General features: G+C 33.6%; 4 protein-coding genes and 2 pseudogenes across 5 annotated transcripts; 3 read left to right on the top strand and 3 right to left on the bottom strand.

Moving 5' to 3' along the window:
* The window catches only part of LOC120119755, a 3726-nt pseudogene extending 1437 nt beyond the window's left edge, over positions 1 to 2289 (bottom strand).
* Positions 2290 to 5425: 3136 nt separating this feature from the next.
* Positions 5426 to 6583, top strand: LOC120119908 (photosystem II reaction center PSB28 protein, chloroplastic-like). The gene is made up of 2 exons (XM_039139699.1): positions 5426 to 5624; positions 5908 to 6583. The coding sequence occupies exons 1-2, from the start codon at positions 5549 to 5551 to the stop codon at positions 6375 to 6377; spliced, it is 546 nt and encodes a 181-aa protein (XP_038995630.1). The 5' UTR covers positions 5426 to 5548; the 3' UTR covers positions 6378 to 6583.
* A 22944-nt stretch (positions 6584 to 29527) lies between these two features.
* Positions 29528 to 37692, top strand: LOC120119753 (ABC transporter C family member 5-like). The gene is given in 12 exon segments (XM_039139566.1): positions 29528 to 31955; positions 32085 to 32405; positions 32488 to 32574; positions 33561 to 33722; positions 33724 to 34254; positions 34370 to 34534; positions 34696 to 34990; positions 35511 to 35725; positions 36157 to 36462; positions 36749 to 36812; positions 36927 to 37166; positions 37258 to 37692. Coding segments are annotated over 12 exon segments (4617 nt in total). The 5' UTR covers positions 29528 to 29837; the 3' UTR covers positions 37371 to 37692.
* Positions 37693 to 40405: 2713 nt separating this feature from the next.
* On the bottom strand, positions 40406 to 45786 carry LOC120119754 (tyrosine decarboxylase 2). Of its 2 annotated transcripts, none has more exons than XM_039139567.1 (13): positions 45616 to 45786; positions 45386 to 45509; positions 45104 to 45176; positions 44669 to 44899; positions 44354 to 44517; positions 44025 to 44165; positions 43700 to 43759; positions 42992 to 43156; positions 42447 to 42503; positions 41963 to 42027; positions 41666 to 41789; positions 40707 to 40841; positions 40406 to 40618 (listed from the first exon to the last, which is right to left on the bottom strand). In XM_039139567.1, coding segments are annotated over exons 1-13 (1470 nt in total). In that variant the 5' UTR covers positions 45618 to 45786; the 3' UTR covers positions 40406 to 40489. The 2 variants fall into 2 exon arrangements, with proteins under 2 accessions (XP_038995498.1, XP_038995499.1); XM_039139568.1 differs by having other exon boundaries at positions 45386 to 45506.
* Positions 45787 to 55367: 9581 nt separating this feature from the next.
* LOC120120113 lies at positions 55368 to 58520 on the bottom strand (annotated as a pseudogene).
* A 9716-nt stretch (positions 58521 to 68236) lies between these two features.
* On the top strand, positions 68237 to 69872 carry LOC120119295 (probable indole-3-pyruvate monooxygenase YUCCA8). The gene is made up of 3 exons (XM_039139116.1): positions 68237 to 69019; positions 69109 to 69480; positions 69566 to 69872. Exons 1-3 carry the CDS (start codon positions 68354 to 68356, stop codon positions 69797 to 69799), a joined length of 1272 nt encoding a protein of 423 aa, XP_038995047.1. The 5' UTR covers positions 68237 to 68353; the 3' UTR covers positions 69800 to 69872.
* The last annotated feature ends 2217 nt before the right edge of the window (positions 69873 to 72089 follow it).

Below are 72089 nucleotides of genomic sequence, written 5' to 3'. Positions count from 1 at the left end.
TGTCTCGGTTGTTTTGATGCTTTCAATACACTGTTCAAACTCTTCGGCATACTGGGCAGAAAGGGCATCCCATGTGCTCCTCAAATCGGCAGATGACATCCGAGAAAGTTGGGTTTCAGATCCATCAGAGTCAACCTTTGGCCTTGTTATGATTGCCATCTCTGCTAATATAGCAGAAGAATCAAAAGCAGCGCAAGTCAAGTCAAAATCGCAAAATATGAAGAGTTCACCGCCCAAGCGGGTCTAGAGTCCGAAACAGAGGAACCACTGTTTCCTGTATAATTGGTTGAGAAGAGAAAAATTCTACTTCCAGTCTCATAGATTGATGGTAGACTTTTTCTATGACATCCAACTCTTCACCTGTTAAAGTTACACTTAGAGTATCCAGCAGCTCTTCAATTCGAAAAGCATAAGCCTGAAATCATAATTGAGAAAAGTTTAATTCTTTTCCAAATAACCAAAGGAGGTTTTCTAGTTCGGTCAGCAAAAGTAATAATAATCTCATGAACCTCAAAATTTTGAGAGCAATAATGAGCAATCCACTTCTTGTAAATGTGACTGCTATCATTAGGATCTAGAAGAGCTTGGATCTCTTTATTTATAAAGGCAAAGAGCCTCATGCAAGGTGCAATAGCTCCAAGTGTATAAGCAGCAACCTTTGTCTTCTCAAAAGGGGTTGCAAGTTTACCAGGGACTCTTTCTCCTTCAATCCTACCAGAGGCTGTTGCCAACAAAAAATCTGTATACGTCATAGTTGTATTGTCGGAATTCTCTCCTCTGGGAGTTCAAAGCCCCATTCCTGCATTGTAGGTCTTCGTTAAAAGAGACTTAAAGTAACCACCACTATATGCAAAAATGAAGAAAAACGGCAGTCAATGCAGTTGTACATATATGTTTGGTCCAAATGGTTAATATGCTAAAAAGAACGAAGCAATCCAACTTAAATTACGTAATCTTACATTGGAGGATCTTGGCCTAGATAGTGTAAAATTTGGCTGTGAACTGTTATCTTATACATTAGTTCTAGAGTTAAAAACTCCAAAAGCGCCCATACCAACAAAAAGGAAAATCCACAAGCAATTTCATATTTGTACTATAAATAACAAAGTCAATACTGAACAACTTACATCTAGCCATTTACTTAAAGAAAACAAGGCTATAATCTAACCCATTTACATCATCAAGGTTTCATATATGTAAGCATGTTAGAAATTTGCCTTCAATGGCACACGGCTAATTGGCAGGTTAGCAGCAGCAAATACAACTAATAAACCTGAAAACTCCCTTGGCATGAGATATGAAGTTTTAAAAAAATACATTACTAGATATAAACAACAAATTAGTAATCAATGAAAGAAAAATAAAGTGTTTCGTTCGCCACGAACACCAATTAATATGTTATTCGTGTTTTTCCCTTTTATCCAATGAAAATAGCAATAATGATCGTGAACAGCGTTAATCCGAAGTAACATAATTTCAAAATAATAATAATAACAACGATTCGTTTTTTATTTAAAAAATGAAAATATATAAACATCAATAAAGAGGAAAAAATAGCTTACTTGGACGAGAGAGTCGATTGAATTAAGCTTGACTTGAACATATTTCCTTAGCTTTCGTATTGCCTGCTTGTCTTCGTCATCATCAGCGCATTCCTCCGCCAATTCATACCTGAAAATTCCCAAATAAATATAATAATCAATGAAAAAAAACATTTAGCCTAATGATTAAGCTTTTAGCAGTGATTCGAAGTGACTCACGCGCGTGTAAAGGCATTGAGTAAATGAACATGCTGAGAGATATAGTGCTGGAAAGAATCGGCACTTAAATTCCCAGCTGCAACGCAAACGAAGAAAGGAGTGTAATTAACAAACACCGATTCGGTCCTGAATTTGTTCCACAACTTCCTCACGATTCCTCCTCCGACGTCCATCCCTCCCATTCCTCGCCGTCGTTTTCGAATAAAAAAATAACACGGATGATCGGATCGGAAGAGAAATGGTTTATAAGCAAAGAATGAAAGATAAAAAAAAAGGGAAAAGGGAGCAGATTGTATTGGAGATTTGGACCGAGTAACAATAAACACGAAAAAGAAAAGAGTTGGTGAATTGATTAATTTATACGTTTGATTTACTTTAATTATAAATTTCCAAGAAAAAAAAAAGAATAGTGTGAAAGAGAGGATAGTGAAGAATTTGATTAGAGGCCGGCGGTCAACGGGAAGGAATACATCGAGTTCTCGTGAGAGAGAGTGAGAGAGAAAGAGAGAGAGAGAGAGACTCGGTGACTCAGTCCGATCTGTTTCTTACTTTCTTTCCTCTTTTTCATCGAACAAACTACGGCACCTATAATGCAATTTACACCTATCTTATACGCGTTTGTATTCCGTATTTTTTCTCACGTAAATCGCGTAAATATAAAATATCATATATTTTCTTCCATAAATAAATTAAAGGATTAATTGCACTAGAAGTTTTCAAACTATGCTCAAGAATCTCAATATTTTAAATTGGTCTCAATTTTCTTGAAACATTTCTAATTGAGTCCTTAAAATATTAATATCATATTAATTAAACATTTTATTATTAATAAGTTTAGATCCAACATGAAACATATTTATAAGCTAAATAAAGCACGAATGAAGTGGTCTCAATAATAAATGAATTGTTATTACTATTCGAGATCTCGAGTTCGAGTACCAGAAATTTCAGGAGTATGATTGTTCATTTGTTGAGAATTATCTTATGAATGACTTCAAATTATTTTTAAGTATTAAAAATTAATTATTTATAAACTTCATTGAAATTATCTATAGTTTAACATATAAAATTTAAATCAATTAATCACGGTCAAAGATAAAATTATATTTTGTACTTGAGTCACAATCTCTCGAATTTTTATTATTGAAATATATATATATATATACTTAAATCTCTTAACTTTAATTTATTTTAATTTTATTTTTCTATTATTAATTGCAATTTTTTTCTCTTTAATTGATATCCTAACTCCGTCATTGATCACGATAGATTGAAATTGATATTTTAAAACTTAAATTAACACTTGAGTTAAGAGAAAATATAATTGATATATTACTTGGTTCCTAAAAATCAAAATATAGGATCAATTTAAAACGTAGGTGATAAATTGGGGATAATAGATGAGATTCAAGGGTAAATAGAAGTTTTAGGTAATAATAAAATAGTTTAGAATAAACGTGTTGGAAAGGAAATTGAATTGAAAAGCATGGGTCAAAGTTCAAACATACCGACAATTGAGAGCAACTTGCAACTAATAATAATATTAAATTATTAATAGCTTGCTTTCAGCCTTTCACTTTTCTCAAAAGCTCCCTGCTCTTTAAATCTATGTGGGAAATTAGTCTTTACCAGACTACCCCACTCCCAATTCTCAGCGTAATATTTACTAACTTAATTGATTTAAAAAAAATAAAAAATCAGTGGAAACCAGATTATTCACATATTCTAGGTGTTAAAATCGTATTTTATTTATGTTAATATATTTAATTAATAATTAAGGGTTGGAAGGTCCATTTCTTTATATTATATAAAAATATTTAATTATTATGATTCTTACACGTGTGCAAGAATGGAACACGAATGGGCGATTATTCTTTCATTTGTTGATGAGAAATGGTTATTCTGAAAGGAAAGGGCAATTGATATAGAAAGAAAGAAAGCGAGGTTAAGATTAGACCTTAGGAGCCGACTTTACTTGACCCAATTCTTCCTCATCTATTTGTTTTACCCCTAACCCTATCTCCACTCTACTTTTATTTCTTTTCCCTTTTTTCAATTCCTTTTTGCTTTAAAGGTCAAAGGTTCCACTGATTTATTTAATTTTTAAATTAAAATTATGTTAAAATTTTAAAAAAATGCAAAAATTACAAAGAAATTAAAACAAAATAAATTTTAAAAATATATGAAAATCATTTAAATCACTGAGAAACAAAAATATGTTAATTCTTTTTAAAAATAAGAAACTAGATGTTATCAAACAATAAGTAGGTTAAAGTACAAGAAAGACAACATAATTCTAACATGAAAACCGAAGGACGTGAAGGAAAATAAAACCAAAACCTTCCCCTTAATATATGCTTCATCTTCTAAAAAAAATTATAACAACTATCAATAATCTCATTGTCGTTATTCAAAACTAGACACAATATTGATATAGAAGTGTAGATTGAGATAATCAATATTACAATTTATTCAATAAAGATTCTGAATACATCGATAAATTATTGAAAAATGGGTCTAATTATACGATAGTGTCGATTTTCTTATTCAAGAGGTGTGATGTGATGAAACATGAAACATCAAACTATCACGACAATAGATAAAATTCGATCATAAAAGCACATAAACAATTGTTTCATAAAAATAAACGCTTCAAAAGTATACAAAATTAAATAAATTAAAATGAGAATGATGTTTGTATAAAAAAATTAAATAAATTTAGGTAGCATCATATGGAATACAATATATTTGAATTTGACAACAATTCCGGCGTGGATGACTAGATTTAGATAATAATTGAAAAATGGTATAGTTGAGGATAGAATCAAAAAGACGTAGCTGTCTACCATGACATGTGATGTCATATGTCTTACTACTCTCATAGAGTTCCAAAGGAGAAAGCCAAGCCCTCATCAATTTAGCTACTTGTCTATGTCATACAAAGTTTATTCACTTCTATTTTGATCTCAATTTCTATCATAAAATGTCAGTTTCCTTTTGTAATTTTACTTTGGGTAAATCATTCCTTTGGTCACCCGTCTATTAAAGTATTTCTAACTTTACCATCGATTTTTTTCAATTTCAAAGGTTTCTGGTCAATTTTATTATATTTAGAGGTTATTCTAAAAAAATTGAGCTTATAGATTGAAATAAGGGAAAGAAGACTCTTGATTAGTACCAAATTCATCATGAATAGAGGTTGAGCGATAGTCGTTGTTGTTAGAGTCTCAGCTACTGTAATGAGGGCATGAAGAAAAAGAAGGTTATGTTCTAGTTTGAATAGAAAGAAAGAAATATTATAAGTAAAATGAGAGAGAGAGAGAGAGAGAGAGAGAGAGAGTTAAATTGATAGGATTCATAGATGTGAAGGATGAAATGAAAAACTAAAACTAGTATATAGTTTGGACCTTTTTCTTTTGATCTCAGTTGGAACGATAATGCTTTAGGAGAGGTAGCCCAATGGCTAAGAGGCATACAAAGTATATTAAAATGGGCTTTTTGTTGATTAATCCACAAGATCTGACCCATTGATTTCCAATCGATGTGGCTCGGGTCAGCTTGGTCTGCACTGTGATTTTTTTTTTCAATTTCAAGGGTCTGCATGGCGCCCATTACATGGCAACGACAACAGGCAAAAAGCTTATCACTCTCTCCTTCTCTAATCCAAATCTAAAAACGAATGGCTCTCCTTTTAACACATCCATCACTCCCAACACACAACTATCTTTTTTAACTATCTTCTAAAACCCCCACATCTTCCCCTCTACCTCCTCGCACTCTCAACAACAATGGCATCTCTTCAGTCTCTGGCTTTGGCCTCTCCTGTCTCTCGCTCTTTGCTCAACCAACCACGCTCTCTCACAGGCATTTCTCTATTTTTTTCCAACTCGTTTGATACTGTGGTTTACTTTTCTTTTATGTTTATGAAGCTTGAAGAGATTATTCATTGTGAAAAACGACTAGAAGTAGGCCATCTCAATTGACTCAGTGCTTTCTCTTGTTCAATATGTATTAGTTTTTGTGTATGTTTAGATTTTGCTAATGAGCTGTATACTGATATTATTAAACATGCTCATTAGCAGCTTTCTGGTAACAAGTTGACTGTATTTAGATTAGTTTGTCTAATGTTTTTTTTTATGTATTATAGGAATATCATCTTCGGTTGCTCACCGAAGCTTGAATTCGCTTTTTAATGGGCAATCTTTACGGGTGGCCCGGACGCTGTTATGGCCAACGACATGGAACTCTAGGAAATGTGGACTGATAGTAATGATGGTGAAACCGAAAATTCAGTTCATTCAAGGGACTGATGAACAGACAATACCGGATGTGAGGTTAACCAAGTCCAGAGATGGTACAAATGGTATGGCTATATTCAAATTCGATCAACCCTCGGTATTCGACTCGTCCGGTGAAGTCGGTGACATTACCGGGTTCTACATGATTGATGAGGAAGGAGTTATTCAGTCGGTTGATGTAAATGCCAAGTTTGTGAACGGGAAGCCTGCAGGGATCGAAGCAAAGTACATAATGCGAACTCCACGAGAGTGGGATAGGTTCATGAGATTTATGGAGCGATATTCCAATGACAATGGCTTGCAGTTCATCAAAAAATGACGCAATTATATTCTTCTCTTGCACTACTCCACAGTCATCAGCATTCTTCCTTAGTGTTATGTAATTTTGTTTAAAGTATAACTCCAATGCAGATGCCTATATTGGGTTAGATCCCAATGTAGCTTTCATGAAAGTACCTTATTGCTTGCATATGCCCAACAAAATTCTGTTTTCCCTTCTTTTTCGGTTTTCGAATCGTTTACTTCGTTTCTTGTGTGCTATGTTTGCTAGTTCCTTTGATGACTTACTCTGGTTATGTTCATAAAATGCTGATATCAGATAGGAAATGTTTCGATTTTCCACTGATGACATTTGTCGATGTTCTATTCACAGATTGGTTAAGCATATGAATGTTCTTGGCTGCACTCTAAGTAAAAGAAGTGGTTATTATTATTGCTTCACTCTTCATTTTCATCATGAAGAGCTTTTGCCAATATTTTTGAGTTTCTACCCACTTAAACATGGTATATGCTCAACACAAATATTGATACACCATGAAATTTTCCAAGCTATTCCAATGAGAAGTTAAAATAAGAACTAGAAAAAAGGCAGGATTGCTGAGCTGCTGCTACTTCCAAGTGACGGATATCAGACTTGGACCCTGTGGAAGCTATTGTGAGCATTCATCCACTTCAATGCCCCTTCTCCAAAGCTTATCTTCTTTGTTCGAGTGTTCTTCCTTGATGTTATCCACATTCTGTAACTCAAACTTTGATTGATATGCTTGAATATCAACCTTCTAGGTTTGACTCTCACTTTAACTTCCTCGGGAGACTTCACTTGTACCGAATAAACGGAATAAGGATTCCCCACATTTGTCAGTCTCCTTGTGATCATCTTACTCTTCCTTCCCTGCTTGAAAACCACTATATGGAGGGGTAGTTGAGGCTGAAACCTCTATTCATCTTTAAAATCCCACTGCAAGTAACATTCCTATGTGTGATTGTAAAGATTTCTGATCTTGTGTATCCAAGGGTGCAAAGATGAGTAACATATTCATCCGGCCTGATATCATGGATCAATCCCGGATCGATGGCCCTATTGGGGTTTACATGTCCAGCTCCAATGGCAAAGTCAGCAGCTGGTTTGTTGCCATCCATTATTGGTTTACCCCTATGGTCATTTGCATCAGCTGATGTCATAATTGCAGATTTAATGGCTGCTGGAGTCCATCCTGGTGTGCCGAGTGAATGAGAGCAGTGATGCCGCTAGCATGAGGGCATGCCATGGAAGTACCGGACATGACGGTGAAATTAACCCATTTTATTTGAGTACAATGGAAATGAGTAAAAAGTGAATGATAAAATAATAAAGTAGTAATAAAATAGGAATTAAAATGTAAAATCATGTATATATATATATACAAGTTCGTATTTTATATAAAAAATGTATCTTGAAAAATCATATTTTTATTAAAACACTTCCAATGCTTTAATGTATATTCGTACATATATATATGAGATATATAATTAAGTTCTATTTATTTAATATACATACATGAGACAGTAAACGAAACTTATTACATATGTGGTTAACCGAACAATATTGCATGTGAAATATATATACAAGAGAGATCAAAGTATATAAAAAGGTAAAGAAAGAGATCGAATATTGACAAGTAAAACCGAATCTTTTCCGTTTTCTTTTTGGATCTTAGTTTTTTTTTCCTTTTTTTCGAATCTGCTGTTTTTTTAAAACAAAAATGGTCCTATTTTAAACAAAAAGTGTCCCCCTTTCTTTGAAACAGGTTGATGCATTTTAAAATAATGGTGGCCCTTGCGTGATGAGCCAAATGTTTGCTGAGGAAGTCCCGAATTTTCCAGGATTGGTCTTATTTTTTTAATAGATTTGATTGGGATATTTGGACTGATTTTTTTTCTTTTGATTTTTCACTGTTGATGTGAGATTTCATCTTTTATTTTGAAAAATTGATGTTGTGTCGAGTCATACTGAAAGCGATCTTTATCTTAAGGGAGATTTTTCAAAGTTTTGTTTCAAGGGAAACAAATTCAAAACGATTGAAATTTGTAATGTCAGAAGTTGCATTTTCAAGAGAAAAAAATTAAGCAATACATAATTTGTTTCAAAAGAAAAGATTTGATGCTTTGGGTTCCAAAGGAAACTGTCTCGAACGAGATAAAATTGGTTTCAAAAAAAATTATCTCATGTAAGATAAAATTTTTCTTTTGAAAAAAAACTACCTCGAGTGAGGTAAAATTTGTTTTGTGTTTCAAGGAAAATTGTGATAAGCAAGATGAAAAATTATTTCAAGAAAAACGATCTTAAAGGAGACCAACGATCTATCCCTTCGCGTTGATAAAGTCTAATCGTTGTTTGAATGGTTCAATAATTCATTTAAGAATGTCAGGTTTGTTAATGACGTTGTTCCTTCGTGTTGAGAACGACTAGTCGTATTTGAAAGCATGTGCATCTAAAGACAACATTGTTCCTTTGCGTTGAGGAACTCTGATTTCTAGAGATAATTTGATTTTGGAAATGACATTGTCCCTTTGAGTTGAAGAGATTTGGTCACTTCTGAATAATTTACTTACTATTAAATCTGATGGTAACATTGGTCATTCGCGTTGAGGAGGTATTGTATGTAGATGACATTGTTCCTTCGTGTTGAAGACTTCTATTCGCATTTGGATAATTGTGCCTACAGAACAACATTGTTCCTTCGCGTTGAGATAGTCTGATTGTCTGGAGATAGTTTGATGTTGTAAACGACATTGCTCCTACGTGTTGAAGAGATCTTATCACTTTTGAGTGATTTGCTCATCATATTTTGGTTAATATCGGATATTGGATAAATCAGTTTGGGTAATTAGATTCGGGTCAAGTTTGTCAGGTCTATATTAAAATAAGAATTTTATTATAATACTAAAATAAAAATATTATATAATATTATTTTATAAAATTATTAAATAAAATTATTTTTAGTAATAACTTATATTATTACAAATTAAAAAATAAAATATTATATATTAAACATATTAATAAATATGTTTTAATATTTAATATTTTATTAAAATAATAATAAAATAGTATATTAATTTAAACACATAAAATAATATTAACATGAGTATTTATGTTTTGAAATGTAAAATTAAGAAAACAACTTATAAAACAGTAATCTGTAAGTCATTTTTCGAGGATATATAGAAAATTTTGTTAACTAGAAAAAATAAATTATATTGATCATCTATTTTCTACTTACCAGACGTTAAAAATAAAAAATAAAATAAAAAGAAAATCAACTATAATAAATTAAATAAGTCGTTGAATATTAATAAATATATAAAAATTTAAATTTTGTAAGAACAAAAATACACCACCAGTATTCCTGGGTTCGTCATTATTTTAAGTGAAATTATGTAAATTATTAAAGATATGGGTTTGATGATTACATGTGGGCTGAATTTATGCAATAATGTAGTAAAAAAAATTGTTCGAATAATACACTCGAGAGATTATTTGCTCGAATGGGTGAATGCTACAATACAAAACAAAGTTACATTGGGCTTCCACTTCTCCTCAAGGTCGCATGGAACACCATGAGACTTCTCCTCCCTATATGCGTCTTGTGATAAGAATTCAAAAGGCTAAAATGTTGGAGGAAAGATGCATGGTGATCAAGGGAATCGCATGGTGTTCCATACAACCTTGGGGAGATGCAGGAAACCCAATACGACTTTTTTTTGTATTGTAACATTCATCCTATTCAAGCAAATAATCTCTTAGATGAACTGTTCGAACAATTTTTTTTCAATGCATTATTCCAAAAATACAGCCTGCATATGTGTGAATTGTGAATATGGAAGTGCAGCATTACATCATTCCGAGTCAGAACACTGACGATGGGTGGGTGCTGGGTCACCCTCAACCATTAAGTTTCTGCTTCCCTTTTTTGAAAATGCACGTCGTCTTTATGCAACACTCCATAATTGACGATCCCGAATTTTCTGGCTGCATATTCTTCATTCACTTTTCATTTGATAGAATATTATTTTGTTTAAAACAAATGAATTTGAGTAATTATATTTATATGATGTTGTAAATAATTAAACAGATATTATTTATATTGAACAGACTATTAAAACAAAAAAAGCATGCACGTAAACTGGTGATGAGAAATGGGCCAATACAGTGGAAAATTGTAGTGGGCCAAGACGTGTGTGTGAAGATATATGGGCCTACAAAGTAGAAAGTGGTAAGTTGGCTGGCAACTTCGTCCCTTCATTTTCCAACTTTAGAATCGATTTATATTCAATAAAAAAACAAGCATGCATAAGAAAATCGATTGAGATTAAATTTAGAATTCCAATGATAAAAATAAAATAAAAAAATATTTTATCTATCATATTAATAAAGACTAAAATAATGACTTTATTTGGCATATTATAATTTAAACGACCTACGATGTGCGGTTTATGATAATATCAATTATTAAAAATGTTAGAAAATATGAAATTATTTCAGGCAATTGTTATAAAGGAGATATGAAAATATATAAACACGTAATACATGAATGGTTTCCACGTGGTTGAAGCACCGAAATCCAATAAATGCACGTGAACCGACCATGCAATTCATTCCTTGTTTCCGGCTACAAGGACAATATTAATGCAAATTATGGAGCTGTGGTCTTCCTCTAGAAAACAAAAATATAAAAATGGGAGCATCTCCTTATAAATTGAAATTGATTTCTCCCCCATAATTGTCTAAATGTGTACCTAAAGTTGTATCAACACTTGAAAGCGTCATAATTCTCTCCTTTTTGAAAATTAAAATTGTCCACTTCATTTCTATACTAGAATTTTGAGACATACGAGTGAATAATATTTATTTTTATAATAAAATATACATTTTTAAAAAATAAACTTCTAGCTCTTTTAAAATAGTTATATTGTAAAAACATTCTTTATTTTTGTAAAAAATTATTAACACGGTTATAATATTAAAATTTTAATTTTAAGTTTTTCAAATAAATATATGATAGGGTAATACTTTGTATTTTGACTCGTTTGTCATGAGGTTATATCTTCTACCGTATCCAACAATTATGTTTGTAGTAATACAAGTTCCTAGGCACTCTTCTCCCCTTATAGGCATAGAAATGAATTTTAAGGAGACATGTTTTTTTTAATAATTTAAGTATATATAATTTAGAGATTTAATTATTTTTAATTTAATAGAATAAATAAAAGTACACTATAATATTCTTATAAATCTATGTTTTTTAGTTTATACTTTAGTTTAGGTCTATTTTTAAGTTAAATGATATTAGATTCAAGTAGACACTTTAAATATATATATATATATATAATTTAAAAAAAATAAGTCAAATGATTATTGAATAGAAATTATTAGTTATGCATTCAAATCTCAAATACTTATTTTTATTTGTTTGTATAAATATTTATAGAAGTATAGAAAGATAAAAGTACTTTTACACTAATATTGAATATAATTTAAAGTGAAAGTATATTTATAATTTTTAATTAAATTAATGTATGAATTGATATATGATACTAAATTAATCAAACTTTTAATAAACGATATAAATAATTTTAAATCAGTTATGATTCTTAAACTTTTAACAAAATTTAATTATTTATACAAACATGCGTCATGCTCGTCCGCAAAACAAAATGCGAAAAAATAGAAGGGAATCTCTGACTCATATTAAAAGGTGATAAAATGAAAAAATTGTTTTTATTATTTAAATTGAGTTTAGGTTTTACAGAGTAGGATTGCCACGGCATCATCAATCACTTGGTGCGTCAAGTCAGCCAGGGAAGTGGACTGATATTGAATCCCAACAAATTAGTTTGTTCAATTAGATAAGATGATGATTGATGGCTGCTAACACAGCTAATAAAAACAAATTAAGTCAATAATTAAATTCCAATTTTGTGATTTAAAATGGAAACAGCAAATTGGCTTTGAATTGTACCCGAGTCCCAAACCGCCAAAAGTAGTTCACACAGAAGTCGGTTTGACCCGTATCGCACTTCAAAATTAAATTAATATACATTTCGTCTTAATTAAAAATTTAGTAAATTACTTGTAGACACACTTTTATTGAACTAAATAATGGTCGGTAGCGACTCTAACTCAATTCATTCAAGTCGAAATTTAATTCTGAATTCAACCGAAAGACGGTTTCGACATTACCGAATGATCATTTTATTTCATAAATATTTATCGTGTTCACTAAATTTAAAAATATAATATTTTGATCACTGAATATATATAATATTATTTTTTTAAATAATATTACAATTTTCTCCTATTCAAATGGTATTTTTCATAACTTTTACCATAATATTAATAAATAAAACATAAAATATTACTATTTAAGATTTAAACATTATTTTCAAAAAAAAATATTAAAAAAAATTAATGGATTTATGTATAAAATTATTGCAAAAGGTGGCACTGTAGGAGGGGCTGGCGCATATTCCTTATAATTGCAAAAGGAGGCTTAATGGCTTTCTTTTCACTTTTTAATGTTTAAGTCATACTACCGTTATTGCGGTAGCGTGGGTTAAAGATTGGGAGGTCAAAATGGATTGAACCTAGGATCATAATCAAACTTTTTTAAAATTAGTGATCGGAATTGAATGGACTAAAAATTTAACAGACCACTAGTGTTCTTTACCCATTATGAAAATAAGGATATTTTTCTGGATAAAATTATGAAAAATAAGGATTTAAAAGGCCAACAGAGATTGTTAGGCAGGCGTTTAATATTTTTGCATAGGGTGGGTCTAAGGTGACCGGTTACCAGACCCTAAATTACATAGTTTTGGAATATAGCTAACCTAAGTATTTAGATAAACATGACAGCACTGTTTATTATTTTAGGAGTCGAATGAACCACGTTAGGGTTTAGGTATAGGCTCCCACGTAGGATAGTGAATCTCCGTATTGAAGAAACAAACTTGACAACTTTAACTCCAAGATATTTCAGTAGCTTGATTTCAGATGTTCAGTTTTCTGAAAACTTATACAAACATTAAGGAATAAAGAAAAGACAAGTGCTTCTTAAACGAGTTTTGAAAGTAACAGATTTCTCTGATGATTTTGTTTATAGTGTTTAATATTAAGAATAATGTTAAAATTAGTCTTTAAATGATTATTAAAATAATTATTTTGATTTTTATTTTGTAAAAGCATTTTGATTTATAACATTTCATTTCGGGTTAAAAAAAATTATATAAATAGAAATAGTTAGTTAACAACAATCAACGCTCCAAAATTTAAGCTATTTTACCCTAAAAAAAAGTCGAGATAAAATCTTTTAAAAAATAAGAGTTAAAGTGACTAATCAATTAAATATTAGTAACATTTTTACCTTAAAATGAAAAGTCAGAGACAAAATACTCTAAAATTATGAGCCAAAATAACAATTTAGATAAATATTGGAGGCTAATTTTAACATTATGTCTTAATATTACAAATATACTTTTTATCTATAGATACAAAACTAAGTCGGAATACCGATTTAATAGGTATAAATAAATATATATTTATATATTATTTTATAATTGAAAAAAAAGATAATAACTCCTCATAAACAAAGTTTAGCTTCGTTTGGGTCTATTGAATCTAGCATAAAAAATAAAAATTCAATTTCAATTTCAATTTCAATTTCAATTTCAAATATTTAAAATATTCTAATGTAAATATGATTAATGTAGACATGCATGTTTTTGAATGCAATTTATTCCTTGTCTGAGAAGCTATCTACTACTAGGAACTTCAAAATCATACCAATCATGGCGGTATGTTTGCCATTGTTCACCGTGACAAGTAGCCTGACGGATCCTTTCACTTCTACTGAATAATTTGAAAAGTTATATATAAGACCATATGGTTTTAATTGCTTTTGTGACCCTTCTATTTTTTGAAAACTACTTTCACAACACTTCTATTATCTATTAATTTATTTTGACGATAAAATTATTAATGTGGCTTGATATTTTCAATAAATCATTGATGGTTTCATCCAAAATTTAAAATTAATTTTTTAATCATTTATAATTCAATATTTTCCATTGATATGAGTGTATACTTCTATGAAACATGTGAAAAGATCATTTTAAAAAATTTACTCTCATTAGTTTTCTTTTTCATTGATGTATATTTTACGTTCACTATACTATTTGTTAACGAGAATACAAGATGATTATATCGTTTATAGACAACTCATCTCTTTTGATTTGACGCAGAATCATAGTTGATGGTAAGACAATAATACTTTGTGATGAGAAATAAAGAGTCTCAAAAAAATAATAAAGAGACTCAATTTGATCAAAGAAGTTTCTCTTTTTCATATACCTAAGTCTTATATATTGATTTATTATATGTGGTAATATGATTATTGTCTACAAATTGACATGAAAGATAAATGTGACATCAATCAATCAATAGATTTAAATCTTATCATATTTTTTAATATTTCTATTAATCTTAATAGAAGATACAATCAAATGATTTAAACAATTCCAAAGGTATAACACTTTGATTCAAAAGTTATAATAACATTAAATATTATTTAGGTAAAATAACCTATATAGTCTATATATAATATCGAGAATAGTTTTTTTAGACTGTTATATATCGAACTTTATTATATAATTTTATTAAACAATTTATTTATAGAGGGTGAAAACAAGGCCTTCCAGAACCCACTTGAAATGGTCTAGGGGAAAAGAGCTTCATCGTCCTTGAAATACCCCCTTTTCCCGAGAAACAAACAAAACTTTTGGTTCATCAATGTTTTCAACATGAGAAAATAACCTCAGTGACCAAAAATCTCATATAATATACGATTTTAACCAACTTTTTCCGGATTTGCCAAAATGACCAACAAAATCGCAATGCGATCGCTAATTCGCAACGCGATCTCCATTATCGCAAATTCGCGTTGCATTTTCGCAATGCGATAGTTGAAAATCGCGTTGCGATGGTCTACAGTATCGTTGCGATTTTCCCAATTCGCAATGTGAATAAGTAAATCGCAACGCGAATTGGGAAATTCGCAATGCGAATAAGTAAATCGCAACGCGAATTGGGAAAATCGCAATGCGATACTGACTATCGCAATGCGATAATAAAAAATCGCAACGAGATACTTACTTTCGCAACGTGATACTGACTTTCGCAACGCGATAATACATAATCGCAATGCGATTTTCAAAGCGCCATTAGTATCCTGGCCAAGTATTTTATTTTTAAATTCCAAACATGAATATAAAATATATTGGAACACTGAACTGTCCACAGCATATCCCGTAATCGCAACTCATAACCTAAAACCTAAAATCACAACTCAGTCCCATCTCCATCTCTCACTCTCTCACCCATCTCCGACGAAATCCGTCCCCATCTCCGGCGAAATCCGTCTATCTAAATCTCTCAGAGCCACCCTCACAATCAGAAATGGAAAATCAACCAAATCAACCAACGAGGGTTAGTTTTTTTAATTATTTTCTTTTTGAAATTTTTGCATTATTATTAGGTTTTTCATATTGAAATTGATGATAGGTTTACTGGTAATTTCAATAATAGATTAACCATTTCACTTAGATTGCTTATTAAATCAACCAAGAATCGCAACGCGAAATGCAAATCGCAAAGCGATTTTAGTTTCGCGTTGCGATAGTCATTTTCGTGTTGCGATTTTCATTTTCAGAAACTATTCTTCTTCTGCAAATTGAAACTTGAATGAATTGCATTACTTCAACCAAAAAACAAAGACAAATACGAAATTCACAGTGTTGCATATTTAAGTTTGAAGAATAAACTACTACTATTTATGTTTATTAATGTTTTTGGTATATCTTCACAGTGTAGTTTTTGGTATATCTAATTTAGTATGTTTATTGTTTTTGTAGAACTTTTATTCGGCTCAATTGACCTTGAGAAATAAAGTCAGCCTGGCCAAAACAATTGCGTCGAAGCTTTCACCTGCACAAAGAAAAATGTTTGAGGATACATGCTTCGGGCCATGGCTGAAAGTACAACATCCCGGTGGAGATGCGATGTTGACACACCTGTTTCTTCAAACCATGACTAGAGATCTACCAGAGACTATACAACGTCGTGATGAAGAGATATGGTTTGATTTTCCACCGGCGTATACGTGTTTTGGGCGGGAGGAGTTTTGCTTAATCACCGGTCTACGCTTCGGACACGATGATGTAGGTCGGTACACTAGACACATTACCCGCCCATCATGGCTATCCCGGGTTTTTCCTGAGCTGGAGAGGCCGAGTCTACACGTAGAAGACCTGATAGGATTTTTGAATAATAAAGATGGTTTTACTCGGATGGATGACGTCGACGTTGTCCGAGTATGCCTTCTAATTCTTTTGCATGCCGGCTTTTTAGGCAGAGAGGCCAGACAACCTATTCCAAATGATCTAATCAAATTGGTAGAAGACCTAAATGCGTGGAACCTGTTTCCGTGGGGCTCGTATTTATGGAAAGCTACATGGAATAAGTTATCGTCTTTGGATGATCGAAAAAGTTTGCATGGCGATGGTTCCAAATACACTTTGACATGCTTTATTTGGGCCTTTAAGGTAAGAATTTTTATATAATGTTTCCAAAATTATAAGTAATTATTTAACAATTACTAATGTTTGTTATTATATTGTTTGTAGATTTGGATATTTGAGGCCTTTCCCGCCATGAAGACATATGCAATAAAAACTTCAAATAATATTCCCAGGGCTATTTCCTGGAAGAGGAAACGAACCTTGCAATGAGAAGATTTACTACGGTATACGACAATAAATAATGTAAGTTAACATAAATACTACCATATGTTTATAAACAAGTTATTACTAGTACACATTTAACTTTGTTTAAGCTTTTATATTGTTAGGAGGCCAACACTCCTCTACAGAGGCTGACACCCACGGAAGCTGAGCTTGCCACTGATTGGTGGCAAGTTAGTAAGCGTTTTTTTTATGGAACGGTTGATGAGCAGCCTCCACTTCGGGAGCCATCACCTCGCCTAGAGCTATCACCTCACCTAGAGCCATCATCTGATCGACCCGGCTATACACCTCCACAACGACAGCCATCACCTATTCTTTCACATCATCGAGCCTCTTCTCCACCATCACCGCAAGATAGGCGACCGGCAAAGATGTCACGACGTTTATCTCCCTGTTCTCCACCTCCACCTCAACGGGATGAGTTAGGGGAGTTACGTGATGAGGTCAATGCCTTGCGTGAGGAGGTCAGTACTTTACGCAAAGACGATGGTGCATGGCGTGTTGAGGTGTCTACATTACGCGTTGAGGTAGCCGCTCTACGTGAGATGGTAGCATCGTTGCAGAATGAGGTTCATACTCTACGCAACGAGGTAAGTTTAAGATTTTTCATACTCGTAATTCATTCGGTTGATGCCAATCTGTTTTTGTTAGTATTTGTTTTTGGTTTTGTTTTTGTCTTTTGGTTGAAGTAATGCAATCCATTCAAGTTTCAATTTGCAGAAGAAGAATAGTTTACTTTCGCAACACGAAAATGACTATCGCAACGCGGAAATGGCTATCGCAAAGCGAAATGAAAATCGCAACGACAAAATCGCAACGCGAAATGAAATCGCAACGACAAAATCGCAACGCGAAATGAAAATCGCGAAATGGATGTACGGGGTCACAAAGTTGTTGATTCTTGATTCAATAATTGATGAAGAAATAAGAATTATTATTATTTTTTGATTGTTTAATTGATTTGTAAAAGATGATTTGTAAATGTTGATTTGTTTAATTGATGTGTACATAATTTGTGTTGAAATGTAATAGTTGATTTGTTGATTTTCAATCTGTTTTATGTTGAAGGCAAAACAGACTATCGCAACGCGAAATGGTTATCGCAACGAGAATATCGCAATGCGATTTTCATTTCGCATTGCGATTTTCTCGTTGCGATAACCATTTTCGCGTTGCGATAGTCAAATGAATATCTAATAAGTGATGACAACTGAACAGATCATAGCAATGTTCAAACTCAAGTTACTAATACATGCCTAACTGAAAATGTTAAAAGTGCACACATAAAATACACATAATGCAAGTTTTGTTAACATATATACTCCTTTTGGTTTGAAAATGTTTGGTTAAGTACCTAGAATTCAATAATAATTGTTAAAAGTTTATGCATGTTAATCCTCGTTGCCTTTTTCATTTCGTATTGCGATTTATCGTTGCGATTTGCAGTTCGCATTGCGATGGTCAAATGATTGCCTTTCGCAACGCGATTATGACTTTCGCAACGAGATAATACAGAATCGCAATGCGAGTTTCAAAGTTCGCAACAGGTTTTAGTTTCGCAAGCCAAATTTTTTGTGTATGTATATATACGCAGCAGCAACAACTCATAACCTAAATCCCTAAATCGCAACTCATTCCATCTCCATCTATCACTCTCTCCGGCGACATCCGTTCCAATATCCAACGACATCCTTCCCCATCCGGCAACAGGTCTTAGTTTCGCATCTCGTTTGTTTAGTTACAACCATGAAATCATCTAATGTTGATCATGTTTGGATAGATTTGTGTTTTGGAGGGTCATGGGAGAATGTTCATGGTGTTTTACAATATATGCCTTTACCCATGAATCTTCAACTAAAACTGTCATTAAAGAAGTTAACTTATGAAACCCTAATGTTACGTGTTTCAAAAAAATTGAATTTAGAGCCCCTAAGTGGATTTAGGCTATCTTATCAGAGAAATGGTAAAGTTTATTTGTTAACCGACAATGAAGATGTTGAACGATTCATTGCTTACATTAATGTTTCAAGTGATGATGTTACATTGTATGTTGTTGAACCTAGAAGTAGTATTGTTGGGTCAGTAGCGGGTAGTAATCAACTAAGTGGGTCTCAAAACCCAGCCTTTCTCTAATCCAAATCCAAATCAACTTTCAGCACCAAATTCCGGTTTTCGTATTGACCAATTAGACGATGATGAGCCAAGAGAAAAAATTGTGAGTACTAGTCAGTATTCGAAATTTGATCTTGGTCAATACCCGGACTTTGATATTGGTCAATACACGAATTTTGATGATGTTTCAGAAGAAGAAACAGACCCTGCGTGTAATGATTTTGATATTGGTCAATACCCGAATTTTGATGATGAAACACCCGTTGTCGAGGAAGATGTTGTTGATGATAATGAGGAGGAAGTTACGACTGTGAATGAACATGTTGAACATCCATTCTGTAATTCATATAATCCTAAAGAAGAAAAAGAAGAAGAAAAAGTCCCCGAAGAAAAGAAAATGCCACGGGAGTATAACTGGAATATGCCAGAATTACTTCAGTTACCGGAAGAAGAGTTGGCAAAGAAAGCAGTTGATTGTTACACAAAAGTTATTCGTATCAAGAAAGATGATTGTTTTGATACAAAGGAAGACTTGAAGATAGCTTTGTATACGAAATGTGTGGAAGATGGCTATCAACTAAAAGTTAACAAATCAAGCAAATATCGTTTCGAAACAAGGTGTACGATTGACAAAAACTGTACGTGGCGTATGATTGCAAGAGGATAAAAGATTGCGCAATGTTTCAAGTTAGGACCTTTATTGATAACATACATGTTCAAGAACCCAAGTTTTTCCTCACCATAGACAGGCAAACAAAAAAGTGTTGGGTGGTTTTCTGGCTGAGTTAATTTTTGAATGGCAGGGTATATCGGGGACATGAAATTATGACTGACATGAATGCTCGGTTCAAGATTAGTATATCATATTCTCAAGCTTGGAGAGCCAAATGTTATGCCTTGGAATTGTTGAGGGGGTCGCCAGAAGCATCGTTTGCCCAACTGCCGGCTTATTGTCATAATTTAAAGTGAAAAATCCTGGGTCGGTAACTCATATCAAAACAGATAGAGATGGACGCTTTGAGTTGCTGTTTATCGCCATTGGTGCTGCGGTTAGTAAATCAATATAATTCTGTTGACTCATTTTGTTAGTTACATGCATTTAAAATTTAAATGATTATATTCTTGTGTATATTATTTGTAGATTCGTTCGTTTATTACTTGCATGCGCCCAGTTATTATAGTTGACGGAGCACATTTGAAAGGTCGATACCTTGGAGTAAACTTATTAGCAGTAGCCATGGATGCTAACAATGGATATGCCAATAGCTTACGGGGTTGGCAAATCTGAAACCTCTGATTCATGGACATGGTTTATGGGGCATCTTAGGGATTGCATAGGTCCTATTAGCAATCTCACAATCATATCCGATAGGGCAAACTCAATTGACAACGCTGTTAGAAGGTGTTTCCCAGATGCTTTTCATGGACTTTGTGGTGTTCATTTGTATAGAAATCTAAAATCAAGGTCTGCTGGTATAAAAAAGCACAAATGGACATACTGGAAGGCTGTAAAGGCTTATCGGGAAGTGGATTTCAATAAGCATATAAACTGTTTAAGACGTGTTTTGCCTCAGTGTGCTCAAACACTAGAAGATGTCGGGTTTGAAAGATGGTCAAGAGTACATCAACTTGGAGCAAGATATGGTTTCATGACGTCTAATAGTGCAGAATCAATTAACGCTCTAAGTCGTCATTCCCGGAAATTACCCATTACTATGTTAATGGAGTTTTTTCGAGCCTCTATTCAACAGTGGTACTACAAGAAAAGAAACCATGCAGGTATTATTTCTTTGAATTTACAGGAACATTGGGATATATTTTACTAAGTATTATTTATTTAAATTTACAGGAACATTGGAACATCGTGTTACACCATGGACTGAAAAAAAGATAACGAAACGTGTTGTGAAGTCAACGTCATGGAGAGTTGAACCATGTTCAAACACTTTGTTTGAAGTACTGGATAATAACTTAAATGGGCTTGTCGATCTAAATGCAAGGACGTGTTGTTGTATGAAATGGCAAACATCTGGTTATCCATGTGGCCATGTTATAAAAGTTGCTCTTCATCTAAACCAAGATGATTCAAGCACATACGCTATGGATTGCTACACTACAGAAGTATATCGACAGACTTATGCCGAGATTGTCTACCCTATTTCACATCCTTCTGAGTGGGACATACCAGATGACTTACAAACAGTTTTGCCACCAACCATGGACAGAAGGCTACCTGGCCGACCAAAAAGTCATGATCGTATACCGTCTAAGGGTGAAGAGAAGAAGAGATCGACATGTAGTCGGTGCAAGGAAAGTGGTCATACAAGGTTGACATGTGGATCACCAGTGCCATCACAATCATCTTTTCCTCTACCAAAATATGGATCATCATCAAAATCCAAAGCTCATATGGTGTCAAGAAAAAGGCAATCAAAATCGCAATCATCTTTAAAATCTCAATCACAACTGGCTTCACCTTTTGGGTCTGTTAATTTAGGTGATTTTTAAATGCAAACGTTGTATTATGTAGATTTTATATGTGAACTTTTAACATTTTCAGTTAGGCATGTATTAGTAACTTGAGTTTGAAAATTGCTATGATCTGTTCCAGTTGTTATCACTTAATAGGCAATCATCTTAATGTCCATCGCAACGCGGAAATTACTATCGCAATGCGAAATGAAAATCGCAATGCGAAATGAAAATCGCAACGAGGGAATCGCAATGCGAAATGAAAATCGCAACGCGAATTTAATTTCGCGTTGCGATTTTCATTTTCGCGTTGCGATTCCCTCGTTGCGATTTTCATTTCGCATTGCGATAGTACTTTTTGCCTTCAACATAATGCATATTGAAATCAACAAAATCAACCATTACATTTCAATCAATTAAACAAGCACAAATAAGAATTATGTTAACATCAATTAAACAAATCAACTTTTACAAATCACCTTTTACAAATCAATTAAACAATCAAAAAATAAGCAATAATTATTAGAGAAAATAAAACTTCTACTATTGAATCAACTTTTGCAGCCATACATCATTTTCACGCAGCTCACTTCTGAGATTAACCTGCATAAACCAAACATTTGCTCAAACAACACTTTCTACACATCTAAAACCTACAAACAGCAAATTATTGAATTCTAGGTACTTAACCAAACATTTTCAAACCACAAGCTATAAACATACCAATTGTTTATGGACATTTTTATAACGCGGATGCAGGTAGGCAGCGTCTCGTATATATCGATCTAGCCATATAATGTCGAAACCACAAGCCTACTGCAGCTCTATCTATATCGGTGGGAGGTAGATACTTTATACTTCCTGTGATCAAACGGTCCAACGCCAAGCATACGAGAGGACCACAATCCCCTCTGGGTCCTTTCGTTTGTTGTGGTGCGGTCTCGTCTCTGCTAACTGTAATATTGAGCTTCTTTGGCTTCTTGTTTCCAGAACGAGTCCAATAATTTATCGCATCCAAGTATTTAGCCAAATAAGAGCTCCATCCCTTAATAATATCTCTTAAATCAGCCAATGATATGTAATTTATCATGCTGTCATATACTATTGCCTTAAGGGATGGGATCTGAAGCTCGACGAGAAGCCAATGGTTACGTTCCAAAACAGGGATAAACACCTGCAATCATAAGTAATAATTCATTCATTTGCGCACTTATTTATGAATACCTTTAAACTCAATCTAAAATAAACACTAACCTTATCGACCTCCCACCATGCAGGATAAAGTTTAGCTTGTCCATTGCCCAACGCAAATGATTCATCTCGTTGATTCTTCAAGTGAACTGCGTTAAAAGCCGTCGGCATTATTGTATACCGTGTATTTCTTTTATTTTCCTTAAGTTTCCTAATTATTAGTAGACGTGACACCCACGCATCGATATGCTGTTTTACAAAAAAATACATATATTAGTGAATTACATTAATTTTTAAACAAATTAATCAATTGAAAATATAAGAAAAATATAAGACTTACCCCTCCATCGAAATAGCCATTGTCTTCGACCCCTAATAATACGCCCCACCAAGACCGATCAAGCAACAAATAGATATCATCATTGAGCTTGCATATGTCAGTGAAACACCCCTGGCTTCGCTCGTGTAGATAAAAATCAACTGCGGTCTTAGCCCAAAGGGTGTTATCCAGAATTGTGTCCGGTAGTTGTTTCCTCTCCTCTTCAGATACCGGTATGGTACTGGCCGGTAACTCATACGAGAGCCAACTTGAATCCATCATGTCCAGCACGTCAGAGGGTTTCTCAAGAATCCTACATATGACGCCATGTGAATCGGGCTCTTGAATGGTGGGAGGGACCTCTTCAACGATGACAGTGGCCTCTTGAACGGTGGGAGGGGACTCTCGAGGAATGATAGGGGCCTCTTCAACGATAGGAGTGGACTCTTGAGGGATGATAGGCGAGTCGGGCTTCTTCTTGCGGTATCTTCGCACTATTGGGGTATACGGAGACTTAATAGCACGTGCACGCAGTCTGATGCGTGAACTCTGTCGTGCAAGAAAAACCCGACGTAAAGCATCCACCTTATCGGTCCGCTAAATAAAAATACAAATATCAGTAAATAAACAGACATGATATTTAAACAGTGAAAACAAAGATAAATATATTTCAAACTTTCAACCAAAAGACAAAACAAAGACAAATACTAACTTCACAGTGTTAAAGTAAAAAGTTTAGCAGTTTTGGCAGCAACCGAATAAATTTACTAAGCAATCTAAGTGAAATGGTTAATTTAAGTGAAATTACGAGTAAATTTATCATCAAGTTAAATATGGAAAATCTTAAACTTACCTCGTTGCGTAGAGTATGAACCTCATTCTGCAACGATACTACCATCTCACGTAGAGCAGCAACCTCACCACGTAAAGTAGACACCTCCACACGCCATGCACCATCGTTATCGCGTAGAGTACCGATCTCCTCACGCAAGGCATTGACCTCATCACGTAACTCCCTTGACTCATCCCGTGGAGGTGGAGAACAGGGAGATAGAAGTCGTGGCATCTTTGTCGGTTGCCTATCATGAGGTGATGGTGGAGAAGAGACTCGATGATGTGACGGGATAGGTGATGGCTCTCGTTGTAGAGGTGTATAGTCGGGTCGATCAGGTGATGGCTCTGGGTGAGGTGATGGCTCTCGAAATGGAGGAAGTGGAGGCTGCTCATCATTCGTGCCATCAAAAAAACGCTGACTAGCTTGCCACCAATCAGTGGCAAGCTCAGCCTCCGTGGGTGTCACTCTCATTAATGGAGTGTTGGCCTCCTAATAATATAAAAACTAAAACAAAGTTAAACGTCTACTATTAATAACTTGTTTATATATGATAGTATTTGTGTTAACTTACATTATTTATTGTCGCATATGGTATTAAGTCTTCCCAATCCAACATACGTTTCCTCTTCCAGGAAATAGCCCTAGGAATATCATCTGAGGATTTTAATGCATATGTCCGCATGCTGGGGAAAGCCTCAATATCCAAATCTACAAACAATATAATAACAAACATTAGTAATTGTTAAATAATTAATTATAATTTTGAAAACATTATATAGAAATTCTTACCTTAAAGGCCCAAACAAAGCCTGACAAAGTGTATTTCGACCCATCGCCCCGCAAACTTTTGCGGTCATCAAAGGTAGACGACAACTTAGTCCAGGTAGCTTTCCATATATACGAACCCCACGGAAACAGATTCCATGCATTTAGGTCTCTACCAATAATATTAGCTCCTGAGGAATAGGTTGTCTGGCCTCTCTGCCTAGAAAGCCGGCATACAAAAGTAGTAGAAGGCATACTCGGACAACATCGACGTCATTCATCCGAGTAAAACCATCTTTCTTATTAAACAATTTCTTCATGTCGTCGACGTGTAAGTTCGGCTTCTCTATTGACTCATCAGGAAAAACCCTGGATAACCATGATGGGCGGGTGATATGACGAGTGTACCGGCCTACATCATCGTGTCCGAATCGTAGACCAGTGATTAAGCAGAACTCCTTCCGCCCAAAACAAGTATATGCCGGTGGAAAATGAAACCATATCTCTTCCTCACCACGTTGTATACTGTCGGGTAGATCACTAGTCATGGTCTGAAGCCACAAATGGGTCAAACTAGCATCTCCACCCGGATGCTGTACTCTCAGCCATGGCCCGAAGCAGGTTTCTTCAAACAATTTTCTTTGTGCAGGTGAAAGCTTCGAAGCAATTGTAGTTGCTAGGCTAACTTTATTCCTTAATGTCAATGAAGCCGAAAAAAAATTCTACAAAAAAACAATAAACATACCAAGTTAGATATACCAAAAATTACACTGTCAAGATATACCAAAAACAAAACAATAAACATAAATAGTAGTTTATTCTTGAAACTAAAATTTGCAACACTGTTTCTGTCTTTTGGTTGAAATGAAAATCGCAACGAGATAATGAGAATCGCAACGCGGAAATGACTATCGCAACGCGAAATGACTATCGCGACCAGACAATCACAACGCGAAATGAAAATCGCAACCGCGAAATTAAAATCGCAACGCGAAATGAAAATCGCAACGCGAAATGAAAATCGCAACGCGAAATGAAAATCGCAATGCGATTTTGGTTTCGCGTTGCGATTTTTATTTCGCGTTGCGATTATCTCGTTGCGATAGTCATTTCCGCGTTGCGATTCTCATTCTCGAAACTATTCTTCTTCTGCATTACTTCAACCAAAAGACAAAGCAAAGACAAATACTAACTTCACAGGCTAAACAGTTTAGCAGTATTGGCAGCAATCGAATGAATTTAATAAGAAATCTAAGTGAAATGGTTAATCTATTATTGAAATTACCAGTAAACTTATCATCAATCTCAATATGAAAAACCTAAAATAATGCAAAAATTTCAAAATAAAAATAAAAAAAACTAACCATCGGAGGTTGATTTTCCATTTCTGAATGATTGTGAGGGATTTTTGACTGTGAATGGTTGTGAGGGATTTCGCCGGCGATGGAGACGGAAATCTTCGGAGATGGGGACGGATTTCGCCGTAGAGAGTGAGAGATGGAGATGTGACTGAGTGTTGTGTTTTTGGGTTTGAGGTTATGAGTTGCGATTACTGTGGACGGTTCATTTTCCGATTTATTAAGAAAAAATACGTGTTTGGAATTTGAAAAAAAAAATACGCGTTAATACGAATGGCGCTAAGTAAATCGCGTTGCGAAAGTCAGTATCGTGTTGCGAAAGTAAGTATCTCGTTGCGATTTTTTATTATCGCATTGCGATAGTCAGTATCGCATTGCGATTTTCCCAATTCGCGTTGCGATTTACTTATTCGCATTGCGAATTTCCCAATTCGCGTTGCGATTTACTTATTCGCATTGCGAATTGGGAAAATCGCAACGATACTGTAGACCATCGCAACGCGATTTTCAACTATCGCATTGCGAAAATGCAACGCGAATTTGCGATAATGGAGATTGCGTTGCGAATTAGCGATCGCATTGCGATTTTGTTGGTCATTTTGACAAATCCAAAAAAATTTGGTTAAAATCATATATTATATGAGATTTTTGATCACTGAAGTTATTTTCTCTTTCAACTAATTCAACATTTTAGTTGGTTAATTCCCTGAAGAAAACTCGAAAAGTGGTGTGGCAGATAAAGTTGAACGCAAAGGTTGGCGCCCATAACTTTACAGTTTGGTCCACTACTGACCCTTTTCTTTTTGTTTTCTTACCTGACTGCTTCTGTTATCTGTCATGAAAGCCAAAGTGGGGTATTCTTGGTTTTTCACTTTAATCTTACCAAAAATAAATAAATAATCATTAGCCCTCTGCATTTGGTTAATCCTTAAAAAGACATTTGATTCAGAGCCAAATAATCCGTTTTTACTAATGTTTATTGGGTTAAGTCCTACAATTTATGAAAATTATTCTATACATTATACTAAATTTTATTAGATTAAATTATAATTCCTTTCAAAACATTACTTATATATTTTTATTAAATAGAAAGATATTTATTCTGACAAATTTAAATCTAGCCCTATTTTGATTTGAAGAGAATAAAAAAACTTTAAATAAAATAATAAAAGTGCTTATAATAGGTCTAAAATTCATGGTTTAAAAAAATAGAGGGAATAAAAATAAACAATTTAAATTCAAATAAAATAATAGTGTACTCTTTTCCCCTTTCACTATTTGTAGCTATATCTTATATGCTATGGATACGAGGTTTTTTTTTAATGAGACCTATATTCCTATAAGAAAAAAATAGATGGGACAATATTAGTATCAATTAATGGATCTCAATATTACATGCATATAATAGAATTAAAGGCAATTTATAAGAGAATCCATCGAGTGGATTTAAAAGTGAAAAATAATATTATCTTTAAAATTTTATTAGAATAAATATTTTTATCTTTATACGACGTTTAAATAAATAATAAAAAATATTATTTAAAATTAGATGTAAAATAAATAAATTCAAATACGAATTTGTTACCATTGCATCTAATAAATGAGCTTTAGAATGATGGTATTAGTCATGCGGGATACTAAAATGAAATCCGTCCCCACTTCCACCGGCCACCGCCATTGCCACGACATGATCACCTCAACACAACGAAAAGCGAAGCCAAACAAAAGCCCAATTCTTTCTTTCTATTTTCTTAAAAGAAAAAAAAGAAACGTTAATCAATCAAATCAATAGAAAATAACAAAAACAAATCACGATCTCATGTTTTCTATATCAAGACAATATAGGGGGACATCCTTTCCATGATCATCAAAATCTGCTGATTTATATAAATATATAACATATTTTAATTCATATAAGCAACGAGCTACAAATTAGAATCCTTAATAATTAAAGGAAAATTAAAAAAATTCATCACCCAGCTTTACTTTCAACTCTTACTTTGGTTTATGAAGTTTATTTTTTTAATTTAATCATTAAATTCTTGGATTGTTTCTTTTTTATCATTCCAGTCATAAACAACAAACAATATGATGACACACCAAGATAAAATCCTTCTCTTTGTTTTTTATTTATATCTTTTAGATAAAGATGTAAAGGTCCAACAATAGAAGACATCAAAGAAGGTGATACAGGTGATATTAGGAGGAATTAATAGAATTAATGATGGTGAAGATAAAGGTGAGGGCTTGGTTGTAAACACTGCCTCTTTGTCTTTAATTTTTGGTCTTTTGGGAAAAGATACAAAGGTTTTAGAGGAGAATGCGACTCATGTGATGCTTAAAGGAAACAATATAGTCCATAACTATGAAACAGTGAGGGCGAAACCGACGGGGTTTAGAAATTGGAAATTAGGGTTTAGAGTTTAAAGATTGAAGATTGCAGAATGAGATTATAGTTCAATAATTTTAGCTTTTAATTCGAAATCATACATGATTAAATGTGAATAACATAATCTATATCATTGTAAAATATTAATAAAAATAAATCGTGTCATCACACCTTTTATGATATAATGATAGAGGGATCAGATCAAGAATAATTAGAAAGTTAAATGATTAAATTAAAAACAGTTAAATTTTAATGATCAAAATAAGAGTAAAAGTAAAGTTGATTGATAGAACTTGTAATTTACCCTTAATTAAAACAGATCCTTCATTTTTGTAGACTCACTCCCTGGACCCACACGACAGGTGCTGAAAAGGTTAAAAGGGGAAAAAAGAGGGGAAAAGAAGCACAGCATTTTTAACATTTCTCCACAACGAAAAGAGAGACGAAACAAAACAGAAACTGAGAGACACTAAAAGCATCTCTCTCTTCTTATATTATATTTATATTTAGCATACACACATTTCATAGGTTTCTTCTAGCTTATTTTTGTCTTTATTTTTTGTACATTCTATATGGTTTTATTGGGTTTAGCCTGCTCAGCATCTTATTCAGTTCAAGGATATGATTCATTTGTATTTTGGAATGCTGCTGTAACAGTGCTACTCCTTTAATACACAAGGATTGGCTTTTCTGGAAAAGAAGAAGAAGAAGAGAGCTTTTGAAGAGAACCCAGGCATCATCTTCTGTTGATCAAAGGACAAAAACCCAGGTTCAGTTTTGTTTAGAAATTTGTTTTTTTTTGTGTGTTTTTGTTTCAGGTGTTGGTTATCATTCAGTCTTCTTTTTGATTGTTGGTCCCCTTTATTTGTCTCCATTGCGTCTCTCCACCAGATATCACATAGAAATATATGAGACAGGGAGAGAGTGGAAATAAAAGGAATCGTTTCCTTTTTTTTTAAGTTTTCAGTCTTCGTTTTTCGTGTTGTTAAAATCTATTTTGTTTTTCATGTGTGGGTCTGCAGATTCCATCTCTAAATAACCTTTTTTTCTTCTCTCACAGTGTTGTTCTTTTGCTCCTTTCATTGCTTCAGATGGTGAGATGCCCTTCTTCACACGACTTGTTCTCTCTTCTTACTTGATTCATCGACATCATCGACAAAGCCACCGACTCAGCTTGATTTTCACTTCTTTACTTCACGAAAAATCCACCTTTTCCAACAATGGGCTTCACTTCTTTGCTTAATAGCATTACAGCTTATTCTTCTTCATTATCCGCCGGACAACTACATTTCATCCTTCTGGGGTCAAATCAAAGTTTACCCATATTGGAACTATCCTCCATTTGCATCAATCTGACATTTCTCCTAGTGTTCCTTTTCCTAATATCTGCAAGGCAAATACTTGTCTGTATCCGTCGAACTCGATTTCTTAAGGAGGATTATGTTGAGAATTCAAGCCCAATTAGGAGAAGCATTAGTGTTGATGGTGAAGTTCAGGGCGCTACAGTCGGTACTGGGTTTAAATTCTCTGTATTTTGTTGTTTCTATGTGCTGCTTGTGCAAGTTGTGGTGCTAGGATTCGATGGATTTTGTTTAATAAGAGAGGCTGTTGATGGGAAAGTTGTGGATTGGTCTGTTACCGCCTTGCCTGCTGCTCAAGGTTTAGCTTGGTCTATGTTGAGCTTTTCGGCTCTCCATTGCAAGTTTAAGGGGTTGGAGAAATTCTCCTTGTTGTTGAGGGTATGGTGGGTTATTTCTTTTGGGATTTGCCTGTGTAACTTGTATGTTGATGGGAGATCATTCTTAGTGGATGGTTCTAACCACTTGACTTCTCACGTTGTGGCCAATTTTGCTGTGACCCCAGCTCTTGCCTTTCTTTGCTTTGTAGGAATTAGAGGTGCAACTGGTATAGATGTGTATAGGAACCCTGACCTTCGGGAGCCTTTGCTTGAAGAAGAAGCAGGTTGTCTTAAGGTAACTCCTTACAGTGATGCTGGACTCTTTAGTTTGGCTATACTTTCTTGGCTTAATCCACTTCTTTCAATTGGCGCAAAGAGACCGCTTGAGCTTAAGGACATTCCCCTTCTTGCACCAAAAGATCGAGCCAAGACTAATTATAAGGTTTTGAATTCGAATTGGGAAAAACTGAAGGATGAAAATCAGTCAAAGCAACCTTCTTTGGCTTGGGCAATCTTGAAGTCATTCTGGAAGGAAGCAGCTGGTAATGCTGTATTTGCTTTGTTGAACACTATTGTTTCCTATGTGGGCCCATACATGATAAGTTACTTTGTTGATTATCTAGGAGGGAAGGAGACTTTCCCTCATGAAGGTTATGCGCTTGCTGGAATATTTTTTGTATCCAAGCTCGTAGAGACACTGACGACCAGGCATTGGTATCTCGGGGTTGACATTTTGGGTATGCAAGTTAGATCAGCTCTAACGGCAATGGTGTATCACAAGGGGTTGAAGCTCTCAAGCTTAGCTAAACAAAGTCATACCAGTGGAGAAATTGTTAATTACATGGCAGTTGATGTTCAAAGAGTGGGGGATTATTCTTGGTATCTCCATGACATTTGGATGCTTCCTTTGCAAATAATTCTTGCTCTTGCGATATTGTATAAAAATGTTGGTATTGCTTCTATTGCCACACTGGTTGCAACCATTGTATCTATAATTGTTACTGTTCCTTTGGCAAAGGTCCAGGAAGATTATCAGGACAAGTTAATGACTGCCAAGGATGAAAGAATGAGGACGACTTCCGAGTGTCTAAGGAACATGAGGATTCTGAAATTACAAGCTTGGGAGGAGAGGTACCGTGTTAAATTGGAGGAGATGCGGAATGTAGAATTCAGGTGGCTACGTAAAGCTCTCTATTCACAGGCCTTTATTACATTCATTTTCTGGAGCTCCCCAATATTTGTTGCGGCTGTTACATTTGGCACATCTATATTGTTGGGAGGTCAACTCACAGCTGGCAGTGTTCTTTCCGCACTGGCCACTTTCAGAATCCTTCAAGAGCCACTTAGGAATTTTCCAGACCTGGTGTCTATGATGGCTCAGACAAAGGTCTCTCTTGATAGAATATCTGGATTCCTGCAGGACGAAGAACTGCAGGAAGACGCTACCATTGTTCTGCCTCGAGGAATGTCAAAGGTGGCTATAGAGGTCAAGGATGGTGAGTTTTCCTGGGATCCTTCCTCTTCTTCAAGGCCCACCTTATCTGGAATACAAATGAAAGTAGAAAGCAGGATGCGTGTGGCAGTTTGTGGCATGGTTGGCTCTGGGAAGTCAAGCTTTCTCTCTTGCATCCTGGGGGAGATTCCTAAAATCTCTGGTGATGTAAGTCTGGTTCATAATACTTTTAAACCATTTTCCACCTCAAATTTTATTCTTTGTTATTTATAGTTTCTGCCTCTTACAATGGGAAGGGTTTTAGATTTGCTATATTTCGATTTGATGTTCAAACAGGTTCGAGTGTGCGGTACTGCTGCCTATGTCTCTCAGTCTGCTTGGATACAGTCTGGAAATATTGAAGAGAACATCCTTTTTGGTAGTCCAATGGATAAAGCAAAATACAAGAATGTTATCCATGCTTGTTCCCTGAAGAAAGATTTTGAACTCTTTTCACATGGAGATCAGACCATAATTGGAGATAGGGGTATTAATTTGAGTGGTGGACAGAAGCAACGTGTGCAGCTTGCAAGGGCACTTTATCAAGATGCTGATATATATTTACTTGATGACCCCTTCAGTGCTGTTGATGCTCACACCGGCTCAGAACTATTCAAGGTCTGACTCATTCAATATACCACACATATTGCTGTTCATTACAATGTAATTTAGCTGACAAGTCATTTACTTGGAACTGCAGGAATACATAATGACAGCCTTGGCGAGTAAGACTGTTGTTTTTGTGACCCATCAAGTTGAATTTCTGCCCGCTGCTGATTTGATACTGGTATGGAATATTTTTTTAGCTAGCACTCCAGTATGTAATGTTGTATGCTTTAAGCGCACTCTTTATCATGGGATGAATGCATGGTACTGACTAAAATTCATGTGCGCATTGTTTGCTTAAGTTTCTATATGATCTGAAGAAAATTTGAAGCAAAACATTTTAGATAGTGTACCTGTCGAGGTGTTAGTTTTTATTGTTAGAAAAAATTCAAGTTATTGATAAAGTGGACGCTGTATACATGTTTTATATATTAATTTCCTTATGTATTTTGATTGGATCTATTTCTTGAAGGTTCTAAAATGACTTTTGGTGGCATGTATAATTTTCTGTTGTTCCATTTTTGGTCACACAGACATGTTTATTGGTTGATTACTTGAGTTTATGGCTTTGCTTGTGCATTGCCTTTCCTTTCATTGAGAAAATATATATTATTTTTCTGGACAAATCCTTGTTCGAGGCCATGTGCTCTCATCGTAGAATATTATTTTTCATTTAGTTCATGTGTTCTCTTTATCCAATTCACATCCAGTTTTGAAGGTTCTAGAATATGATTGATCGAATGCTAAAGTAGCTGGATTGAAGGATTATCTAATTAATGAATTAGATGGTAATGACATGCTACATGAGAACAGCACACTGTCAAAAATACTTAGGCAAAGTCCGTAATGATTCAACTATTATCTAATTACTGAATTAGATATATTTGTTTTTGATATCTGAAATTAAAGAAAATATGGTGTAAATAATAGCATGTGAGACTAATTGTACCTTTTACAGGGAGGCCAAACTTAAAACTGTTGAACATGTGTTTTTTGACTGAAAGACTGTTTTTCATATAATGAGTTTTCTTTGGAGTAATTGTAGTACAAGACTAAGTTGCATTTTCTGGGATCCACTATATTTTTCTTCTTCCCTTTTTTTCTTAATATATTTATTTAGTATGGTGTTCAGAATATTTTATTCTCATGTCATCAATCATATTTCAGGTTCTTAAGGAAGGCCGCATCATACAGGCAGGAAAATATGATGAACTTTTACAAGCAGGCACAGATTTCAATGCTCTGGTCTCAGCTCACCACGAAGCAATTGAGGCAATGGATATTCCGAGTTTCTCATCAGAAGACTCGGATGAAAATTTACTTCTTGATGGGCCAAAAAATACTGAATAAAAAATGTGATTCAGCTGGAAATAATATTGACAGTTTGGCAAAGGAAGCTGAAGATGGTGCATCATCTTCAGACCAGAAAGCAATTAAAGAGAAAAAGAAAGCAAAGAGGAGGAAAAAGCAGCTTGTTCAAGAAGAGGAAAGGGTAAAAGGAAAAGTCAGCATGAAGGTGTACTTATCATATATGGCAGCTGCATATAAAGGCATTTTGATACCGCTCATTGTTCTTGCTCAAACATTATTTCAGTTCCTTCAAATAGCTAGTAACTGGTGGATGGCATGGGCAAATCCTCAGACTGAAGGAGACGAAGCAAAAGTCAGTTCTATGGTTCTACTTCTTGTTTATATGGCCCTTGCTTTTGGGAGTTCTTGGTTTATATTTGTCAGGGCTGTTCTGGTAGCCACGTTCGGTCTAGCAGCTGCGCAAAAACTGTTTCTCAACATGCTTAGAAGTGTATTTCGTGCTCCAATGTCTTTTTTTGATTCAACTCCTGTTGGGCGTATCTTGAATCGAGTAAGTCTCTCTTCTTCTTTTTTCATTTTTTTTACTGTTAGTTGCAAAATCTTCTTTTTTTTGTTGACCAGTTTCTTTTAAGATTATATGATGTTGGTCGATTGTAAAATCGCAGGTCTCTATTGATCAAAGTGTTGTGGACCTTGATATTCCTTTTAGACTTGGTGGGTTTGCTTCAACAACAATACAGCTTCTCGGGATTGTTGGTGTGATGACAGAAGTTACTTGGCAAGTTCTTCTGCTTGTTGTCCCGATGGCTGTTGCTTGCTTGTGGATGCAGGTAGTTCCTTCTATTTACTTAAAACTCTGTTCTTGGGTTTGATTGGCTCTCATAGATTGAGAGAAATGGAATCACCTTATTTACTAGTTTATTTCTTTTAGTGTATTCTGCTCTTCTCATTCTTCAAGTCTGATGAATTGCTCACTTATTGCTGGTTGCAGAAATACTACATGGCTTCATCAAGGGAACTAGTCCGCATTGTTAGCATCCAAAAATCTCCAGTCATTCATCTTTTTGGTGAATCAATTGCTGGAGCAGCCACTATAAGAGGTTTTGGACAAGAGAAAAGGTTTATGAAGAGAAACCTTTATCTACTTGATTGTTTTGCTCGCCCATTCTTTTGCAGTATTGCAGCCATTGAATGGCTCTGCCTGCGGATGGAGTTACTTTCAACCTTTGTATTTGCTTTTTGCATGATTTTGCTAGTGAGTTTTCCACATGGAACTATTGATCCAAGTAAGCACATATTTTGCATTTTGATTTTATTCGTCTGCTTGTTTTTGTAAGAAATTCTAGTGGTCCTGAGTGATATGTACTGCAAATTTAAAGTAAAACTGATATCTCACCTGGAAAGACTAGTAATTGATTGGTGTGTTGTAGTTTTGGGAATTCTTTATTTCACCTTGTTAAATCTTGTTCTGCAGAATGCGCACCCAATCCTAAAATCATAGCTCTATCGTTTTTTCATTTTTACAAGTGTCAAGGAATATGTTATTCTGAAGTGATTGCTTTGCACTGTCTTTTATGAGGGCCCTTAGAATTCTTGGGGTACTTTTAGTTGCATTATTGCGCATTCCTTTTTCTACTATGCTTTAGGATACAGAAGACTATTTTCCCTCTGATCCTTCTAGAGGCGGAGAGCCAGACTAACTTCATTAGTACAAGACTATATCAGTTATATCACAAAAATGAAAAAAAAAGTTTTTGTTAGTCATCTTAAATGCTGATGTTAATGATTCCTGCTGCTTTTAAACAGGTATGGCAGGCCTTGCTGTGACATATGGCCTTAACTTAAATGCACGGCTATCACGGTGGATACTTAGCTTTTGCAAGCTTGAGAATAAAATTATTTCCATAGAGAGGATTTATCAGTACAGCCAAATTCAGAGTGAAGCTCCTCCTGTTATTGAAAACTCTCGCCCTCCGTCCTCATGGCCCGAAAATGGATCAATTGAAATGGTTGATTTAAAGGTATACCATATCCAGTTGTTCTTCATGACAACATGCAGTACTTTCTTTTTACTTGCAACATAAACATGTGTCCTTTCTCCATTGGCTCTTTCCCAGTAGTACTTCATTGCATGATATTGTACAATCTCAAGACATTTCAAGAACTCCTTGCTAAAAACTGAATATCGGTTTTGTCATCTTTGTACTCTCTACTCCCTTGCTTGATGAAGTTTACTTAATTGGGGAATTTGAATTATATTAATGATATTTGTTCGCCTTCCAAAAACCAAAAAAGGAGGGGGAGACTTTGTAGAGGACAGTGTGATCAATGGGGGATGCATGATTTTATTTTTCCAATGATGTTGGAGAAAAAGGATAAAACATTCTCTCTTTAAATATTACAGGCACCACATGCTGACTTTTTCATTTCTTTTTATATCCTTGTTTTGAAGGTTCGATATGGCGAAAATCTTCCTGTGGTGCTTCATGGGGTATCCTGTGCATTTCCTGGCGGCATGAAGATTGGAATTGTTGGGCGTACTGGCAGCGGTAAATCTACTTTGATCCAAGCATTGTTCCGATTGATTGAACCAGCCGGTGGAAAAATCATTATAGACAACATCGACATTTCAACAATTGGGCTCCATGACCTTCGTAGCCGTCTTAGTATCATACCCCAGGATCCTACTTTATTTGAAGGAACTATTAGATGCAATCTTGATCCTCTTGAAGAGCATTCAGATCATGATATTTGGGAGGTATGAGTTTCACTTGCATTCTCACCAGTTTTGTTGAGTTCACAGGTTTCTTCTTTCACGTTCTGGCATTTATCTCTTTATACACATTCTCGAACATCATCATTATTGAAAAAATGCCCTTTTGATTTATAAATACCACTTAGCACCAGAACAATTCTCGAACATTAATGTCTATATCATCTTTTCTCAAGTAACAATCTTGCCATGTCAAAATATGATTTGTTGAATCTTGTAATATGATCATGCTGAATGATGTGCACCGATAAGTACTGAAATTCTGTCTCAGGCACTTGAGAAGTCTCAGCTTGGAGACATTGTTCGTGAGAAAGAACACAAGCTTGATGCACTAGGTTGGTACCATCCCTCCAGGCTCCTGGACACCATTGATGTAAAGGAGAGGCAAATGCCCTTTGAAGTTGCATGTGGTTGATTGATCATTTTTATTTGATGTAAAAAATATGCAGTTTCAGAAAACGGAGATAACTGGAGCGTGGGGCAGCGGCAACTTGTATCCCTGGGTCGGGCTTTGCTCAAACAGGCAAGAATACTTTTGCTAGATGAAGCTACGGCATCAGTTGATACTGCCACTGACAATCTCATCCAGAAGATCATCCGGACGGAGTTCAAGAACTGCACAGTCTGCACTATTGCACATCGTATTCCAACAGTAATTGACAGTGATCTTGTTTTGGTGCTTAGTGACGGTATGTAAAGCCACTTTTGTAAATATTTCATCGGTGTAAAGTGATTGATAGTATTAACTTTTTCCCCAATGAATTGGGAACTTATTCTCAGGTCGAGTAGCAGAGTTTAATACTCCGCAACGTCTCCTCGACGATAAATCATCCATGTTTCTAAAGTTGGTAACCGAGTATTCATCAAGATCAAGTGGCATACCAGAATTTTGAAACAGATTGCCTGTCCCAAAATTCTTCAACTCGGGCATCGGAAGCTAAGACGGCCCTATCCAAGAGTGAACAAGGTATTGCTGCTTCTCTTGGCAATCTCGGTTGTGAATAGCGACGACAGATTTGCACATCAAGCCATTTAACCAAAACCACAAAGTAGAGGAAAAGTAATTTCTATATCAAAGTAATTTCAATTAACTCATCCATCCCTTGAGTGAATTTGGGGTATTCATGCACAGTTAACACTTAGCAACTCGGCATACCTACCTATGTAACGGAAAATAAGTCGGAGGAGTAGAGTTAATAAATAACACACTGAAGGGCAATAAAGTAGTGCCAAGGACAAATGTTCCACTGTAGTTAGGACAAGTTGTAGAGTCCAACTTTCTAATACTGCCTAAAATTTTCACTTGTAGACCGAAGAATATAAATTTTGTTTCTCGTTCATCTACTTTGGCTTTGATGCAATGAATTTTGCTTCAGTTATATCCAATGAGAAAGTTGACATTCAACAGGACCATATTTTTCTGAATATGTTATTATGCTTATTGCACCCATCTCATATCTGTTTTATATTTTTATTGACTTATCTGTGTTAAACATGTACTTGGCGGATACGATTCTTTAAAATTTATTTTCTTAGTACGGAAATCTTGTTAATTATATCTGCATATAAGTGCACTCCATGTTTGAGTAATACTACTTCAGATTCCATAACATGCAATTTGAATCAAGTGGTGCATCATTATCGGGAAGGGACGCATAATTTTCTGTTAAAATTACAAGGGAAGAAAATATATTATCAATAGAAAATATAAAAAAGTAAAATATACAATAACTTAAAATTTTTAGGAAGATCACTACCTCTAATTGTTCTTTCTCGGTCCATCTTTGACACCTATCTTCACTGGAATGCAGCTTTCTCCTCTTTCTCATGCATTACGTTTGTCAACCGGTTTCTCTTTGAAAGACATGTCAGTAAAGTCAAATGTCTCAGTTGGCAAGGGAGCACCCAAAGCTAGTTTTCTAATGATCGATATTGTAATATTTCGAATTTGTTGGAGTTCATTCACATTGTACGTGGCCTAAATGGAGAAAAAGGATCAAGTTGGTCTAAAGCGAAGAACCCAAAGTCCCAATCCAGTATTACCTAATTTCCAAATCTCCAACCTAATATTTACATATTCGATAATAAATTAGTCATTTAAATATTATTTAACTACTGTTTTAGTTTGAAAATATTATAAAAAAATTAAATTTATAAAAATTTTAAATATAAAGCGTTAAATTTATTGAATTGTTTCGAATCAGGATCAGATTAATAGAATGTATCAGTTTTCAGAATTTATTACATATCTTATTAGAAATGTTTCATTTTTAACTATCACCGACACGTTTGCAATAATATTTTTAGTCTTTGTTGAACAATGACACAGATCGGAAGAGCATATACTGTCATCAAAGACGAGAAAGACAAACACCTGTCTATTTTCATTTTGGACGAGACAAAGACTTAGATACTGAATTAATCACAATGTACAACATTGTCACGAACTTTCGGTGCAGTGTAGACTTTTTTTTGGCCTTTCATTGCAAGTATGAAACCTTGTGTTCTTCTTGTAGCTGCCGAAAAGTGAATAACACACACACCTCATGGCACAGGGAAAGCAAAAGCATTAGCAATAGACTCAGAATCTCTGATTATTATTATTATTTCCCCCCCCCCCACAATTCAAACACGAAGCTATCAGAAAAGAACAAAAACAAAAAACCAATCGAACAATGTCAAGAACCAGCAGCAGGACGACCCCAGAAATCAACTTAGGGTCTTTGAACCGCATTAACTTGGAAGGAAGCAATGTGGGGGAAACGAAATTCATCGGTCGTGGCAGCAGCAGCTCGGACAGACCATGGGAGGGTTGCTGCTGCATCAACATCTATACCAACAGCAACGTCCAAGGAGCTAATAGCTATGTTTTGGTGGGGAGCAGCTTAAGAATCAAGAATTCAGGGGTTCATCTCTATTCTGGAGATTTGAAGTTAGGGGAGGAGTGTTGTTGTTCGGGTCCAAGGTCTAGTAGCAGGGTGGGCACACCAGAGTTCGCTACCATTCTAATGTTAGTATCGGTTCCACTCTTCTTATTTGTCTGCTTCTCTTCATTGCTAATGTGGTAGCTGAGCTGTACAAATAGCTACCATATTGCAATGTTTTAAATTGTAGGGTAAACTAAGTATCTAATCACCCACTTATTCTTGTGGTTCCATTTTGATCATCTAACTATTATTTTTTTCAAAAGCATACCTAACTTTACGTTTTGATCATCCGCCATTTAAAATAAAAAGTGATGCTGACATGTCATCATAAGTTCATGTCACATCATCATCGGGAAAAAATCACGTCATCATTTTTGTTTATTTTTTAATGACGGGTGATTAAAACGTAACATTAAGTATGATTTTGAAGGAAATAAATAATTAAATGACCAAAATGGAACCGCAAAAATATGTGGGTGACTAAATACATAATTCACCCTAAATTATATTGTATGCACTCAACACAATTATACTTCAAAAAAATCAGAAATTTGTATTAATTTATTATGACCCGAATTATGAATATGATGATAAAATAATATTTTATTTAAATTTAATTATAAAACTATATAAATATAATAAAGACTTTATTTTCCTAATATTAAAACCAAAAAATAGGGTTGATTTATTTTAATTTATATTGCAACATGTTTCCTTTCACCATTTCAAACAATTTTTTTTTGTTGGTTTTTCAACCCATTTGCCTCCACAATTACTGCATTCTTATACATGGTTTCTCTTTCATTCAGAAAATAATGGAGATTTTTTATTTAATGACTATTTGATATATAGGTAGTAGGTGGTAGAAATTTTTATTTTTACAAATAATTTATTGTGCAATGTTCACAGATTGCCATTTTATTTTCATAAATATTGACAGTCTTGAGGTTTCCAAATTGCCTATAACTCAGAACGGAAGCCAACAATTTTAAGGGGAAAGATGAGGTTGCCCATGACAGCATTGCAATTAACAACCTTTTTAAGACGATATCATCAATAATTGAACACTAAAAAAAAAAGAAACATTAGCAGAAGGATTCCCCTAGTATGGAAGTGGCCTTATTTTGCAAAACTTTCCATGCTGCATTCACATGCTTCTCTTCTGTCAAAGGAGCACCGACCGCGAACCTTAGCACATATTTGCCTGATAAAACCTGCATTCCTCATGTAACTCATTGCTCTTAGATTATGCACCAACAATGTATATACCGGTAGTTCAGATACCGTACACAGCAAGCTTACCGTGTGCGATATGAAAACATTCCCTGTTGAGTTTATGGCATCTAAAAGGTCATGGTTCAATTTGTTGCCATCATCTTCATCATTAGGAGGCAGAAGGCGGAAACAAACTAATGAAAATATCCGAGGGGTGACAACCTGCTCAGATGAGTTATACCAGGGATCCATCATTAACATTGCATTTTTTTCTTAGCATGAATCAACCATAGACATCAACTCGAGCATGAGCAAAAGAATAATAAATGAAATTATCTTTCTTATCAGTAGAACGTCTTGAGAATTGTTACTCTCTTAAGGCTATATTCTGTGTTTTTGTTGCATCTGGGCATCGAATTAGACTTTACGAGAGAGTTTCATTAAAGGCTAAACATGAAAAATGAAAAACCAGCAGGCTGGCTTATAGATACAGCATTATGGACTTAGTTGGTATCATTAAGCAACTAATCTCACATCATCAGCCAGATTACGATAATCATGAACTTCGGATCCAATAAAAAGGAAAACTTTTGCGACCCCTTGACAACCGTATATATCCAGTTGTCCAATGCTTTAGGCAGACATTGTAATGTGCAACCTGATTAAGATGCAGTACGTCTATAGCTCTAGTTCCAATTCGTCACATGTCCTAGTTTAAGAAGGATTAGACGATACATATCAAGGAAGTTTGCCTTATTTATTTCTATATTTTTTAATCTAAACAGATCCAAAACGGCTGATTTTATTCTCGGTATCTGCTCATTATTAATATCATGAACTTCTAAACATTAGATGGTTCTCATAGGGGATAGAGTCATTGCCACAAAGCACATCCTCTGACACTCCTGTTTAAGTAAGGTCCTACACAGCAATCAAGTGAATGACTAATATTTTAATCATTTCAGTTAAAACTTATAAGGGGCTCTTAAGATCTACATCAATTATATATATTATATACATGTATGTATATATATGAGCACACCTACCTCAAATCTTGGATCTTGAACAACCAGGTTCTCAAAATGTTTGGCCAACTCGATATGATTTCTTATATAGCACTGCAGGTTTTCCAAGCCATACAATCGTAATACCATCCATAGTTTCAGTGATCTAGAGGCAAATAATGGATTAGTTGGAGGGATTTTCTAGTTGATTATATAAATGATTTACAAATCCATACAACGCGACTTTTTCATTCACTTTACACTGATACACATATCTTCATTCTAAATGGAAATATAAAAGGCTTCCATATCTTCAATGCATAAAGTTGAAAAGCATACCTAAACCGACGTCCGAGAGGAACTTGCCAATCTTTGTAATCTACAACCATGTTTGCTTGTGAGGCCTGAAAGTGGTAGCATAGGGAAGCACAAAAGGAAATTCACACCGACTAATTAGTACTAGTGGTTATTGAATAAGCAAGTAAAATATGATTAATGAATTTACAATCAATATGGAGTGTCTAAATCATGTGAACTGATAAGCTCTACTTTTTTCAAAGGATTCATACTATTTTTTTAAGTTTTCAGATTCCACCAGTCCTCATTTCTCCAGCAGACAAGCTGCCACTAACATGGAAGATTTATGAGTGTACATAAGAAACCGGGTTCTGACTCGTTCAAGGTCGGCCAGACAGCCATACATTCTGAAACAAATGCAGCTTATATATCTAGTGTGCACAACCAATTTACAAAAAAGGTAACTAAAGGCTTATCCAGATTTGGATGAAATCAAGATTTCCCTCAACATAGAACAACACTTAACCTTATTCTTCAGATACTCTGGATTTGTAGAGAGGGCCTGAACCAAAGCACATCTATCCTGTCAGAGGGAGTAACAGTGAAATATGAGCATTTAACATGAAGGGCATTTTCTAAAACATGTTTACGAAACCAAGAATTATTATGACATATTGATGAGACAATTTTGCTAGTTCATATGTATATACACCTATCCGTTATTTTGTTGGTCAATAAGGCACCCCAATCATCCAAAACCAGTATAATATAATATGCTAGGTGAACCACAGATAACTCGAACAAGTCACAAACCATGCACATCAGACAAGTCTGAAACTAGCAAACTGACCTTGGGTCATATATATAAACAGCACATACAGATTCATGTCAGTAGTTACACGAATTGAAGACAAACTTTGCAGTGATTTATCTTTGTGAAACTTAAAAAGAAACAACCAAAATGATAGTGTACAAAAATCAGATTGTCGACAATATGAAGGCTAAGTGCAAAGAGTAAGGAACAGGAATTTTATTGTTGTTGCCATATGCAAACAAGTAGAGATGGCATACCTTCACCCAAAGTGCTGAACAATCAAAATTAGTTAGAAACCACTTATGTGCATTCATGTTGAAAGAATCAGCCTCTTCAACGCCGTCCATGTAATGACGGAATTCCGGGCATACACAAGCACTTCCAGCATATGCAGCATCAACATGGAACCACATTTCATAACTCTGTCCAGAGGCAACGCAAACAAGAAGAGTTAAATTGTATTGCTTCCAAATGTACCAGATAATGACATGTATCATATAATAAAAACTTCATGGAGATAATCTAGTTCTATGTAATCTTCATTTTTTCTAAAGCACCCGTGTTCGACACCTATGTCCGATAAATATTTGGACATGGGCTTGAGAAAGGAACCTGCAAATAGATGAAAAGACTTAAGAGTAATGAGCGAAACTATGCTAAACACATACATATACCTGGAAATCACCCCAAATCCAGGTAGCATAAGTCTTGTGTGGTGGTTTTATACAACCTGTGACTGTAAATGAGTTACATATTTAATCATTTTCATAAATTTTAAATTCTTGTGCTCCATGTTTCAGTCCACATAGGTGGCTTGATATTTCCATCTTATAGCTATGACAGTTCCATGCCTAAAAGTTAAATGATATATGAAATTATTTAAAATTTATGCATCAACCAATCAAATATAACTTTTATATTGGTCTAGATTCCAGAGCAAGTTTCCTCCTCAAATCTTACATTACCTTAGCAATCTTTCCTAGTGAAAGCAAAGGATCAACTGCAGTTGAAGAAGTTGTGCCAACCTGAAAATAAAAATACCATTCAGTGATAAAACAATTTGAACTATATATATGAAAATCAAGGAATGAATCAAAGCGCTGACTTATTAATATTGATCATAAACTTTACAGATATGACACTGTCCTAATAGGCTTCTATGCTCGATAAAGTAAAGGAAATACCCTACAAAGATAATCATCTCATAATGTCTCCATCAAATAGTGATTTTGGGCAGGTGAAAAGGAAAAGTATATATTATAAGGCAAAAGATGTCATTTTGCTTCTTACAGTGGCACATAAAAAGAACGGAATCAAGCCAATGGTAAGGTCATGTGAAATTGTTTCACTCAGCAACTCTGGTGAAAGTGCATAGTTGGTAGAGGAGTTTGCCTTTAGCAGCCTACAATTCTCAGGATGGATTCCTGCTATCTGCCATTGAATGATAAATATGCGATTCGATTAGTTCAAACAGATAACATGAGCATTTACTACAGTAGCTAAATAATATACATAGATCAGGTAATCGTACACCATTTGAACATCATCAGCATCTCATTAGTCTCACATAAAGGAGTAAAGAAATAAAGGTAGAGATGGACCCTAATTCACATGAATACCTGACAGGCTTTTTGCATGGAAGAATGTGTTTGATCGGATGCATAAACTACAAGCTTTTCAAGTGCATTTTTTCCAACCCTCCTCAAAACATTGTCACGGGCAGCCAATAATACAACTAGAACAGCTTCACTTGCCGTGCCCTGAATCACTCCGCCGCCTTGTCCTGAAACACAGTTACCGACCTCATTCCATAAACTTTTGAGATCTTTTACACTTTCATTCTTGTTGTGCCAGAAATAATTCAATGAAAATGCCTAGACCCACAGTTGCATTATATATCAAAATTTTATAAAAAAGGAATCCCAAGTGCGTGCCTGCAGAAAGGAAATCTTCGGGTAGCTTAAGCATCTTAGCAAGCCAATCCAAAACAATCATTTCGAGCTCTGTTGCAGCAGGAGATGTAATCCAACTGAAACCAACAATATTGAGACCAGCACTAAGCATTTCTCCCAAAAATCCAGCAACGCTGCTATTGGAAGGATAGTATGCAAAATAATTTGGGCTCTGCCAATGAGTAACACCTGGCAATATCTTTGCCTGAATGTCTGCAATCAGAAGAATATTTATTCATGAAAAAAGAACACAATGCTTCCTTTTAAAATGATACATAACTAGAGTAATTATTTAGGGGAATACATCCCAAATCACACGGTGATGCAGCCAATGATAAATATTTTATCATTACTCTCTTCTTCTATATTTTTTTGGGTGTAATTTAATAAATTCAAGAATCAAATGAGAAACTTCACCATCAAGAACAAGCTGAAACGAATCCGGTTGATTAGGTGCAGAATCCGGTAACAAGTTCCGAAGATATCCAGGCTGCATATACATGACCACAAATAAACAAGGACAACTAAGGAAAATCACACTATTCCATGATTAATAATAATAAAAAAAGAGGCAAGCATCTAAACCGCAGTTTTAGTGACCTACATTTACATTCAAACGTATATCTCCATAGACCGTTAGAAATTTAGAACTATTTTTCAAACTATTGCAAGAGAAAAGGGGAAAATGATTAAAAAGACCTGAACTTGGCTTAGAACAGGGAAATTCTCAATGGTTTTGTAATAATCAGCAATGAAATCAACCATCTTGTGACCATACTCTCTGAGCTGCTCTGCATCCATTGGCTTCAATCTGTTCTCCTCCCTGTCATTTTAATTCAAATGAAAACATAACCAAAACCCAACAAAAAAGAAACAAAAAGGGTCAATGGAATTGCCATTAAAATGATGATGTGAGTTGGGAGACTTACATTGTGGGGTTGTTGATGAGCAAAGAACTGAAAACTGGCTGTTGACGGGTTAAAGGAATGAAAAACGCTGATAGTAGTATAGAACTATATACACGGGATTGTAAAAGACAAATCAAATTTGCTTAACTAGACATCGGGGGACCGGCGGCGTATTGGTAAATATATAAGCAAAAGGAGTAAACCGGATGAGAATATACAGAATCAAATATCTTTTTTTTTTTAAAGAAAATGAATAAAATAAAAGTCTGTGTCATCCGGTGGATGTTACTTAACGAACGTGGCCGATACAAAATCCAATGCCAACGTTGCCAAGGACAAGGGAAGGGAGTTCCTGTGAAAGGCCGGCCTAGTTGGTTTATCGGGTTCTTATTAATATAATCTTATATCAATATATACCGGCTATGTTCAGGATAATTGATATATAAAATTACTTGAAATCTTGAAGTTATTTCAATTAATTAATATAATTTTAAGAAGCCGATTACCTATAAAATAAGTTATCTCTTCATTTACGTTATAAATTAATATACAAATATATTTATTAGCATTAGTATAAAATTAAGGTTTTTATTATAATTAACTTAAAGACCTTAAACACGTTGAATTTTTGAAGTATTTTCTGCGGTGGAGAAGAGAAAACAAAACAATCAAAACAACACCATCATTGGTGGACTAGCTTGTTGGGTGTGGGTCTCATCTCATCAAGTAGAGAACTCTTTACCCGCGAGCTCATTTAATATGGGGGTTTGTTTTTTCCTTCTGTTTTCACGAAAAGATTTTTTTTCACCTTTAAAGTCAATTTTGACTTTGGCATTAGACTCATTTCTTTTGCCTGGGGAGTATGCGTGTGACAGTCATAGGGTGTAATATTTTTGTCTTCTTTTTAATGTTTTTGTAATAATTTTCATGGCTTCTACTTTATATATGTTTCTCTCATTAGAATTTATGAAGGCTTAAAACTAAAATAGCAGAGTATTGCTGTCTTATTTTAAGTTTTAACCAATTTGACTTTATTCATTATCGTAACTTGTTATCATTGACTTCTGCGTATCATTCTCTTCAAGTTTCCTCTTTTTAAATTTAGTTAGGTCTTACGTTTTTGTCTATATACAGAAATTTTTACGCAGGGATTTATTTGTCGGGATTACTTCCCATTACAGACGCGCATATGAAGATTGCATAGGAAGACTGTTCAACTATGTATTTATTTATTTATTTATACATGCATTTTGTATTTTATCTTTATTTTTAATTTTCTGACTGCCGGAGGTCTTCCACGGAAGCTGCTCTCAATCCTGGCATTGAGGGCAGTCTATTACCCTACCTCTCCCTTACCTCATTGTATATGAGAATATGGTTTTGTTGTTGTTGTTGTAGTAAGTGTGTGGGCAGCTAATCTGCATGAAAAAAAAAGATTTGAAGCGTGAAAAGAGAAAGAGGCTCGTTTGAGAGAAAATGGATGTCCATCCATGATTCGATTGAGTTAATTTTTTGATAGCAGCTAGATAATAAAATGTTCTTAATTTTATACGATCGAATTTTAGTCTTATAATGTCGAAAAATCTTATTTTAGAACAGACTACATTTCTAGCAACGTTCTCTTAATTTTCTCTCTTTTGTTAAATATTACTTGTTAGCAATCTTATCATAGTTAAATGATTGATGTGGACTGCATATTGTGATCTTATAGTTGAACATTTGATGATAGTGAAGATTTTGATCAGACTCTAAAGTTTTGTGGTTTTTATCATTGATTTAGAGGGGATTTTCACGTAAAAATATTGACGCCTCGATTTATTTGTGTTGTGGTTATATTGGTTGATTTTGTGTCTGATTGGTGTTGTTAGAGTACATATATTGTGTTATTGGTGTTGCCATAATTATTGAAAAACTCCTAACATGTTATCATAGACTTATTGAGCACTTTATCTTATGATGGCAAGAACAATTGAAATGGTGAATCTGGAATTATCCTTAAATCCATTTTTTTATTTTTTTATTTTCATAATTTAATTATTTATTTTAAATAAAAGGGTAATTGAGTCCTTATATTTAGAAAAAAATTGATGTGACCTGAATTATTTTATAGCCAATGTAGCCTTCGAACTTAGAAAAAGAATCTAGTGTGACCATTTGACCAACAATTTTCATCATTGATAGTTACAATGTTGACATGACATTTCTCGGTACTGACGTGATGATTCACAATATTGAGATGTAACATCTCAATTTAGAACTTAATTGAATCATTATAAAATGTTTATGTTTATTTAAAATTTCAAGAGTTTGGAGGACTTGAAGTGTAATTTATCCAACAGTTTAAGTTAACTTAAAAAGCTTTTCCTTTCTTTCTTCTTTTTACCTCCTCTAGTTCGTGCTAAACCGCCGCCGCTGCACTGTTCTTTTCTTCCCATTCCCCTTTTTGGTTTAAATCCAATTTGGTCATCGATTCTTTGACAGTGAATTACACCGTCGGTACCTTTTTTTTATTTTATTGTCGTTCGCCTGATGCTCTCGATTTTCTGTTTTCCATTGGCCTTAGCTTTAACGAAGAGGGAGAAGTTTTGGATTTCATTAAAAACCAAATTTCGATGTTCTTTTTTTTCTAAACTGAACCTGATAAATTGTTCCACGTGCATCAAAATATTTTTCTATAAAATTTCATGCAAAAATCGTCATCAAACGACGTCTCACGCGCCCCATGGGCTGCCGTGAGCATGCGGAAATGTTTCTGGTGGTTCAAACCGTTGAACCAGTATGCCTGCCTGGATCAATCTGCCGAACCAGCTCTATACTATTGCCTGATCCTTTGACTTTATTATTTTTATATTTTTCGACGTATTTTGAATTATTTTTCACTGAAAGTCTTATTTAAAGTCCTATTTATACTAAGTAAAATGTGAGATTTTAGACTCACTTTTTGGTTTTTTTTCTCAAGGTAATCTCATATCTCCATATCACTCTCCAAAAGACCATAATCACTTTCGTCCTGCTCAATTCGATTCTGGTTGCTCATCTTGAGATACGTACAAATATTAAATTAGTGACTTTTTAATATATTTTTTTATTAATTGTCTGACATTTGTATTAATGGAAGGATATTATTTTAGGTTCTCATTTTGCTGAACATAATACTATTAATTGTGGGAAGCGCAAGGCTTAGCCGATATTGATTATCTTTTATAGGTGTGTTCTATATACATGTTTGATACTTTTGATGTATTGTTTTATTGTGTTTTTATTTTATTGTTTAAATGTTCGTAATCTGATTAGAATTATCTGTGGCATTTATGATTTCTGAATGCATCACTCATGATTTGCATATTAATGCATTTTTATTCTGCATGGGATTAATTCTCTGTCCTGATTCTGCATTGGATTAATTCCCCATCCTGTTTCTGCATGAGATACTATCCCCATCCTATTTCTGCATGTGATTTATATCACTCTCCCGTTTCTCTATGGGATTATATCATCGTCTTGTTTATGTTTGAGATCCTCTTTGGATGGAAAAATCTTCGTACCGATTTATATTTCTGATTGGGATCCTCTTCAAAGGGAACATCCTCCTCATGTTTATCTGCGAGGAAATGTATAATTGCATTTTAATGATGTTACACTCTGATGAATAAATTATGCCACTATTGTTTATGCATTATTTTTGTTGTTAAATATATTTATTGTTATCTATTTTAGTGTAGAGGACACATTAGACTTTTTAGCTCACTCTTTTAATTTTTGTCTTTTCAGATCTTTATGAACTTTAGGATTTCGACCGGTACTTGAAGAATCATTTCTAGCAGATTTTCCTTTCAGTCATAGTATGGACGTTTTTTAGACTTTATACTATTTACTTTTCGTCGATTTTGTATATTCTTATAGGAACTTTGAGATATTAAATTTTTTTTGTCTGATTTGGATTTTGAACTCGTATTACAATATTTATTATGAACCTCTACTCTTGATTATAAATTTGAACTCATTTTCTGACGATGCATGTCTCTATTTGAGATAGTCTACAATGATTAGTGACTTGCCTGATAACATGACAGATGAACTAATTTTTTTTTCAAGTTCAAGGGCCAAATTAATTTTTTAAAAAGTTTAAAGGCTTTTTTGATTTTTTAAATAAAAATATTTTTAAATTTAAAATTTAAAATATTAAAAATTTAATATAAAAAATCATTAATTATTAGTATTATTTATTAAATAAAAATGAGTTATATTTAGTTTTAAAATACAATTATTTAATTTAATTTACTATTTTATTTTTTATTGAAATTAAAAAGTCAAAATTTTCATTTTTTGTGACGCTCGATAGCGTCAATGGTCTCTTCTAGTTAGCATGTGATTGTTCCAGCTTTGTCCAAGGTATAGGAACACCTAGTGGCTCAGTAATTCTATTTTTAACCTTTTTATAAATCTTTTTTTATTTATCTTAGTGGTTCAATAATTCTATTTTTACCTTTAGTTTATTTTTTTAATTTATTTTAATCGCTTCATCAAATAAAAGAGAATCTCTGAAATGTTGTATTTTCATTAATTATTCCAACCACATATGAGATGTGATCCACTTAAATTAGTATAAAGTTAAAGTAATTTTATATATTTTTGTTAATATTTTGATAATTTAATTGTCATATTTTATATTTCTATTCACTTAAATTATACGTTGATAAACGACAGGGTTTGAGACTAATATGATAAAGATCAGTCTAGGATATTTGACAGTCATATTATGCTCTCATTCTAGTTGTGAATTCTCATTATCCTTATTTTAATTGATACACAATCCATTTTGATTGTTTTTGTTGTTGTTGTAATTTCAATAGAAAATAAAATGGTAAGTTAAATTAAATAATAATATTTTAAAATTAAATATATCCTATTTTTATTAATAAATAATACTAATAATTAATGGTATTTTTATATTTAACTTTGTAATATTTTTTATATTTTAAATTTAAAATATTTGTATTTTGCAAAAAAATAAATAAGATCTTGAACTTTAAAAAAATCACGTCATCATTCATCATAGTCTGTCATATCAGCACCGTGAAATGTCATGTCAACATCATAACGGATAATGATAAAAAATATTTGTCAAAATATCATATTAAACTATTTTCCTAAATTCGAGGGTCACGTTAAGTAAAAAAAATCGAGAGTCACACTAATTTTTGAAAAAGTAAAATGATTCTTTTACCTTTATTTTATTGAGTGTTACCCACGTAGAAAAATGTGCATCTTCCCATCTTCTAATGAAGTCCCATGGGTTTACAAAATAAATATGTGCTACCTGAATCTGCCAAGACCATATCATCAGCAGTTGTTGAACAACTGCTCGAAACACATTATTGAAAACGTATACAAAATGGAAAAAGAGACGACCGACCATGCATATTCATGCATGCATGACAATTGTTTTATGTCAAATACAATGTAATATGAAGTCTGATTCATTATGTGAATCATGTTCCGCAAAATTCTTAGGAGTTTGAAATATTAAAAGTTATAAAATAAAATATTTTTATTTCAAAAATATATTTTTAATCCTATGTTATAATTAAAATCAGACATTATGCACAATAAATAAATTTCAACAACACAATAAAAATATACTTCTAACAATCACTAATAAAAATTATTACAATATAACAATCCGAGACAAAAAGAAAAAATAAAATCAAATTTTATTAATAAAATAAAATATAAATTTGGAATAAAGAACCCGAATAATAAACTGAAAACTAATTACGACATGTAGTTGCACAGTTTCCTTAAGACAGATTTTCAACTACTCTTTGATGCTCGAGATCTTTTGGTCGTCTGTCTCCTAGGATAACTTGTGAGATCACGAACTAAATCTTGCTAGAGTTTATCACCGAAAACAGAGAAAAGAAAGATATTTTTTAAAGTTATGACAAACCTAGTAGATTTACACAGTATTTATAGTGTTTCGCATAGGAGAAGAATTGAAAACAATATATTCTAAAAAGTAAGACTATTAATTAGTATCCGAATAAAATCGAAAATAATAAATTAATATCGCTTTAATTAGAATATATTCGTGAACGACAAGTCATATGTTAACATTTTGACTTAAAAGGAAATCATATAATATCATTTTTAATTCAGAATATTCAAAAAGATATGTCACATTTAAGAAAAATATTTAATTTGTAGTGAGTAAAATATCCGATGAACTCAATCGATATAGACATTTGCATCGCCCATGTCATGCAAGTGCGCCTCCAACCCCAATGGGTTTGGTGGGCTTGGATTTACACCCTTGTACCTGCACGCGAGACACAATATTAACCCAAGTCATTTAATAATTAGCAAGTTGGTTGATGTATATAAACCATTCACATACTTGTCATCCCACCAATGTAAGATATGAGTTTTCTCATTTTCCTTACCCAACACAATTCACATGTACCCTATTTTGAGCATCAATTTCTCATTCATCACTCAACTGTTTTAAGCATATAGGATAACGTTGCAAAGATCTCATGAAATAGAATATGAATCGGTAAATTTATTATTTGAATCTCCATCTTTACCCTTAGAAAATATGCCTCAAAATTTCTAATTTATCATAATTTTTCCAACAAAAATTACTCTCTAATATTCATCGTGGGGCTCCTTAATCATCAAGTTAACGTCAATGAAATTCACTATTATGAAAGACTACTTGATCATATCAACAAGATTATAGATTTAGTAGCTAAACTCAAAGCACTATTGAAATTTCTCTTCTTCTTTTTTTTTTTTTTGCATTTCATATTGAACGAGTTATTTCAAAACTTCTAAAACACACAAAAATTATAAGTGACATGTTGATTAGTTTTTGATTATGTGAGATCAAAAAGATGTCAGACTCGTTTTAGAGAAAAAATATATATAGTGACAACTATTAAAAAGAATCCAAACAGGAAGGAAAGGCAAAAATACACCCTCAAACTGAGATAAAGAAATAGTCTAATTGTTTCTTTTGTAAAATGAATACACTTGAAGTTTATTAAAAGAAAAAGAGACATTTAAAGATGGATTCTCTCAAGTATGAGAACTAACTTGAATTGAAAGGAAAATCAAATGATTGATGTAAAGTATAACACACGATGAGTTGATTCTACTTCTATAATCTTTCTTAGGATTAATAAATCCGAGAGAATTAGTGAGAGTTGAACGACATATCAAAAAGAAAATATATTATATATGTTATAAAATGTTAATATATATTTTATATGAAAATATATTATTTATTTTATAAAATATTAATATATAAGAATTTAAAAATGAAGTTCATGTATTTTGTCTTTATGAAAATTAATGTTATAAATGAATATAAAATTTTATTTCTAATAAAAAATTATTTAATATGTTAGTATATGGTAATGGGAGAATTTTAATTTATTGGGGCCCAACTTAGTTGATTTGATATATAGATATAAATATAAATAAACATATACTAAAAGAAGGTATTCTAATTTTTGTGGAACATTTTAACTACTAGCTCTCAATTTTTTCCTTTTCGCCCCAATATTGTGTAGAGTAGGTTATGTTTATGAAATTAAAATTGATATCTTCTTATCAGCAAGTGATTAGAAACAAAATGACAGTAGATTCCCCGCCCAACGTTCCAGCCTTGAACTCATCGTTATTGATCCAAATTGATTTCCTTCGCCATCAACGAGGGAAGAAAAAAAATTAAATTCTTATATATTCTCCTATTTTAATATTTATGATTAAAATTTTTATAAAATTTTCAAATATAATATCATTGGTCCGTCTCCTTACGTTAACCATTCAAAGATAACACGAATTGGGTGACCTTGATATTAAAAGAATTTTTGCTATTCCTTTAGTTCAAATTTTATCTTAAAAGACCTGGCCGGGTTTGAATCGGATGGAGGGTGTATATTTTTCGGATCACGTCGAGTTAGGTGGAGGATATATAATTTTTCGAGTCGAGTCGAGTCGGGTTAATCCAAACCCGTCCCGTGCCAATCCTACCAGGAATAGCAGGAATATGAGAGTTTAATGTCAAATAGTTGAGAGTTATCTTTGAATAGATAATGCCTTGTACTTACCCCAGATTAATAAAAAACCCATTCAAAGATGCGATTGTCCTAACTAACTTTTGGAGGGGTAGTTCTGCCCTACGGCAGTCTAATTTAAGACTAAGGAACGACATAAAATAGACGCAACAAAAAATGTTACAAAAATTATAACATTTTTAGTTAAGTACAACCTAAAATAACTTTTTAACATTTTTTGTTGAACCGACAATATTATGTAGAATGTAACTTTTTCAGTTGACAACAGAAAATTTTATAAAAAAAAGGTTTTCAACTGAAAAATATTAAAAATTTAATATTTTAGATTATGCAGAACCTTAAATTAGGCTCTCTTGGAGAGGGGACATGAAATCCAATTTGTAAAGCAACAACACCTATAATGGGTTATAGGGCCCATAGTATTTAGCTGAAAGCTTTATGTTTTAACTCACAACTACAACTAGGTCTAGGGGTAGCATCTCCCATAGTTTCTACTTTTTTATATTTCACGTCGACTTCTGTCTTCAATCGCGCGACAACATTTGGACTACCCTATACCAGCCCCCCCGATTCCCACACCAATGACTTGGAATCATTGCAATGCTGGTGTCCTTCTCGTTTCTCCGATTCTTCCATACAATAAGATGACGCGTTTCGTTTTGTTATTTAAATGGAGATTATGGCACTTCAGTGATCATCAACACCCTATCTTTTAAAACCCGATTTAATTTAATCATTTCATGGCGCCGAGAAAGATGAAGTTGCAGGAGAAGGATATGAAAGTGAGTGTGCAGTTCAAAGGAATGAAACCAAAGATGGGAAAGAGAAAAGATTTGAGAAAGGAGCAGAGGGAAACAAGAGTGAAATTTGGAGAGATGGAGAGACAATGCAATGGACTGAGAGAAGAAACTGAAATGATGATCAGAGAAACAGGCAGGACTCAGATGAAGATAGCTTTGATGTTAAGCTCGGGAAGATGGAGACTTGATTGAAGCCGCTCAGCTCACCATGTTTCTTCGGTTCGTTTCTAAAACCCCACTTCTCTTTATAAACAATAGTATGTAAATCTGGTTAACTGAAACCGGTAACCTTATTTTCTACGGTAGAGAAATTGTTGGCAAGGAAAGAGCAAGAGGGATGAAGTCAGGAAATGAAAAATGCTGGTGGAGTTTCTAATACTACAAGTGAGTGATGAAGTCAATTACCATGGTTTGGTTGATGCTTTCATATCTATGGGGTTCACCTGGAGGTGTTTCTTTTGCGTTATGATGGGTTTGATCCTTGATGTTTCTAAAATCTTTTATCTCCAATAATATAACTATAATTTCAACTCTAGCTGTAAATACAAGGCAAACGGAGTAGATGACTTGTTCACAGGTCAGCCTCACGCATATGGCCTTATTTTTGCAATTTTCAGCACACATCAAATGTCAAATTAAAGTTACTGATCAACACCATAATGCAAATGATATTATTCATGCATAAACCTCCATCGCTGTAGTTTCTCTTTTAACATGATTAAGCAAACATTTCCAAAAAGGTCGAAATACTAGGCTTTAGAAGCAGTTTGTTCCAACACATTCTAGTTTCCATTTGTAAATAAAATCGCAATAGAGTACATACCTCTTCCAGATGATGGACAGGAATGAAGTTTTCTTCACAGGTCACCCCTTCGGTTCACACATGGCCTCAAACGTGCATCTTCAGCACACACCGGAGGCAACCCCTTTAATGCATCAGATCAAATGCCTTGTTAATCTCTCCAATGGTCAAACTGTGGGTAATGTACTCATCGATTTTGATTTCCTGCAATGGGAAGGGGAGTTTGATTAAAAAAAAAACTGCTTATACAAAAGGTTTAAATATAAAATGCATGCAAACTATGTTTGCCTTCTTCATGTACTTGTCCACAAGCCAAGGCACTTGGGAACGGCTCTTGAAACCACCAAAAGCATTCCCTTTCCAAGCAGGGCCAGTCACCAATTGGAAAGGACGAGTGGATATTTCCTGACCTGATGCTGCAACGCCGATGATGACTGATGTTCTCCAGCCCTGAAAGTTTTTCAGGTGCCATTAGAAGTACTCGGCAGTTTATACACGCATTACTGTTCCGTTATTTAAGGCACAATAATTGCCTTATGACAGCATTCCAAAGCAGCCCTCAAGACGGAGACATTTCCAATGCACTCAAAACTGTAATCAACACCACCATCTGTGAGATCAACAAGGACCTGCTGGATTGGTTTATCATGGTCCTTTGGATTCACAAACTCTGTAACTCCAAAATTCTTTGCTGCAAGTTGCCATTTACAAAGACATAGATATAAACATGCAGAAATACAGTAAAACGTGATTTATTACAAAAAAAGGTAAGACATTAACCTACCACTTTCTAGCAAATTGCGTAATTGAATTCACTTACAAGAATGTTTACTGAATATCTCATTAATATTCATCAAATACTTTGAGCAGTATTATTTGTAAATTACTTACCAAGATCAAACTTTTTGCTCTCAATATCTACGCCAATAATTCTCGAAGAACCAGCTGATTTTGCACCCTCGGCAACCTGCAACATTGTGATCAAAAGAATAGATAAATAAACAACTTAACATTTGGCACCACAAATAAAAAAAAGTAGCAATAACCAACATTTTGAACAGACAGCCAAAAGATGCCTGGAAATTCATGATAAAACACTATATAAATTATGAGATGGCTATTTGACACTTACCGCAAGACCAACAGTCCCAAGGCCACATATAGCAACCGTAGCCCATGGTTCAACTTTGGATGTGTTCCACACTGCTCCAAGTCCTAGCAACACAAAGTATATATAAATATGAAAGTTTGTGCAAAATGTGTGGTACACATTTATAAAACCGAACATATATAACTGGAATTGATATCTGTTTAGATAATCGCATATTGAATTCCAAAATCCTCGAACAATGAGAAAGTTAACATACCCGTACCAGTTGGAACACCACATCCAAGAAGGCATACTTTGTCCAAAGAAGCTTGTGGATCAATCTTTGCAACACTAACATCATGTACAACAGTGCACTGGCTAAAATTTGAGGTACCCATGAAATGGAAGATTGGTTTTCCATTTATCGAGAAACGCCTCTTGCGATCATTCATCATGACTCCAACTCCAGTGACCATCCTAACTTTGCCGCATAAGTTTGTCTTCCCTGATTTGCAGAACTTGCATTCTCTACACTCTGCCTGATAACAAGGGATAAAATGATCACCGGGTTGAACTTCAGTTACACCTTCACCGACGCTTTCGACAATCCTGTGGTGAAAAATTCAAACAAACCTCCCTCTTCAACAATCAAAAAGGTCATTAACTATAAGTAATGAGAAAGAAAGAACAACCTACCCCGCAGTCTCATGACCAAGAATGCGTACGAATAGGCCCTCAGGGTCCTTATAAGGGAAACAAAGCATGTTAAACATTAGAACTAAGTGATAAAAATGCAGTGAAATGAACAGAGGAAGCTAAAGAAAAGAGGTAAAAAATTTGAACTTGATTAGATTAAGAATTATCACTGTCACTACTAGAGGAAGCTAAATGTATATATGCACATTAATGGAAACACTCCAATTTCACATTTCCAAAATGCAGTGAAATGAACAGTGCACAACATTATAGACATCTTTCTTATTCAAAAGGAAGAATACAATTACAGGGTCAGCAAAATACTACTCTACATTTTAGAATTGAATCTTCCTAATATAGAATAGAAAAATAACAACGCAATCGTTTTTTAATTATTGGGAAGAAACTACTTACAATATAGAAATAAGAAAATGCGATTAAATATAAGAGGATCTTGATCCGAACCTCAAGGGTTGCGGCGGAGCCACCTGGACATCCTGAACGACCAGCGGCTTGTTGGGTTCCTAAGCCACGGCAAAATAACAGACAGCAAGAGTAAAGATTTGTAGTTTTTTTGTTTCATTTTCAAACTTTCGTGAGAGTACCTTATTAATACATGGACTTCAATTTAATTATATATTTACATTTTATTTTAATAATTTATTATTAACATACTTAAAAAATAATTTATAACTTAATAGTTTATTCTAATTATTTAAAAATAAATAAAATTCATGATATATATATATTAAAATATTAATAGTGAGTTATTATAAAATATATTTTTATTATTAATGAGTTACCTTAAAATATTTTTTTTTATATTTTTATTATAGTTTAAGTGATATATTTTATATATCATAGTATTAATAAGTGTAAATATAATTTAAATTATATATTTTTAATTTATAACATAATATTTTTAATAGATATTTTATCTTTTCAAACTCACTTTATAATAATATTCTCAAATAGTTAAATTTTAAACTGCACTTCTAAACAACTCTTTTAAAAAATTCTTTTCTACCACACTTTTAAAACTCACTTTCCTAAAGCCCTGTCAAACTAGTCCTAAATATATAACTCAAACTTTAAAATAATAACATTAAGAATATTGATCGTATACTTTAAACGAAAACTACTTTAAACTCTTAAAATAAACAAATAGTATGATTCAAACATTTATTTTTTTCACTAAGAAAAAAAAAATCAATTATGAATTTGAAAGAGCAAGAAGAATAAGCAATGTGGAAAAGAAAACAGGCATAACAGACTTGAATATGACACGAAAGCAACAAATGTAGCGTGACTTAATCCATGAAAACTATGGTTTAAACGCAAATCCATGTGAATATGGGACATTTGGCCGTGCAACTTCGGCCTTGAGCTCGTGTACAACAAAGAAAGAAAGTCGTCCCTAGTCTATGTACATAGGGTTGGACCATACTTGCCATTACTCAAGTGATCTCAACGATTACCGTCTGTAGTGGATTTGATAGATTTAAATTCTATAAAATTAAAATATTAATAGAAATATAAAATTTATTTTTTAAAATAAATATAAGTGTACCCTTCAACAATCCCTCGATTCATCTTGTAATATGTTAGAAGTTTAAGAAATTGTCTCGTGACATCTAAGTCCTCTAACAGTTTTAAAATTAATTTTAGTATTTAAACGTTTACTAAATATTGAATCACATAACTTAATTTATTGGGATATTTAATTTTAGCAACGTTGAATTAGGAGGACCGCCGGTGGTCCATGGTATTGGCTGTCACATGGCGCGCAGCATGTCAGTAACGGTGCATGGAAAAGTCCAAATTATTTAGTGGGCCTTGGTTTAAATAAATCCACTATGTATTCAAAACATTTCAAAAATCCTGTGTGAAAACAAACATTTGAAGGCCGCTCTCTTCATTAGGACAGTGATGTCAATGTCAGACAATTCCAACATAGGCAAAAAAAAAAATCATCTTATTGGGTTCAACCCAAAAATGAAAACATGTGTTTATACAAAACACAAAAACTTGTGTTTTCAGTTTATAGTTGTTTGAATTGGACATTATGTAGTAGTGATATTTCTGCATGTGTCCAGTTTTCATAACGAATATGCTCTGCATTAATTTTTACGATCAAAATTGTGTGCTGGTGGTTGGTGGATCAAAATTTGATGCATTAATTCACGTTCTGCTCATATTTGATTCCTCCATTTGTTTATTGTACTTTTATTTGTTAGTTACAGTTTTTACAGTTAAGTCAGACCATATTCTATGAAGGTTTAATTGTTTTGAGTGAGAACCAGCAGACGAACTGAAAAAATAAAAACGGTGATTTTCTAATATTTAAGATTAACAAAGTGGCACGAATTAAGTGACATTCGTAGTAAAAGAAATTATTGTTATTATTTGATAACTCGGGTTCGAACATTATAGATGCTAAGAGTGTGAGCATTCAATGTCGAAATATTGAGAGTTTTTTTTTTTAAACAAATGCTATCTTCCATATTAATAAAAAAAAATAGCAAAGTGTAAATCATAATTATATTATTCCTCCAGCAAAAATCACAAACTTCTCGTCTCAACTACACGCATTCGTAACTAAACTCGAAGATAGCCAAAATTTCGACAAGATTAGGAAAAGTGACAATTATTATTTATTTTATAACACGCCAGGAGATTGTAATACCACCAAATGTGAATATATATCCCGTTTATGATTGACCATTATTGAAATCATATAAGTACTTTACATATGTAAAACTAACCAAATTTGGTTTAGGTTACCAAAAAAAAATCTACTATCGTTTGTACCTTAGAGATAATAAAATACATGTTTGACGTCATTTTAATACCTTGGGGTTGTACAAGAGCTAAATATGGATAATCAATTCACATAAAATCAAATGATATGTCAAATTAAGTATGACTAACAAATTACATCAATGGACTAATGACATTTAATTATGGTACTTTGGGGCCAATAAGATCTTCATTGTCAACTGAAAAAAAAACCTTTTTTATGCTACGTATAATATGAGAGTAGCATTTTTTGTTATGTGCAAATCTTTTTTATTTATTACGAATTGATTATGATAAGTAACTATATTTTGTTTAAAATCTTATAATTTTAATTGTATTCAGTCATAACGAGTTTTAAAAGTTATAATTATTTTCTGGTCTTTAATAGTCAAATATTTAATTTTAATCCTTTACAAAAGTGATTGCAAAAAAAAAATATCATTGTTTTGATCGTATTTTGGCTAGATTCATCATTTCCTTCCATTATTGACACAAAGTCCTTCATCCATATGTATTTTCATATATAATATCCAAGATAAATAATTTTAGGGTTCAAATATGACGTTTGTGAACGAAACGAATTGGATTGAAAGGGTCACTCTGATTTCTTAGTATCAGATCCTGATTAGTCGATTAATAAATTAAAAGTCGATGATTATACCAAAAGTATATATATAACTAAAATTACGCTTTTGTATCCCCTATTAAACTACTCTAATGTATAAATTATTTAATTTTGAATTACACTTTTACTAATTATTTCGTAGGAGTCAACAAAAAGTTGACTTGTAACACATGTTTTATATTAGGTTATAACGTGAGAACCAATTGACCTTCTACTTGGGGGAAGCATAAGTAATTGCAACCCCACCACATGGCCTTGAAAATGAACAATTAAAATAATTAAACATTGGACGGTTTTGATGAGACTTGAGCCTTGCTCTCAAAGTCAAAACCATGACCTCCCTTGGATAATACCTGCCATATATATACGTGTTATGCATGCATATGCTACCAATAACACACAATAACCAATAATAATAACATATATATTTATGGGAAATCTAACCCTCCTCGCCCTCAAAACATTTCTTCTTCTTCTAGTATAATAATTAATTAACTAAACAGTTTAGTTTTTCAAGGAAAAATGAAAATAATAATAATTTAAATAAATTATTATTATGTCTGCCTGCCTGTGCTTTGAGAGAACCAAAAAGGCATGGAAATGCAGGTGGATAGGGTAGGAGTAGGCGACTCATCAACGTGGCGATGTGCATGAATCTTCTTCATGCTCAAACAAACACTTAGACATTTATTTCCATATTACTCAAACAAACATTAGATCCGGTAATAATATTTGTGTATTCTTTTTTAATTCGTATTATAAATATTGCATTTGGTGAGGTATATTCATTCTAAAATATATTAGCATCCATAATTTGGTCGTTGGAGTAGTCCAACCTAATAATGCCATGTATTTTTATCAAAATAATAACAATAATGTCACGTATTTCATAAATACAACTAGTATTCAATAGGTATTTTTGTATTAGACATTTAATAATTTTAAATATCAAAATAAATATAATACGAAAAATAAAATTGACAGTTTGTGAATAATAAGATATATTAATGAAAGTTATAAGAACACAATTAGTTTATAATTGACCGTTAGATGTATTAAACAAGAAACCTAACTGTAATTAACAAACAATTAAGTTTACCATAATTCGGGAAGAACATTACTTTGACTTGATCGAATCGTTATTAACTTATATGGTATTATATATAAGAAAATACTTCACGTGACTTATAGTAAACTATACCTCTATATCAAAGGAATCTCCAAGTGATTTCCTTCCAACATGTGTCCTTCCTAAACCTTTTTAAGCAAATAGCTGGTTGGTTAAAATGTTTAGTACCAAAACTATTACTTTTATTTCATTTTAATACTCTAATTCTATTTCTTTTCAAAATTATGTCTAACGTTTATTCAAACATGAGTTGCAATTAAAACCATCTGACTCATTTACCTCCCCGAGATGGAATATATAATTTTAATGTGTGCGGTTTTGGATGAGGGGGCGGCACCTAGAATTCCGAGAAGCCTATTGAAAATTTCCACATTATTATTAAAAACTCTTGTTCATTTGCTTAGTGTAACAAATTATAATAATAAAGGGGGTGTAATTGCCACATGAAAAGCTTTGGTTGCGCCAGGTGCAATGCCCCTAACGTGCTCTCTACACAAACATTTCCTCAAATTCATTCATTTAGGAAGACTGTTTTATCACCCCATCAACTGAATTGGCTGTTGGGATTTGTTCCTTAATTACATATTTTAGGTTCTTCGGTATTACTTAATACCTTTGCTAGTTGCTACTTATGAATTTTCAATTCTGATTTTGATTAACTTGATATCATTAGTTAATAGAATATCACTTTAATATTAATTATTAGTTAAGCCTCGATTCACGTTTATTTTCAAACGCATGCACTTTTCTGTTTTGATCGAAAAATCAATATCAAATGGATAAAAAGTACGATGAATAAAAATTATTGATATGAGTTTATTAAAAAATAACACCTTAAACCTTTAAATTATTGATGGAATATCCCTTATTAATGACTTTCCATTATTGAGATACACTATTTTTTCGTAATAATTTATCAAGTTGTTAGCTTTCATGCTCTCTACCATGTGGTTAAATAAAACAAGAATTAATATATAGCGGTGTCAACTAATTGCTACGTAATTCACGGTTTAGGTGGCTTGACCTGTTTAATTTTAAGAGTTTTATAATATTTTCAGTTAACCGTTAGCCATAATTATATACTAGACTATACCCTTGCTGCTCTTCCAACAAATATCTTAATGTTTTAATAGTAATAAAATTGTAAGTGAATAAACTTAAAATCAAAATGGTATATTATTTTTTATTAATAAATGGTATATTAAATAATCCAAAACACGAAACATAATTTAAGACATGACGGGAAAATATATAAAATTATTTCAACACGTCGTAAATATATATATATATATATATATATATATATATATTAACTTTTTTATAAAATGAAATATTAACGTGTAACAATTTGTTTAAATTATAATATTTTAATATAAAAATAATAAGAATACAATCAAGAATGGAGGTAGGATTTTATGCTAGACGTGCGCACTTAAAAAATTATGTTACAAATTTAGAAGTACAAAATTACAAAATTTCAGGAGATATTAAATTAGACTATAAAAATATAAAATAATATTTAAACGACGTAAGAATTTAAAACTTTAAAATGGTGTTATTGTACTCTCCAACACTACTCGGTCCATCCTAAATACAACATTTTCTCATTAAATTATTAAATCAAATGATTTCAGCATATGTTTTCATATAATTCTCACAAATCAAATATCTATATATGTAATAAGATATAATCAGAACTAATTTAATTTCGCTTACACTTGTCTAATTGAATTTTTAAAACAACACCGAAATAATTATTCAACAACGATCAACTCTCTCCTTTCCTTTGAATTGGAAGCTCTACATTGATCTCGGGGTACAATAAACAATCAACCAATATAATCAATTATCAAATATTATTAAGCTTGATGAAAATGAACTTAAATTAGCTAATGAGTTTTGCGAATCACTCCTACTCTACGTATACCCAATTCTATTTAATTTAATTGATTTATCAACCGTACGAACCAAACAATCTCAGTAATTAATTAAATGTTTGTTATTTTTGGAGGTCTTGGATTTGAACAAGTCATTTACAATGATGCTTTAACGTTCATTATCAAATGATAAATCTCTTTCGAATAAATACTATTATATAATTATCTCATATTTATAAAATAATAATAAGTGATTTAGCAAGAGAAAGTGTTATCCAGGGACGGAGCTCCCTTAGGCCCAAGGGGCCCCGACCCCTGTTAAAATTTATATATTCGATATAATTTTAGTTTAATAGTATTTTGATTCATGTAAAAATAAATATTTAAATTTAAAAAATATAAAAAATTATTAAATATTTAATCAAGTAGGGGTCGAACTAAAGAATGATAAGTCTGTGTTCTCAATTTTTTTATCTAATTACAATTTAAGTCATTGTAAGTTTAAATATTAGACAAATTAGAAGTTGTCTTTTGAGTTTTGAGTTTTTTTTTTTTTAATTTAGGGTGAATACAATGTAATATATGTACAAAGACTTTCAATTATTTGACAATGAACGCTCATACCCCTACATACGTGCTTGAACTCGGGACCTAAAGGATAACAACAATCTCTTAATCACTAAGGTCGCTTGGTTCATGCTGAATTTCGAGTTTAAATATCTAATAAGTCTTTACATTTTTCTAAATAGTCTAATATTTCTGCTCCTGCCAATATTTAATTCTAGCTCCGTGCTGGTGCTATCTCTCATGCTAGATCTTGCTGCAAGATATGCAAACAAAATCATGCAAATCAAATATGTACGTCAGATGGACAACTATATGTTTTAATTTGTTCATGAAAACTAAGTGACAAACCATAATATTTATGCCACAACTCACAACTACAACCAAGAAAATGCATCTTACAGCACAAACCATATTTCCTCAGATTTTATTCTTTCAAATAGGTTGTAATATTCGTGTTTTATCCTCCAAAAAATTTCGTCCACAACACTGTAATCACTAATTCTAATCCAATTAATTTCAAGTGCATGAAGAATCAGCAAAAGAATCCTTCCCCCTAAAATAAATAAGCAATTTGGGAACCAATCATTTTTACTAAGATCTATGTTCCTCCCGTATCCAAACACATGACAAAATATTCCAATTGCAATTGATATTGTCTTGTAGCTTCAAATGATATGACAAGGTTTTGGACTAGAAGATCTTCTAAATCTTTCCAAGCTTCTAAGTAACGACTAGTTAATGGAAATTAAACAATTTAATATGAAAAATATATATTATTTTCAATGTGCTCTTATAATATTTGATGAGAACTTTGATTGGGGCTTTGTCATATACTCTTCGAGAGCACTCATGTTGTCATGTGCCTCCATATTCCTTTTATTTTGTAATTTATAATATGCATGTAATTGACTATTAGTCTTTTATTAGAATAATCCGTTAACACCAAAAACCCTTATAATTTAATTATTCAACAGATCAAATATTTAAGTTAATTCAACTAGTTAAAACGATGTTAAACTTGGGTTAATTGTTTTATAATAATATATTTTTTTATACAAGTGGAAGATACAATTATATATAGGAGAAACAGGCTTTGAATAGTCGTTAAAATTTTGTATTAAACTTTTGCATAATGGAATATTTCTTAAAAAATTTACCTTTTATAATATTCTAATATTAATAGTAATACAAAATGTGAAAGTAGTGGGTGCCATTAGTGTGCATGTATAGTTTATACATAATGATGCTTTGATATATAGAGAACTAAAAAATAAAAATGTTTTAATGATCGACATTATGGAAATATGACTTATTGTAATCTTTTGGGGCCCTCTATTAATCATGATATAAACATAACAATTGAAAAATAATTAAGGTTTAAGGGTTCAAAAAGCCTTTGAATCTTTTAAAAAAATTAATTTAGTCCTTAAACCGTCAAACGATTTAGTTGATGTAATTGTTTAAAATTAAAAAAATAAATAACTTAGGGTGATTTTAAAAAATTAATATTGGTTTTGAAAGGCAAGTGAAGGTGGTTCCATCCATGCAGGTGCGAAAATAGTGTAGAGAGGTGAGAGAGAGAGAGGAAAGCAGTTGAAATTGATATATTATGTTATGTGGGAACGGATGACAAGTACAACTTTTGATTACGCGTGACTAATGCTATAATTATAGATATTACCAAAATTAGCTTTTCCATTATATTATCCAAAAGATTTCTCAATTAATATTTCCTACGCGTTCACTCCAATTTCAATCCTTCCAAAAGCAAACTACACCGCCGACCGCCATTTTTTTTTTAATTTATCGATCAGTCCCATCCCAAAAAGGATAAAAGCTTAGAAAAATAACGTTGGGTGTGGAGCAATGCAAGGCTGTGCATGGGATCTGCCAATCATTAAATTTCCTCCTTGTATCTTTTACATCTAAATTTACCCTACCAAAAGCTGGCTTCATCCTGTGGATTATGCTCCTCCCTGCAACTCAAATGATTCCATAATTGTTATCTTTCCAGAAATATCACTCCCCACCAATATATCACTCAATATTTTTTGAAAATTTATTAGAGTATGTAAACTTTTGACAAGACTCTTAATGAATTAAAGTTTTTTTTTTATTCTACTTCTCTCAATCCCTAATATTATCAATCGATCACCGACTGACCATAGATTATATTTCTTCACTCAAACCAGAAGAATGAACCTTCCCGACGATGATAATATTCCACCAAACTACAATGACAAAAGCAAAACCCTTAAACCCGAAAAGGTGGCCATTACCATGAAAGAAAGAATATAATAGGAGCACTTCAAAAAAAAGAATATAATAGGAGCGTGTGAAAGCCCCAAGCATTCACCGAAAGCAACATTGTTTATCGGCCTTCCACGTACCTTGAATGCTGTGTTCATATACTTTGAACCTCTAGATTATACATCCCTCTACTTTACCATGCATAAACAATATTTTCTCTTGGCACTCACAGATATATTTCATCCTTTCCCCCCCCCCCCTCATTGCTCGATGTGCGTGATATATATGTGCAGTATAATATTATACCCTTTTCTTCTTTTAACTAAATTATAAAGTCATCCTTTTTAGAGAAAAAAAATATCAGAGAAATGAATCATATGAAGGTTCAGATGTGTAACCATCGTCGTCATCCCAAGGCCATTGAGCAAATTTGGTGGTTATAGTCGGCAGAAGGGGGATTTTTGTGGGTCGAAGGAACCTTACAAGTCGCAATCCCTACGGCTATTGAGGGGACCCCACGATCGTGACACTGTAAACCAACTTCACTCGTCTAATCCACGTGGTAACATCGCCTGTATACTACTCAGCACCCTCTCTCTTCCACGTCGGCATAGATTTTGAATTATTTAATTTATTCCCCCCCCCCCTCCCTTTTTTTTGGAAATTTTTTATCTGTCGTGAAGGAAGTCCATTAGAATCATAAGAGGCTGTACCGTCAATTTCTTTGCTTCCTAATTCTCTACTTCATCTTTGGTTAATTTAACCCATTTTACCTAAGTATGATCTTATCAAAGTTCACTTGCTATTAAAGTTTATTAAGTTGGTGGTTGGGTGAAAATTTTATTTAATTTATTTTTTAATTTTAAATTATTCAAATTAGCAATTTTTTATATAAAATTTGAGTCTGGGTTAGTTTGATTAGATGAAAAAGTTTGAAAATTAAAACACAACTCTTTTGTTCTTTAATTAAATAATTTATTTATTTTAATAATTTAATCTTATCAATACTTTTTCTTCAAAAATACATTCTTTGAAAGTAATATTATAAATATATGTATAATTTTTCTTTAAAAATATATTCTTTGAAATTACATTCTCATCAATACTTTGTTTAAGTAGTAAGCAGCTTGATTTCGTTTAAACATGTCTCAAGTTTAAATCTTTATGTATGTAAAAAATCCTCAATGAGAGATTCACTCACCAAAACCAAGTGTTCTACACAAATCGATTTGAATTAGTCGGGGCAAAGCCCTAGAACCATGAGGGCAACCAAAAAATTATATTATATAATTTTTAGACGATATTTGATTTATTAAATGCATTATATCCAATGGTGGATCTAGAAATATTTTTAAAAGTGGGTAACTCAAATTCTAATTTCCACCCTCAAATATATATGTATCTTGATTATATCTTATCTACCCATATAAGAAAAGAAGATGAAGAATTATATATTATATATTCAATTTAATTGGACTTAAATTTTATAAATTTGACTAAAAAATTTAAATAAAATATAAATAGTAAAACGCTACTAATAAACTCAACTAACCTAATCGAAAATTCACCCCTAATTAGTGGAGCTATGCAATAATTGATATAAAAATAATATGGAATCTCAAACTTGCAGTTAAATCTACATGCACATTTGAAGTTGGGAATCAAAAGCATTGAAACTCCATGTTTCCATTGGTAACCCAAGTTTCCACTCTTTCTCAATGTTTGCTTATTTTATACCAATCTACTTTGTTCAAGTATAATATGTATATAAAATCTATTAAATTATTCCATAAAATAACAAAAGTAACCATTGGCTCATGATTTGAGACTGACCCCCTTTTTCTTAACATGGCCCTTTCAATACCAGCTCCCCTATTTAAGCAGCCCCCATCCCATCCTCTCCCTCCAAACCAACAACAGCAACAATAACCAATTCTCCTCTCAAAAAAAAAAAACGCATCCAAGATCATCTTTTTTTTCCTTCTTATTTCTCTCTAATCTAAACTCTTTCTTGTGTTCATACAAGCTTAGTCAAAGACAATGGAGAACCTGTTTCGTCTTGTTGATCAAGACCAAGATTTGTTTCAGCCTAAATGGACTTTGGTCAATGGTCCGATCATCGTTGGTGCAGGACCATCGGGGCTGGCGGCTGCCGCTTGTCTGAAGGAACAAGGGGTGCCCTTTGTTGTGGTCGAAAGAGCTGATTGCATTGCATCTTTGTGGCAAAAACGCACTTACGACAGGCTAAAGCTTCACCTTCCTAAACAATTCTGTCAACTCCCTAAACTGCCTTTCCCCGAGGACTACCCTGAGTACCCTACAAAGAGGCAGTTCATTGAGTATCTTGAGTCATATGCTAAGCATTTTGATATCAACCCAAAGTTCAATGAGTGTGTTGAATCAGCTAGGTACGATGAGACCAGTGGTTTCTGGAGGGTGAAGACCCTTGGCTCGAACCAGACGGAGCTCGAATACATTTGCCGGTGGCTTATTGTGGCCACAGGCGAAAACGCCGAGTCCGTGATGCCCGACATTGAAGGATTGGATGAGTTTGGTGGTGAAGTTATCCACGCTTGCGATTATAAGTCTGGTGAAAAATTCAAAGAGCAGAAAGTACTTGTCGTCGGCTGCGGTAACTCCGGGATGGAAGTTTCTCTTGATCTTTGCAATCACAGTGCTTCACCTTCAATGGTGGTTCGCAGCTCGGTAAGTCATTAAAAAAAAATTAACTTATCAGATTTTCTTTCAAGAAGGTTGAATTCTAATGTTCTGTTTTGTTTTGTTTTTACAAACAGGTTCATGTCTTGCCAAGAGAAATATTAGGGAAATCAACATTCGAATTGGCTGTTTTGATGATGAAATGGCTACCCCTTTGGCTTGTTGACAAGCTGATGTTGATTCTGGCCTGGTTGGTTCTGGGAAACACTGAAAAATATGGACTCAAAAGGCCATCAACTGGTCCTTTGGAACTCAAGAACAGACAAGGGAAAACCCCTGTATTGGACATCGGTGCATTGGAGAAAATCAGATCAGGTGACATTAATGTCGTCCCTGGAATCAAGCATTTCTCACGTTGTCAAGTTGAGCTCGTTAATGGCGAAAAACTCGATATCGATTCGGTTGTTTTGGCTACCGGATACCGCAGCAATGTTCCCTCATGGCTTCAGGTGAGAAAATGTTCTATTTTGATTATGAAGTTTATACATAGGTTAGACCAATGGACTAATGTTGTGATGTAACATGATGACACAGGAAGGTGATTTCTTTGCTAAAAATGGATACCCAAAGGCAGAATTCCCACACGGGTGGAAAGGGAGATCTGGACTTTATGCAGCTGGGTTCACCAGGAGAGGGCTCTCAGGTGCTTCATTAGATGCCATGAGGATTGCACAAGACATCGGCACTGTGTGGAAAGAGGAAAATAAGCAGCTCAAAAAGAGAACCATTGCTCGCCATAGACGCTGCATTTCACTTTCACATTTTTAAAAACTTATAATAATAACCATCAACTAGGAAATTAGCTTTCTTCTTGTAAAAATAATGATACCAAAAAAAGAAGGAAAGAAAACATGTAGCACAGGCTGACAGAGCCCTCTCCGAAGGGCCCAAGTTTTGATTTATTTGGGCATTTTGTATAATGAGGATGACGGGGCATCTAATTTTTACTTTTTGGTTTTGGTTTTTTTAACAGTGTTTGTACCATAATTACTTAATCAAGTTAAACGATAATCCTTCCTTTCTCTATATTCCATCATTACATTGATTTCAATATCCCATTCATAGTAATAAGGGTGAAACTGTGGGATTAGAACAGTTTTGCAATTCCCTCACTATTTTTTTTATTATTCTCGGATGATTACAATATAGTATATATTCAAAAATTTATTAATTATTTTGACGATAAACGTTCAAACAACTATGTTCCTACAAAGGTTGTGTTCAAACCCGAGACCTCTAGAGATAATAATCAACCCTTAGCTATTTAAGTTGGCTCTTCCAAAACTCTTATCTCATGGAATGGTGCAATACAAATAAGCATCAAATGAAAAGGGTAAAGAAAGGCCCACTGATTCAATGCTTGAGATTTGCAAGTTGCCCACCCATAAGCTTGTAATCATAGAAGGGAGAGTAGAAGTAGGACCCTGGCCTTGATGATGACGTACAATGGAACCCAGCTCCCACCCTTGGCCACTACACAGCACTATTCCCTTGATGCCTAAAATTCTTTGTATTATTATTTTTATATTTTTTCATTGACCAAACATATTGTAAACGAATAATCCAAGACTGCACATGGATTTGATCAGAGCACCCTCAAAGCTCTCATGGCTGAATTTCAGTAAAAAGCATAGTCCAAAACTGACAACTATTTCATGGGTTTATGTCCTAGTTATCTGTTTTATGTATATTAACTCATGGAAGTTCATTAAAAGGAAAAAGAAGAAAAGCTTACAAATCTATAAAGCTCTGTTACTGTGAAAGCAAAATGAAAAACCCACCGGAGACCTTTTCAGTGTGTTAGACTGACGTGATAACCAGCTACACCACCGCCACGACACCTTATTTGTTGCTTTTCAAATTTTATTAAACAAATATATTTAGTTAGTAGTACGGGATCGACGAGTTTAGAGCCATTTCAACTCTTTTCTTCTCGAGGAGCAAACTTTCTGCGTGTGATCTGTCTTCGGGCATGAATATTATTAAACACGTAGATCTGGTAATTTTAAATACAAAACTAAAACGTTATACAAATTGTTAATATGTTTCTTAAACAGAATCAAGTTAATCATGTCGGTGAATACTGATAAGGCAGATTCATATTTATGAAGCTTATGAGAGACAAAAGACTAATCAAACTCCTCTCTACATGACGACAGCGTCCGCTATTTGGAATTTTTCCAATACATCAAACATTGCTTTCACCGGAACAAAAGTCAAACTTCCCAAAGCTCGTATTTCCCAGCACCCACTTGTATCCACCACATATTGTAGTCGAGTTCAGTCAGGATTTTATGTTAGGAACGAAAATATATTATCAATAAAAATATAAACAACAGATTTTTTAAAAATTTGAAGGGGACGTCTGCCTCTAGCCGCCTCCGGTCCATCCTTGAGCCAATTGATACGTCTGAGATTCAAGTCCTTGCATTCTCCCATTTTAAAATGCATCAAGTGTTGCAAATTGGTGGGCAAAGGAAATGTCACTGCCTTGACGTTGAAGCAGCCGAATTAAGAGTGCATGTTTGAAGGCGTTTCAAAACCAAGTAAAAGCCATGGGGCCTTTTCTCTTCACATTCCCAATATATACAACATACAAGAGACAGCCCGCATTGACACTAACTCAGAAATTACCAACAGGGTGCTTTGGACAACACTGATATTCATAGTAATGCGTGTTTCTAGTCCCTTGTAATTTGGAGACAACTGGTAACAACACATGGGATGGTTACCTTTTTGCCTTGTCAAAATTCCCTTTACAAGGGACCCATCCCCTTCATCTAGGACAAAACCATAATCTGCAACTCAGAACTTGTTTCTTCACATGGTTGTGTCCTCCGGCGAGGTGGACCTAAACCAAGCAATGAGCATTACTAAGAACATGCAAATTTATAGGGAGGGGAAACAAATAGTTTGTCCGATGGCCTAAGCCTTGAATTGCTCTGTAACATGGAAGCAGCCCCGACAAAGTCACAATTTCTCCGGATTCATCTTGCCAAGTTGTAATATCATCTCACTTGTTTTCAGCGATAGATGCAAAATTTCATACAAAAAAGGC

The sequence above is a fragment of the Hibiscus syriacus genome, unplaced genomic scaffold (genome assembly GCF_006381635.1).
Source record: "Hibiscus syriacus cultivar Baekdansim isolate YM2019G1 unplaced genomic scaffold, ASM638163v2 tig00110332_pilon, whole genome shotgun sequence".
NCBI lineage: Eukaryota > Viridiplantae > Streptophyta > Magnoliopsida > Malvales > Malvaceae > Hibiscus > Hibiscus syriacus.
This window is presented reverse-complemented; position numbering and strand designations above follow the sequence as displayed.

Excerpts from the sequence above, each read along its gene's own strand:
- LOC120119295 (XM_039139116.1), top strand. The coding sequence starts at position 68,354 with ATGGAGAACCTGTTTCGTCTTGTTGATCAAGACCAAGATTTGTTTCAG. Across the intron at positions 69,020-69,108 it reads CAATGGTGGTTCGCAGCTCG|GTTCATGTCTTGCCAAGAGA; the intron begins GTAAGTCATTAA and ends TTTTACAAACAG. Across the intron at positions 69,481-69,565 it reads ATGTTCCCTCATGGCTTCAG|GAAGGTGATTTCTTTGCTAA; the intron begins GTGAGAAAATGT and ends ATGATGACACAG.
- LOC120119908 (XM_039139699.1), top strand. The coding sequence starts at position 5,549 with ATGGCATCTCTTCAGTCTCTGGCTTTGGCCTCTCCTGTCTCTCGCTCT. Across the intron at positions 5,625-5,907 it reads CCAACCACGCTCTCTCACAG|GAATATCATCTTCGGTTGCT; the intron begins GCATTTCTCTAT and ends TATGTATTATAG.
- LOC120119754 (XM_039139567.1), bottom strand. Across the intron at positions 43,760-44,024 it reads CGTTCTTTTTATGTGCCACT|GTTGGCACAACTTCTTCAAC; the intron begins GTAAGAAGCAAA and ends TTTTATTTTCAG. Across the intron at positions 40,619-40,706 it reads ATGTTTTCATATCGCACACG|GTTTTATCAGGCAAATATGT; the intron begins GTAAGCTTGCTG and ends TGAGGAATGCAG.